The sequence below is a fragment of the Lycium barbarum genome, chromosome 7 (genome assembly GCF_019175385.1).
Source record: "Lycium barbarum isolate Lr01 chromosome 7, ASM1917538v2, whole genome shotgun sequence".
In the NCBI taxonomy this organism is placed as follows: Eukaryota; Viridiplantae; Streptophyta; class Magnoliopsida; order Solanales; family Solanaceae; genus Lycium; species Lycium barbarum.
The window spans coordinates 46,068,988-46,133,826 of NC_083343.1; the positions used below are offsets into that span (position 1 = coordinate 46,068,988).

The 64,839-nt window shown below is 37.8% G+C and overlaps 2 protein-coding genes and 1 pseudogene across 2 annotated transcripts; 2 read left to right on the forward strand and 1 right to left on the reverse strand.

The window, feature by feature from the left end:
- Positions 1–29,200: 29,200 nt before the first annotated feature.
- Positions 29,201–32,897, forward strand: LOC132602260 (uncharacterized). Its single transcript, XM_060315197.1, has 3 exons — positions 29,201–29,845; positions 31,623–31,808; positions 32,052–32,897. Exons 1-3 carry the CDS (start codon positions 29,399–29,401, stop codon positions 32,328–32,330), a joined length of 912 nt encoding a protein of 303 aa, XP_060171180.1. The 5' UTR covers positions 29,201–29,398; the 3' UTR covers positions 32,331–32,897.
- Positions 32,898–36,796: 3,899 nt separating this feature from the next.
- LOC132601477 (uncharacterized mitochondrial protein AtMg00810-like) lies at positions 36,797–42,270 on the forward strand. The gene is made up of 5 exons (XM_060314559.1): positions 36,797–36,875; positions 36,968–37,075; positions 37,235–37,290; positions 37,363–37,479; positions 42,181–42,270. Exons 1-5 carry the CDS (start codon positions 36,797–36,799, stop codon positions 42,268–42,270), a joined length of 450 nt encoding a protein of 149 aa, XP_060170542.1.
- An 80-nt stretch (positions 42,271–42,350) lies between these two features.
- On the reverse strand, positions 42,351–44,634 carry LOC132601478 (phytochrome B-like; annotated as a pseudogene).
- Positions 44,635–64,839: the final 20,205 nt, after the last annotated feature.

Below are 64,839 nucleotides of genomic sequence, written 5' to 3' on the forward strand. Positions count from 1 at the left end.
CCTGATAATCCTTTCTCCTCAATGAGGAATCGTGACGAGTCAAACGAAAGATTTCATATTTCAATTATCCACAACCCTCTCTTCCCACCAGTACTAATTTATTTCTCAATGAGTGAGGGTTCAACTGACACAAACCCTACCTAATTATCAGACTTGGAGATCCTCTGGAAGGCTCAGAGTCATTTGTTGTGCCACGACAAAAGAAAAAGGAGGAGTCTACTATTCAGGGGTAAAAATTGGAAGAAGAGACAAGAATACAAAGAACAGTGAAGGAATGAGCAAAAGTAAGAAATTATTCGAAGCAGGACCATTAGTTATGGAAAATACAGCTACTCATCTGAAGAAACAAGTGCGGGTGTATTCAGACAACTGAAGAAGGGTGGTGGATGAAACTGTACAGATGACCAAAATATGGTAAATCTAAGTCCCTTTTGAGTTGCAACCCCCCCCCCCCCCCCCCACTCTAGTCAAATATAACTTATCTTCGCTCTGTGTCCTCCTTATCAAGTCTAACTGGCTGTACGGTCTTCTATGATCAATGGTTGAATATGTATTTGAAGGTGCTAATAAATTGCTTGCGTATTCAATATGTGGATTGTGTGTGATATGAATCCTCTAACCAGATATAATATTGAGAAAGTGATCCTATCTTGAGCATATGTGATAGCCCCAGTGGCCATGAGTGTAATATTGTTATATTCAATTGATGCTTAACTGAACTGATGCAACTTTTTAATGATGTCAAAAGGGGGAAGATGTATCCTATGTAGTGCTTATGACCCTACTATTCTAACTTGGTTCACTCTTAGTGTTCATATTATTCAAATAGTTGCACAGTGGTCTGAAGAACATGAAGTTTGTCATTATCAAAAGGGGGAATTTGTTGGCATGCTTACGCTTTGATGATTGACAAAATACGCACACGTGGTAAATGAACCAGGTTCCCAAAAATGTTCTATCAAAAGGAGATAGGAGAAGAAGACATACATAAAGAAACATATGATCAATGAAACAGGTCTGTCAACATGTTCCATCATCCATACTAGAAGCAGGCTCAAGTCAGAGTCAGATGAATGAACAAGAAAGGGAAGATAGAACAGGTTTGTGAACATGTTCCATATCAGACAGTGCAGATATTCAGGGGAAAACGAACTAGGTGGATGAAATAGGTTCGTGAACATGTTCCAGCACAAGTCTACACCAACTAGGATTTGCATATTTATGGTAAAGACTTGGCGGTATGCAGATTTTATTGCCTTATTTGTTGGGATTAGTAAGACTTCTACACGGACAAGAACCGGACTCAACAAGGAAAGAATCCATATACAACACAAACCCTAACATCTCATGGGCCTACTCGAAGAGGGTTTTGTGTTTGCCGACCTGTTGTGCACTCAAAGTTATAAATATCCAAGTCTTACTAAGAAGAAGGTTTGCACACCCACAAAGAGCGAATTCATAATATCGAGCTATCAAAACATGTATCAAGAATATTCAGAATCTAGGCGTGCGTCCCTAGTATGAGAAGACGATTGAAGAAGCTGTAGAATAGAGTTTATATTTTGCAGTTCTGGAGTCTAGAAAACTTGTATTAGGTTGGGCTATCGAGTTGTATTTTTATCCGCTTTATTAGAAGCATTGTAGTTAGATAGAAACGTTGTAAATTCAACTTCAAGTTGGGGATCAACTTGGAAGTTGCTTGCTAGTCAGAGGTTGATTAGTGAGATAGGGATTAGAGGTTAGTTCCTAGGTTACAGGGATTGTAACTTGAATTTGCAGAGGCTCATTGTTGTAGTGGAGTTTGGGGAAAATCCTACAGAGGTGTAGGTCGTGGTTTTTATAGCCTTTGTGAACCAGGTATTTCCACGTAACAATGACTGCGTTCTTTACATACATGCAATTTATATTCTGCAAGACGCTGCCACAGAAACAAGTAAAGTAACGTGTTCCATCCTTAGGCGAAAATTGGATAGTGCATAGGATAGGGAGAAGGTCGTGCAACCTAACAACAATATTTTAGTAGATTATATAAGTGGAGTAATTTCTTTTGATACATATCAAGCACAATGCCTTCAGAATTCATAAAATACACTTGTAAGTAGTATATATTTATATTAAGAAGTGTTATTTCACACTAACAAAAATATAAATTTAGCGATAAGTTTGAATGTTTGCATTGCAAAATGATGCCTTTCCTGATCTATAGAAGATAAAAAGTAGGTGATTATATAAGAAAAATAATGATTTCGGTTAAGAAAATGTATTTAATGATAATGTCTTTTGCCATTTAACTAAAATTAGATAATTTCCTAATGTCATATTTTATCATAAATAAACATTCTATAAGAAAATAAAAGTTTTGTAATACCTTATTAAAAATAATAGAAAAATTATATTATAAAATAATAAAGCAAGTGTCACGACCCAACTAGGGCACGCGATGGGTACCCGGGGCTAACCACCGAGCACTGCTCGTTCTGTCGCTCATTTTACTCATTTTATACCTTTTTTATCATCTTTATACTCATAGCGTAGGAAAAATCGTATCTCGTATGGAAACATAAAATACTTTCATGTACATGTGCCCTTGGGCTAGCAAAATAGTATATATATGTATAGATATACAGCAGCGATCTCGTGAGACCATCTAACCCGCACTGCGTATCTACGAGCCTCTATTGGGGAACTGAACATAGGGGCGGGACAAGACCCCGTCGTGCCCAAAATACATATACAAGGCTATATATATACACAAAAGAATAGTCATAAGCACCTCCGGGACAATGGAGGGCTTCCAATCAGCTGACAGCTACTATGGATCTGGATCGAGCTCTCCTCCCTGTCTACCTGTGGGCATGAACACCGCGTTCAAAGAAAACGGACGTCAGTACGAATATTGTAGTGAGTATGAGAGGCATAAACAATGAAGTAAGACAATGATACAAAGAAGATACTCATATGGAACATCGGAATCTAACTACCAAGTATAAGAAAACAAATCATGTTGTCTTACTCATGCTCATCATCATATCATATCATAAATGCATCATGTATAAACTGCGCGTCCATATCGGATCGGTGTGATAATCATAACATGAGCCCGCGTCCAGGCCTCCCTCGTCCAGGGTAACATCTCATGCCGCCCACTAGTGGTGTCTGCCCATGCCATCTGGCCATGGTGTATCGCATAGCTGCCCGCCTTGGCGGTGACTGCCCGGCCAAATAGGCGCGGGGTAATAGTAGTATTATCATATGCTCATCACAATATGCTTAGCTTATTATAATACATACTTAAGACTCAAGATCAACCATACTCTATCGGGGTGACGTAAGGTCGTGATCCCCCGATTGCATTATGGAACAATCATGGACATCCTGCCTCACCTTGAAGGAATTAGACTATAAGGTGAGTGTAAGCGATAAATAACATCATTAGACTTTCTATACTTTAATTCATTACCTTGTGTAGCTAATTATAGACATAGGCTTATGGATAAGAAACAAGTTACGCTATAGGATTCATGCCATTAGAAAGAATGGACTATCCTCACATGCCTTTGATGTTTAACTAAACTATCGCTCGCTTGTTCTCCTTCGATATCGTGTTTCTACCTTCAAAAGAGAATCCGCATTTACGTTAGTTAATCGACTATAAGAACGCGCGCTACTATTTCTAGGAAAATTGGGCGGCACTTCCTTTGTTTATACTACTTTTCCCATATTTCATGTCAACTTCCAACACCCACAACAACAATTACAATATAGCAATCAACAATCATCATTCATATACAATGACCAAGATCCACCGTTTCTCTTCATTTTTCCCACATTTATGGTTTTGGGTTCACTATCGTATTTTCTCATGTATCACACTTATCTCATGGTTTACATGCCATTTATAACGTATTCATACTCACAACACACTAACATTCATGGTTCAATTCAATTACCATTCACTTATGGTACTATTCACTCATTTATGACCCATTTGCTATGCTTTTCTACAATTCGGGTATCTTAACCTTCTAATACCTTAAACAATATGAAATGGTCATGAAACTTACCTTAGATGATGGTTGAACAAGCTTTGAATGGATTTACTCCTCTAGCACCAAAACCCTACTTCACTCCTTTTTGGAACTTCTTGGTTTGGATGAACTTTACTTGAGTTTCACACACTTTGTTTCATGGATTTAATGTTGTTGATCATTGATTTCCTTTTTATTCTTATGGTTGAAGTGTTTGGAGAATTTTCTAGAGAGTTCTTGAGTGGTGTAGATGAGAAAATGAAATGAAATGAATGAAAAGAGTCCCTTATAGTAATCACAAAATCTGATTTTCTTTTATGAACAGTAGTCGGGATGCACAGTGGTCGTAAACCCCACTTTACGAGCCGTATTCTGGTTTACGGTCCATCCTTCACGACCGTATTTAAGCATATCAAAACCAGAAAGGCATGCTGGAGATCATGGCAGTTTACGACTCAGTTTACGGGCCGTATTTCAATTTACAGTCCGTATTCCAAGTCGTTTTTAACCATTTGAAGTATTTGACAGAAAGTTGAAATTTTTGAAAGGTTGGAGGACGATAGCAGTTTACGGGCCGTATTCCACTTTACGACCAACTGGATCAAAGTGCCGACCTGCAACTTTTCATTGTACGTTCGCGGGGAAATTTCCGAGGTGTAACAGCAAGCAAGAACAATATTGTAGACAAAGAGAGAAGAGATGAATTCTTTTATTTCTCTTGTTAGGGATTCTATACAATGAAAAGAACATCTCAATTTATAGGAGAAAGTTAACTTGGTACCAAAGTCACAAACCCTAAAGTTTCTCCTAAAGATAGACATCCATAATTAAATAATATTTATAACACTCCCCCTTGGATGTCTATTTGGTAGATAATGTGCCTCGTTAAAACCTTACTAGAAAAAACCCAATGGGAAAAAATCTAGTGAAGGAAAAATAGTACATATTTCTAGTAATACGCTATTTGGTTGCCTCATTAAAAACCTCACAAGGAAAAACCCACTGGGACAAAAACCTTGAAAGGGAAAAAGAGTACAACGCGTATTAACTCCCTTTGATGAGAACTTCAATCCAAAAACTTGAATCTTCACATCTTCACTTGAGAGTTGCAGTTGGTATAGACTTGGTGAATAAATCAGTCGTATTAACGCTCGAACAAATATCTTGCACGTTGATATCACCATTCTTTTGGAGCTCGTGTGTGAAGAACACTTTGATAGAGCATGACTTGTGCTTTTATGAATCCTCTCTTTAGTTGGGCTATGTATATTGTTGCTTCTTCAGTCTTTGAATAGAGTTGTATTGTTGAAATCACTCCAAGTGCATTCCTGACTTGCTTTATAAACAGATGTTATCTTTATATGACATGACTGTCACGTGGAACAGCATCGTATGACTATAATCCCCCATAGTCATAGCAAAATATATAAATGCATTAATTGTATAAAGATATGGCACTTCAGGACCAAAATTCTGCAAGTTTCTCATTTCAACTTCTTTCAGCAGATAATTTATTTCTTTTGAAAACTCTTCAAGAGTTTCAATAATTCTCAAATCATCAATTTGCACTAACCAATATGACAAATTTTGATTTTCACAAAGACGTAAGGATAAATAGAATCATTTGTGCCCTTAGTCAGTAAATATTCATTAAGGTGACAAAATCCCGTTCACCTTGCTTAATTCATATAAGAATTATGAACAAATTTCTACAACTTGTATATGCTTCAGGCATTTAAAATTCTTCAGGAATTTTCATATAATGTTGTCAAGTAATTCATATAGGTTGTGACAACATCTATTTCTATCTAAATGTGTGACATCTTCTGGTGTTCGGACAGCAGGTCCAATAAGCTTTACGCTTACCAAGATGCGTCATTTCACTTGATAATAATTTCTACATTAGCATGCTTTACTAGACGTAGAATTTAGATCCTCACAATCTTTTACAATATTGCACTATATTGTACCAAAAATATCGTCGACGGTATATCATTTATATTGGTTCGCAATGTGACATAACTTATTAAGATCTCATCACTTCCATTATTTTTAGGTACCTAACCCCTCATAAGGTTTCATGAAGTGTTATGTCGCAGGCTCTTCAAGAGCACATTGCCTCCTTAAAATGATCATTAATCATTTGCTCCTCTTTCTTTTCAATAATTATTGTGTTTGGAACCGATTAGTCTACCACGCTTCATGCATGTTGTAGACTCTGTCCTTCAGGGATATGAATTTAATAGGAGCATTTTGCAGCTGAAATTAGAAATTAATTTTGGGTCAGCAAATGCTTCTAGTATTTGAGTTGAATTATCCTTTAAATGAGGATCATACTAATGATAATTCATAACATATTCCTCAGCTGCTTATTCTGTCCCCCTTATGTTAGAAAAACTAACATATATCCCATCTTCTTTGGGGGAATCCATCTTGGTGCATCATGGTAGATTAATTAATCATATACCACACATAAAAAACTGTTAGATGGAAATATTTGGTTCCTAACCCTGAACCAATTGTGAGGAAAGAATTTATCATAATTTATTGGTCTGAAGCATACAAGTGATGTTGTATACAATACATCATATCTAAGACCAGCATATGAAGCTTTGTTCTCATAAGTAATGGTTTAGCTATTTATCGGAGGCATTCAACGCCAAACCAGCTTTGATATAAACCAACATTAACAAGATGAATTATCTTGATTACATAATCTGAAAATTGTTCTCTCAACTCAATTATTTTGAGCAAGTAACTTTGCATATGTCAAACTGCGGGTTGACAATAAACACACATGTGACCGTCTTATCGATGCATCTATTTAAGACATCACATAACAGGTGAACGGGCCCATATTCACATTTTATATTTTTTTTTTTCAGAATTTAGGAAATTCAATCCCAACATTAGCCAGTATAATCAACTTATCATAAGAACAAGCAACAAAGATAAATTCTTGAAGAATCTTCTAGTTCTTCAATATATGTCAAATACTTAATCATCTTTGAATCGGGATGGCCGAACCGCTCATGCCGACTAATAAAATTATTTATACCAGTAAACTGTCACGACCCAGCTAGGGACCGCGACGGGTATTTTGGTCTAACCACCGAGCACCGCTCGTTCTATTTCTCATCATGCTCATTTAGCTCTTTTATCACATTTAAACTCAAATTGTAGGAAAATCATATTTCATATGGAAACATAAATACTTCTATATACATATGCCTCTCGGCCATCAAAATAATATATATACATAATAACATCTCGTGAGACCATCTAACCCACACTGCGTATCTACGAGCTTCTACTGGAGTGCTAAACATAAGGACGGGACAAGACCCCGTCATGCCCAAAATACATATACACGAATATACACAAAAGAATTATCATAAGCACCTCCGAACAATGGAGTGCTCTCAATCAGCTACTAACTTCTACGAATCACGATCAAGCTTACATCTCTGTTTACCTGTGGGCATGAACACAGCGTCCAAAGAAAACGGACGTCATTGCGAAAATTGTACTGAGTATGAGAGGCATAAACAATGAACTAAGACAATGATATAAAAGAAATATCAATACGGAACATTTGTATCTGACTGTCAAGTACAAAGGAAATAATGCATGCTGGCTTACTCATAATCATCATCATGTCATGTATGCATAAATGTATAAGCTGCCCGCCCATATAGGTACGATGTGATAGTGTATAAACTACCCGTCCATATCGGATCGCTGTGATAATCATAACATTAGCCTGCGTCCAGGCCTCCCATGTCCGGGGTATCATCTCATGCCGCCCACTAGTGGTGTCTGCCCATGCCCTTTGGCCATGGTGTATAGCTGCCCGCCTTAGCTGTGACTGCCCGACCATATAGGCGCGGTGTTATATCACAATATGCTCATCATAATATACTCATCATAATATGTTTATCATAGTACATGCATAGGGCTCAAGAACAACTACACTTTATCGGGGTGACGTAGGGTCGTGATCCCCCGATTTCATTATGGAGCATTCATTGACATTTTGCCTCACTTGAAGGAATTAGCATATAAGGTGAGTGTACGCAATAAATAACATCATTAACATCATAAGATCATCATATCATACATTTTAGAATCTCCATACTTTAACTCATCATCAGCATTATAGGACTCATAGCATATCTCTTATCTTGTGTAGCTATTCATGGACATAGACTTTTAGCTTTCCGGAATGTAGGAATTCATGAAGAGGAAAGAAAGTCGTGCTATAGGATTCATGCCATTAGAAATAAAGGACTAGCCTCACATACCTTTTACGTTTAACTAAGCTATCGTTCGCTTGTTCTCCTTCAATGTCACGTTTCTACCTTCAAGAGAGAATTCGCATTAACGTTAGTTAGTCGACTATAAGAACGCGCTACTATTTCTAAAGAAAATTGGACAGCATTTCCTTTGTTTATACTACTTTCCCCACATTCTATATCAACTCTCAAACGTTCATAACAACATTCTCAATATGATAAACAACACTCATCATTCGTTTACAATATCCGTATTTCACAATTTGTCTTCAATTTCTCCATAATCATGGCAATGGTTCATCGTTGCATTTTTCTCACCTAGGATACTTATTCCATGTTCTAAATGTCATTCATAACATTTTTATAATCACAAATTATCAATGATCATGGCTCAATTCAAACCTTTACTCAACATTGCTACTATTCACACTTTCATGACCCATTTCTTACATCTTTCTATAATCCAAGTGTTTCAACTCTACTATACCCTAAATAACATGTAAATGCCATAAAAATTACCTTAGATGTTGTAGGAACAAGCCTTGAATGGTATTACTCTTCTTGCACCAAAACCCTAGTTTACTTCTCTTGAAATTTCTTAACTTGGATGAACTTTGATGAATTTCATATACTTGATTCACTTGGATTCTTGATGTTGATCTTTGATCTCCTTTGTTTTCTTGTAGATAAAGAGTGGAGAATATACTAGAGGTTTCTAAAGAGAAGTATCGTGGGAATGAAATGAATTAATGAGCTTAGGTCTTCTTTTTAATGACTTCAAATATGATCCGAAATTAACAGTAGTTGAAGTGTACAGTGGTCGTAAACCCAGTTTACGGTCCGTATTCTGTGGGCGTATTTAAGCATAACAGAACCAGAAAGGTAGGCTAAGGACATGGTGGTTTACGACTCAGTTTACGGGTCGTATTTCAATTTACGGTCCGTATTTCAAGTCGTTTTTAACCATTCAAGTGTTTGGCAGAAAGTTGAAGTTTTGTAAGTTGAAATACGACATGGTGGTTTACGGGCCGTATACCACTTTACGGTCCGTATTTCATCGACGAGACCAAAGTGCAAATCTGCAACTTTTCACATTTTCAGAACCTATAAATAGTCGTTGGGCTCATAACCAACCTCTTATTCCCATTGCCTTTGAAATCTTACTTAGGGTCGTCAACGTCATTCCCTTCTTATTAAAACATCATATACTCTTCTTCTTTATTAGTCTATTCATTGTAAGTTCACGGGGAAATTTCCGAGGTGTAACATTCTTCCCCCCTTTTGGAACATTCGTCCTCGAATGCTAAGTCATCGAGGATTCTAGCAAAATTTCGCCAGAGTTTCCCCTGTAATATGGCACTACCATCCTGTCACAACAACCCATAATATCATTGCCTCACAGGGCCACAACACAATAGCACATAAATTGTCCACATGCGACCCATAAGCATAGAAAGGAAGCATACATACCTCATGGTGTTAGTGTCTCACCTTAATCTCTTCTGGTGGTTGGAATAAATTTGGGTACTTGGATGTCATACTCTCTTCCTCTTCCCAAGTCATTTCTTCTCAGTTGTTGTTTCACCATAAAACTTTGACTGAAGCTACTTCCTTATTTCGAAGTCTTCGTACTTGCCTGTCTAGAATAGCAATAGGCACTTCTTCATAGGTTAGCTTTTCTGTCACTTGAACATCATCCATCGGGACAATTTTTGTGGGATCTCCAACACACTAGCGGAGTGTCGAAACGTGGAAGACTGGATGGACTGATTCAAGCTCCGAAGTCAAGTCCAATTCATAGGCGACATGACCCATCTTGCGGATAATTTTATAGGGTCCAATATATCTAGGACTTAACTTCCCTCTCTTGCCAAATCTCATCACCCCTTTCATCGGCGACACTTTCAAAAATACCCAATCATCAACCTGGAACTCCAAGTCTCGTTGGCGATTGTCCGCATAAGACCTTTGGTGACTTTGGGCTGTCAGCAATCGATCTCGGATCACTTTAAATTTTTCCACCGCTTGCTGAATCAATTCGGGGCCTACTAGCTGTATTTCTCCTATTTCAAACCATCCGATTGGGGATCTACACTTTCTTCCATATAGGGCTTCATATGGAGCCATTTGAATACTAGAATGATAGTTATTGTTGTATGCGAATTCGATTAGCGGCAAATGATCATCCCAACTACCACCGAAATCTAGCACACATGCTCGTAGCATATCTTCCAAGGTCTGAATAGTACGCTCGGCTTGTCCATCGGTCTGCGGATGAAATGTCGTGCTAAGCTTCACTTGAGTGCCTAGACCTTCTTGGAAGGACTTCCAGAACTTGGCTGTAAACTGTGCTCCTATATCTGTGATAATAGATAATGGTATACCGTGGAGTCGCACAATTTCTTTGAGATACAACCTCGCATAGTCTTCTGCTGAGTACGTGGTTCTAACTGGAAGAAAATGGGCTGCTTTCGTCAACCTATCCACGATCACCCATATAGAATCATACTTGCCACGGGAACGAGGTAACCCCACAATAAAATCCATGTTAATTACTTCCCATTTCCAAGTAGGGACCTCCATTGCTTGCAATAAGCCTCCTGGCTTTTGATGTTCAATCTTTACTTGTTGGCAATTTGGACACTGTGCTACAAGTTCTGCTATGTCCCTCTTCATGCCATCCCACCAATATATTAGTTTAAGATCATGATACATCTTGGTTGCACCCGGGTGAATAGAATACCGGGAACAGTGTGCTTCTTCTAGAATTCGTCGGTGCAATTCCGCCACATTCGGCACACATAACCTACCTCGGTATCTAAGGATTCCATCCATAGAAACTTCAAATGAAGACTCCTCTTTTCCATGAGATATGTCTCTGTAATGGCACAGTTTAGGATCCTCATACAGGTGCTCTTTCACTTCCATGTTCAAGGATGAAACTGTAGGATCGTTAATGCCAATCCCTGCACTACCCGAATCAATTACACGCACTCCAAAATTAGCTAGTTGACGGAGCTCATGAACCATCTCTTTCTTTTCCGGAGGAACTTCGCATAAACTGCCCATTGATCTGCGGCTAAGAGCATCGGCTACTACATTTTCTTTTCCGGGGTGGTACAAAATATTCACATCATAATCTTTCAACAATTCTAACCACCGCCTCTGCCGCAGGTTCAGCTCCTTCTGCTTGAAAATGTACTGAAGACTTTTGTGATCTGTATAGATGTCAACATGTACGCCATACAAGTAATGTCTCCATATCTTCAATGCATGAACAACTGCAGCCAATTCAAGATCGTGAGTTGGTTAGTTTTTTTCATGTTTCCGCAATTGCCTTGAAGCATCAGCAATAACTCCACCATTCTGCATCAATACGCATCCTAATCCCACACCAGAAGCGTCACAATACACAACATAGTCGTCTGACCCTTCTGGAAGTGTTAAGACCGGAGCTGAGGTTAATCTGTCTTTCAACTCTTGGAAGCTGCGCTCACAAGCATCATTCCATTGGAATTTAGCCGACTTCTGGGTTAGCTTCGTCAATGGGGCTGAAATAGATGAAAAGCCCTCTAAGAATCTTCTATAATAACCTGCCAACCCCAGAAAACTACGAACTTCTGTAGGCGTCGTAGGCCTTGCCAAGTCTTCACAGCTTTAATTTTCTGAGTGTCGACTCGAATGCCATCATCTGAAATAACATGGCCCAGAAATGTTACAGAATTTAGCCAAAACTCGCACTTTGAAAATTTTGCATATAATTCCCGAGCTCGAAGGATACCAAATACAATACGTAAATGGTCTGCATGTTCTGACTCTGTGCGAGAGTATACCAAGATATCATCGATGAATACTATGACGAACAAATCCAAAAGAGGCCTGAATACATTATTCATCAAATTCATAAACACTGTTGGAGCGTTAGTTAATCCAAACGACATCACCCAGAATTCATAGTGGCCATATCTCGTTCTAAAGGCTGTTTTGGGAATATCCGCTTCTCTAACTCTCACTTGATGATAACCTGACCTCAAGTCTATCTTAGAAAACCACTTGGCACTCTGTAGTTGATCAAACAAATCATCTATCCTTGGGAGAGGATATTTGTTCTTTATCGTCACTTTGTTCAATTGCCTATAGTCGATACACATTCGTAGAGATCCGTCATTCTTTCTCACGAACAAGACTGGGGCTCCCCACGGTGATGAACTGGGTTTAATAAACCCCTTTTCAAGCAAATCTTTCAACTGCGCCTTTAACTCTTTCAGTTCTGCTGGAGCCATTCGATACGGAGGAATAGAAATAGGCTTGGTGTCCGGCAACACATCAATGGCGAAGTCAATCTCTCTTTCTGGGGGAAGACTTGGAAGTTCATCTGGGAATACATCCAGAAATTCATTTACTACCGGAACTGATTGGAAAATGGGCGACTTTGCCTCGGTGTCATGAACTCGAACTAGATGATAAATATAGCCCTTGGCTATCATCTTCCTTGCCTTAAGGTAGGAAATAAACCTACCTCTTGGAGATGCTGCATTACCCTTCCATTCAAGCACGGGTTCTCCCAGAAATTGAAATCGAACTACTTTCATCCGGCAATCAACATTACCATAGCATGAGGCCAACCAGTCCATACTCATAATCACATCGAATTCTAACATTTCAAGCTCAACTAAATCAGCTTTAGTTTGGCGATCACATATCACTATCACACAATTTTTATGCACTTGCCTAGCTGTCACGGGATCACCAACCGGAGTAGATACCTCAAAAGGTTTGATTGGCTCAGGTTTCACCAAAATGCGACCAGCAACATACGGGGTAATATAGGAAAAGGTAGAACTCGGATCTATCAATGCATACACATCACGGGAAAATATAGACAAGGTACCTGTAACCACATCCAGGAAGGACTCAAGATCCTGCCGTCCGGCTAAAGCATATACACGGGGCGGCACCTGAAGTAGATGCTGCCCCTCTGCCTCTACTTCGGCCTGCTGACATCTGGGGAGTCTGCCCTACCGGGCGCACTGAGGAAGAACCAACTGCTGAACCTGTAGGCTGAATACCAACTCTACCACCCAACGACGGGTAATCTCTCATTATGTGCCCAACTTGGCCACAAGTATAGCAAGCATCCAAACCCTGGCGACACTGTCCGGAATGTAATCTACTGCACTGGCTGCATCGCGGTACGGGGGGTCTCCTCTGACTATAATCTTCCCTGAAGTGGGAATCTGAGGCCCTCGAACTCTGGCCCTGTCCTGAACGGAAGGAGCAATCAAATCTCCTGCCTGCAAATCGAGGAGGTGCACTATTCACCGACTGGCCTAAGTGCCTAGAATATGTCTGCCTTGATCCCCCTCTATAATCACTTTCTGCTCCCATAGATCTGGCCCTCTTGCTTTGTCTTCTATCACTATCACGATCACGATCACTCATTTGTGGTTGTTGTCGCCCCTCTAGATTCTGAGCATGAGCCTGTATCCGAAAAATATCCATCCCATCTTATAGCAAAGCTATCAAACAATCTTTGAATAAATGTGGCCCTAAGCCACTCACGAACCTATGTACCCGGTCTCCCATGTCAGCCACCATAGTCGGGGCATACCTAGCCAATGAATTAAATTGAAGACTATATTTCCAGGCACTCATGTTTCCTTGCTTCAAATTTAGGAACCTATCTGCCCTAGCTCGGTGGACCTCGGGTGGCAAATAGTGATGAATAAAAGCATCCACGAATTCTTGCTAAACAGGTGGAGGTGCATTCTCTTGTCTCGATGCTGTCCAATTATTATACCACAATACCGCCACATATCGGAGTCTATAAGAGGCCAACTCCACAGATTCAGTCTCAGCGGCATGAATAATCTTTAGGGTCCTCAACATCTCATCAATAAATCCTTACGGATCTTCATCCGGCTTCGACCCGAAGAACTCTAAAGGATTTAAAGTCATGAAATTACGGGCTCTAGTACTGGCTGACCGATCACTTGAGCCCGCATTTTGCCGTTGTGCCTGGGCGGCAACCAACTGTGTGAATAACTGAATAGCCTCGGTCACTTGTTGACCCGAAGCACTCGGTGGAGGGATTGGAGCTGGAGCTCCTCCTTGCTCTTCCACATTAGGCGGGGTGGAGGAAGTATTAGATAGGGCCTCATTATGTGACTCGCCCTCTTCTACATTCATCAGAGGCTCTCTTTCCACCCGCCTCTTTGTCGTAGTCTTGCCCTTCTGGGCGGCTGTAACCTTTCCCTTTGGCAGCATTCTGAAATCACAACACACTATTAGGGAGGATAAAATCTTATACACAGCTCTATCGCACGATCTCATAGGAAGAAAGATGGTCATTTTTCCTAAATGCCCTGTAGCCTCTTGTTTATTGATGTGGCGCGCAACACACCATAAACAAGACTCTACTAGAAACGGATCGTAGACACTTCCTAGGACTGAACTGCTCTGATACCACTTTTGTCACGACCCAGCTAGGGGCCGCGACGGGTACCCGGGGCTAACCACCGAGCACCGCTCGTTCTATTTCTCATCATGCTCATCTAGCTCTTTTATCACATTTATACTCAAATTGTAGGAAAATCATATTTCATATGGAAACATAAATACTTTTATATACATATGCCTCTCGGCCATCAAAATAATATATATACATAATAACATCTCGTGAGACCATCTAACCCATACTGCGTATCAACGAGCCTCTACTGGAGTGCTAAACATAAGGACGGGACAAGACCCCGTCATGCCCAAAATACATATACACGAATATACACAAAAGAATTATCATAAGCACCTCCGAACAATGGAGTGCTCTCAATCAGCTACTAGCTTCTACGAATCAGGATCAAGCTCACCTCCCTGTCTACCTGTGGGCATGAACACAGCGTCCAAAGAAAACGGACGTCAGTACGAACATTGTACTGAGTATGAGAGGCATAAACAATGAAATAAGACAATGATATAAAAGAAATATCAATATGGAACATCTGTATCTGACTGTCAAGTACAAAGGAAATAATGCATGCTGGCTTACTCATAATCATCATCATGTCATGTATGCATAAATGTATAAGCTACCCGCCCATATAGGTACGGTGTGATAGTGTATAAACTGCCCGTCCATATCGGATCGGTGTGATAATCATAACATTAGCCTGCGTCCAGGCCCCCGTGTCCGGGGTATCATCTCATGCTGCCCACTAGTGGTGTCTGCCCATGCCCTTTGGCCATGGTGTATATCTGCCCGCCTTAGCGGTGACTGCCCGGCCATATAGGCGCGGTGTTATATCACAATATGCTCATCATAATATACTCATCATAATATGTTTATCATAGTACATGCATAGGGCTCAAGAACAACTACACTTTATCGGGGTGACGTAGGGTCGTGATCCCCCGATTTCATTATGGAGCATTCATTGACATTTTTCCTCACTTGAAGGAATTAGCATATAAGGTGAGTGTACGCAATAAATAACATCATTAACATCATAAGATCATCATATCATACATTTTAGAATCCCCATACTTTAACTCATCATCAGCATTATAGGACTTATATCATATCTCTTATCTTGTGTAGCTATTCATGGACATAGACTTTTAGCTTTCCGGAATGTAGGAATTCATGAAGAGGAAAGAAAGTCGTGCTATAGGATTCATGCCATTAGAAATAAAGGACTAGCCTCACATACCTTTTACGTTTAACTAAGCTATCGTTCGCTTGTTCTCCTTCAATGTCACGTTTCTACCTTCAAGAGAGAATTCGCATTAACGTTAGTTAGTCGACTATAAGAACGCGCTACTATTTCTAAAGAAAATTGGACAGTATTTCCTTCGTTTATACTACTTTCCCCACATTCTATATCAACTTTCAAACGTTCATAACAACATTCTTAATATGATAAACAACACTCATCATTCGTTTACAATATCCGTATTTCACAATTTGTCTTCAATTTCTCCATAATCATGGCAATGGTTCATCGTTGCATTTTTCTCACCTAGGATACTTATTCCATGTTATAAATGTCATTCATAACATTTTTATTATCACAAATTATCAATGATCATGGCTCAATTCAAACCTTTACTCAACATTGCTACTATTCACACTTTCATGACCCATTTCTTACATCCTTCTATAATCCAAGTGTTTCAACTCTTCCATACCATAAATAACATGTAAATGCCATAAAACTTACCTTAGATGTTGTAGGAACAAGCCTTGAGTGGTATTACTCTTCTTGCACCAAAACCCTAGTTTACTTCTCTTGAAATTTCTTAACTTGGATGAACTTTGATGAATTTCATACACTTGATTTACTTGGATTCTTGATGTTGATCTTTGATCTCCTTTGTTTTCTTGTAGATAAAGAGTGGAAAATATTCTAGAGGTTTCTAGAGAGAAGTATCGTGAGAATGAAATGAATTAATGAGCTTAGGTCTCCTTTTTAATGACTTAAAATATGATCCGAAATGAACAGTAGTTGAAGTGCACAGTGGTCGTAAACCCAGTTTACGGTCCGTATTCCAGTTTACGGTCCATATTCTGTGGGCGTATTTAAGCATAATAGAACCAGAAAGGTAGGCTGAGGACATGGTTGTTTACGACTCAGTTTACGGGTCGTATTTCAGTTTACGGTCCGTATTTCAAGTCATTTTTAACCATTCAAGTCTTTGGCAGAAAGTTGAAGTTTTGTAAGTTGAAATACGACATGGTTGTTTACGGTCCGTATACCACTTTACGGTCTGTATTTCATCAACGAGACCAAAGTGCAAATCTGCAACTTTTCACATTTTCAGAACCTATAAATAGTCGTTGGGCTCATAACCTACCTCTTATTCCCCTTGCCTTTGAAATCTTACTTAGGGTCGTCAAACGTCGTTCCCTTCTTATTAAAAAATCGTATACTCGTCTTCTTCGTTAGTCTATTCATTGTACGTTCACGGGGAAATTTCTGAGGTGTAACGTAAACTTCAAGTTTACCATGCCATGTGCTATTTGTTTTAGTAAACTTCTAGTTTACTATGACATGAATGTTTTTTTGTACCAGTAAACTTCTGGTTTACCGTAACATGTGATTTCATCATGGTCATACTATAGTATACAATGGAAAGTAAGACGTGTAACCTTTCAAATAGATATTTATTACCCACCATGATTTTGTAGACATTTGATCATCCCATCATTAATAGCTATAATATGATAGTCATTTACTTTAGTAAACTTCGGGTTTACTACTTGTATTTCAATCATAACAACTTTGGAGATAGGATGAATGCCATAATAATAAATAAACTCTTCAGGAGCTTTCAATTTATTTTTCGTAATCAGATATTTTGAACACTACTAGAGTCATGATTCTTGTATATAAACAATTAGGTTCTTCTGGACCTTGATTATTACTCTTGTGCTACCAAATATTGCCTAGATACTGTTGGTATCTTAATAGAAATTTTAGTTAGACACTACTGGTGTCATGAAATAAACAGTAATTAAACAGATATTTAAAGACAATACATCATTTATAAATCATGAAAAGTAAACATTAATTTCTAAGCTTCAGTATTTCAAACATCTCCTTCATGCTAATTAACATAAATATTTTGTATCAAAGAGGCAACTATATAGCTATTGCGAAAATATGTAAATTATTACCTCTGCTAAAATATTAGTGAAACTATTATCGTAAAGTGTAAATATGCAAAATACACATTTACTTTAAATACTAAAAATAAGGACATGCATAGTATTATTGTAATCGTACATTGCATAGTATTGTTATAATCGTACATGGATGACTGATTAGTGCTCTAATTCGACATCAACAGAAATGATGTCATCTATTAAATTCTATCATAATATGTCAACTTGTTACTCTTAAGAGATAAATCCTCCAATAAAGAAAATTTAACAGAATACCAACATCAAGATGAAGAGTACATAATTAACAAAGACATATGATCCTTTTGCTCAGGCCTATTAAAATCACCTTTAGAAAGTTATTCCATTTGATAAGAAATTTCCAGACAGGCGTATGTAAAAGGGATTAGGTGTTAGCATTATTAAGCTCTCATATCAAAACTAAACCACCACTATATAAAAGTAAGATGACAAAAAAATAACATATTAAATTGATCAAATAAGTACGCAGATACATAATAATTAATTGAGCTTTTGGCACATAATTTTGAGTTAAGATAGGTGATCAGTCATGACACACAAAGACCTTATAGCCAAGACACTACAAGAAAATGCCAAAATTGTGACAGACAAATTCGTCACAAATCATCGATTGTGACGGATTTGTGACGAAATTACGGACGTCCCAGAACCCTTGGTCATAAAATCTTTGTGACGGATTTAAATTCCGTCACAAATATTTGTCACGGAATTGTCACAACCCAGTCCGTTACAATATAGAGCCTTGTATTTGGCTTAAATTCCATCACAAAATTGAGACCCAATTTTTGACGGCTTTCTCCGTCACAAAACAATGACAGAATAATCTCCGTGACAAATTTCTATATCTAGGACAACAATTGTAACTGAATATTTCGATACAAATAAATTGTGACAGAATCTTTGGTCACAAATTGTTTACCATGCTGCTTTTATTGTGACATATTTAGTGTAGATTATGAAAAACTAAATAATAATTAAACAATACTTTTGAATTTGACAATATTATTCAATATATATAGTAAATTAGCTAAAAGCATAAAATATAACTAACCACCAAAATATGACAAACATAATATTAAATTTATAATACAAAAACTTACAGTTAAAACACGCAAATACACCACTTCAATAAGCAAAAGTCTACAAAATGTTTAAACTTACAAAGCATCCAACTAACAAAGTCTGACAACGTTGGAAACAACACTTAGAATATCCAACTAACCAAAGTCTAAAATGTTAAACACTTAAGCATTTGGTGAGTCCCTGTTAGGGAGAGTAGGACTACCAGATGAGCTAGAAGATAAACCCATCACGCTCATCATGTGAGACCATCGATCCTCCATAGACTTAAACCGATCCGAGACCTCCTTCTCTATGATTGTCAAACCATGAGACCTTTCTACCATTGGGTAGTGAAAAAGCATCTGAGTCTTCCTTGCAATAAGGACAAGCTAATTTTCCTGCTATACTCCAACCCGACAACATTGAGTACGCTGGAAAATCACTTATTGTCCATATCAATGCAACTTTCATTTGAAAATTATTCTTACTTGAAACATCATATGTTTGGACTCCCTCCTCCCACAATTCTTTTAACTCATGAATGAGGGGTTGCAAGAAGACATCAACTTTTGTTTTGGGTTTTTTGGACCAGGAATGATCACAGATAAAAACATGTAATCATCCTTCATGCACATCCAGGGTGGCAAATTATATGGCGTAACTATCACAGGCCAGGAAGAATATGATCTGCCTGATTGACCAAACGGTTGAAACCCATCAGTAGACAAACCCAATCTAACATTTCTTACTTCAGATGCAAAACATAGATATGCCTGATCAAAATGCTTCCAAGCAGGAGCGTCTGAGGGATGACGCATGACACCATCCCTTTCATGCTCAGAATGCCATCTCATATGCTTTGCAGTAGCATTAGATGCATACAACCTTTGCAGACGCGGAGTCAAAGGAAAATAAGACATCTGCTTATAAGGAATATTAGTCTGCTACTTGGAACGTCGATGTTTTGATCTCTTAAACCGAGGGTGAGCACAAAACTTGCAATTGACAAGTTCACTATCTTCACGCCAATAAATCATACAGCTATTTTTGCAACAGTCAATCTTCTCTACCGGCAAACCCAATCCTCGCATTAGCTTTTTGGTACTATAGAAGCTATCTGTCAATATGTTATCAGTTGGCATCAATTCCGATAAAAACTGACATAACTCATCATACAACCTTTCAGAAAAATGATGTTCTGCCTTTAGATTCAATAAACGAGCAACGACAGATAATTGTGAATGTCTGTGTGGGTTTCCCGCCCAAATTTCCTGTTCTGACGCTTTGAGCAAATCATAAAGATGTTGTGCTGTTGGATTTGGGTCTTCTTCCAAGTTGTCATCATAAGAAGGCCCAACAACATCAAAAACCATAGACCGAAATGCATTATCAGACTGAGAATTCACAGTTTCACCCAAAGTTTCTCCTAGATGACCATTAAGCACGCTTGGATAGGTATAACTTTCTCCATGGTGATACCAACAGTAATAACCCGGTACAAAGCCGAAAGTCCCAAGATGTGACATGAGTGTAAACTCATCCAAAAAAAATTTATTGCGACACTTACGATGATTACAAGGACATCTTAACTTTCCACCATCCATGCATTGTGGATGTCTTTTAGCAAATGCAACGAAGTCCTCAACCCCATCAATAAACCTAGGATTTATAAATCCATCTTCCAATATTCTATCATACATCCACTCACGATTAGAATTATTCATATTGTGCTCTCTGACACAAATACAAATACATGTTAGAGCTTAAATGATGATAAGTTGTTTCTGACCGAAAAGGAAAATAATTTGACAAGATCCAACTATAATAAGAAAAGTCACAAGTTTTCTATTTAAATGAAAGCACTTTCAACGATTATATGTGTTAGCATGCAATAAAAGTTCCAACCAAAGCAAAAATACAATGCCAATATTGAATAAGGATTACCATTCACTATATAACTATGAAAAATACTTGAAACTGCGTACTTTCTTTTTATCTTTTCACTAGGAATATGCTTGACTTTTGCTTAAATGTTGAAGAACCTGATCCAAAAAAAGAGAATAATAAAACCAAACATAATGGAAATAAGCATAGTGCATCCATACCACAATATTCACAAAATGCCAGTCTTTTCTAGACATTAAAAAAAACGTAAAAAAAGAGTTCAGCAATAAAGCAAAATGAGAACTGAGAAGACTGCGTATATACGAAAACCAATATAATGCATTCACACCAGAAAATATGAATAAAGTACAACCCATTTTCTACTCACACCACATAAACATCAAAATAATTGCAGTAAATGAGTTGAACATATGTTGATAAACTAAATATCAACAAAACTAAGCACAAACCCAACAAGCATTAGCTAAAGAACAAAAATGGTAGAAACCCAAATGAATAAAACACTAAAGAATGAACCAAAAAGCTTAAAAATTACTTCAAATCCACTTTAGTAAAGGACCCAATTTAATAGTTTGATCAAGATCAAAGATCAATTTTAGCCTAAATCGGAGTTTTTTTAACTTAGATTAGAGGACCTAACAACAAAACCCAAAAATTATTCACTTAAGAAAACTTATTCAAGAAGAATGGAGGCAAATTGGAGCAAGAGTTAAAGGACCCAAAAGTTATTCATTATAGATGAACTAAACAGATGAAGTGAATAGCGAAAATACAAACCTGTGAAGTCTAGAAGTGTGGAAAATTCGTTATTGTCACGACCCAACTCCGTAGGCCGCGACTAGTGTCCGTGATGGACACCCAAATGTACCCAATAACCCAAATTAGCAAACGACAGAATATTTTCAAATATAAAAGTCACTTGGCGTTAGTAATGATCATAAATGAACCGACGCAGTACATGGAAGCCGGTGAGGCTGTCACAAATCATATCATACCCAAACATATACAGAACCCACACAAGTATGTCTACAGACCTCTACAGAACATGACAGACTCATGAGACGGGACAGGGCCCCGTCATACCCCTGAATAGTGTACATATATATAATAGCGGCAGACTGTACCAACATACCGGCTCTGAACAAGAGAGCGCTCCCAATATAGCAGAATAGATGTCCTAGGTAGGCGGTCAGCAAATCTGTCTTCTGTACCTGCGCGGCATGAAAACGCAGCCCCCGAAGAAAGGGGGTCAGTACGAAATATGTACTGAGTATGTAAAGCACAGAACGTAGTAAACAAAGTCATCATCAAAGCAGAAGGTACAAAAAATGGACAGAATATCCAGATTAGCAAAATACTGATCATAAAGCATAAATAGTATTTGTTGAAAACATATGTCGTACCTGGTCCCATTGCGGAACAAGATTTTAACCGAAACAGATCTTACAGAGAAGTGAATGTGACATCCGAAGTATCAAATGCATATTTTCAAAACATGAGGAGCGTGTACAGAAACATATTTCACATCATATCCGGCCCCTGCCAAGGGGCTCAGCAAACAGAACGTGGCCACCCCCCGACGCTGGTGCCACCATACATAAGGAACAGAATAGGGGATAACCCCGTCATATAACATATCATATCAGATGGCCATATCAGATCATATCATATCAGAATGTGTGTACATGGCACAACATACTCCAAAACCCATGTACATGTATACCTGCCCCCTCACATCGAGGCACGGCGAACAATGTAGTGGAATACGCTTGACAACATATCCTGGCCCGGGCTCAGTGTGGGAAACATTGAGGCATCCACGAATGGAGTAGTGAGAGACTAAATGCAATAAAAATATCACAGATTTCCAGAGACTCAATGAGGCATATCGAATGACAAATCAAATCAATGAAGTCGGACGAAATCTTAGCAAGTGTATGTCATATGTCATAATGAGTTACAGAAGAGTAATCCTCCTGAAATCGTTTTCATATTTCAAAATAGCCTACCAAACTCGAGGGAGTCACCAAATGATTTTCCTTAGTAGTTGAAAGGATAATTAAAACATTTCATTTTATATTATTCGAAAATAGGGCAATAGTACAATAAGTGAGCAAAGCGGGAATAGTGGGAGACTAAATGCAACCCAACATATCGTACCTTTACATAGACTCAATAAAGTATTTAAGATAAGTATCATTAGTAGTTGGAAAAGTAGTCAGGACGTTTCCTTGAAAATCGCTTGAAATCAAGTCACAAATTACCATAAGGGTAAAATCAAAAATAGTGGGCCCACCTCGGGATAAACAAAGAGGCGGGCTCAAATTACGTATATTAAGCTTATGGGGTCACCTACAGAGGACTTAGGGGTATTCCCTAGCTTTCTAGGCAGTTTGGAGAGGCTTGCTTAATTTTTCAATAAAGCATGCTTAAGGGGTTCAATTCTATTGAACGAAAAAAGAGTATTTTCAAATGCGGATTCAGATGGGCAGAATGTCTTCCGAGGTGCAAATCCAATCCTAGTACACCTAGGACATGCCAAAAGAAGAATCGGGGTAGCTTTACATACCTTTCAAGCTCCTTACGCCTTTCCAAGCTCACTTCCCGTTTCGTCAAAAATCTGCAAATGGTCATATTTACCAATTGTGAGTTATAGATTCTACGAATTCAACTTAACTCATATTTGTCTACCGAAATTTCGGCAGCACCTCCCCTATACATATAGCACCCCCGAGAATTTAACTCGGCCAAAACAATCAACAACAACCCAACAACAACATCAACAACAACAACAATCACACTAAACACAATATAACACAACTAGCTATCTTTCCAACACAATGTCATAACCTTCACTTCAACCTTAAATTCCAAACTAATCTCAATGGTTTCACATTCATCATCAATCTAGAGCATCACAACATAATTTAGAAGCATTTCATATCGTTTCCTCAAATTATACACACGATATACATAATATACAAACTTTCCGCCAAAGTCATAATTCATCCAAAACTCCTAATCTTTGGCATACGTATTCATAACATGTTTCCATCTTCCAAATCTATCAATGATCATCATAATTTGCAACCTAACAACTTCATTTTCATAATGTCATAAAATCGTACTAAAATGACATAAGCTTCTACATTCCATTTCAATGCAAACTTATATCATTTTATCTTCATTTACATTGCAAGCATCACAACAACACAACTAACACATTAAACAAAATTAATTCTCTCATTCCAACTCCAATATACCACACGGCCAAATGCTCTTTTTATCAATTCAACCAAATTTATTCAACTTTCATTCTCAATATGAATTCCATCATACTCACAACTAGAATACAACATAATTTCAATTCATCATTGGCATACAATGCATGCATACACACGGCCATACACTCTATTCCATACCCACTTTGAAATCTTCCATTTTTCCATACAATCAACTCATTCCCACTTACTACAACACAAACAAAACTTCATAACACAATAAATAGAGATGAACTCTTACCTTTTTCTCCAATCTCCTTCACTCAAACATGTTGTCATATTGAAGAAACAAAGGCTCTTTCTTCCCAAACAATTGCACCATGTTGTAGAGGACCCTTAATATAGTAGGAATACCACAAGAAAAATATTTTTGGAGGAAGATTTAGAGTAGCTATTTTTCCATGGCCATGGCCGAAAATGGAGTGGTCTTATTTTTGCTCAAGGTTTCTTGATTCTTCTATGACTTAAAGATGACTTAGTCATCTTTTAAGTCCACAAATTAAAACCCACACATGGGCCTTGGACCATTAAGGGGTCGGCCACCCCTCTACAATTGGGCCTCAATTTAGTTAAAAAACAAATTTCCAACCCCAATTGGTCAAAATTCTTATTTTGTAATTCCCGAAACTAATTTCCAAAATTCCCATTTTTGCCCTTGGCCTCATTCCGTATTTCCACACCAATATTTTTCATGAAAATCACACATATATAAATTCAAATCAACATATGAACTTATTTCTTACAAATTGAAACAACTTTCCAATTTTCCAATTGTGCGAAAGCACGGGATATAACAGTTATTGTTGCTTTGAAAGAGAAAAGCACCATTGTTGTTTTGAAGTGGGAAAACGAAAATATTGCGTGGAAGACGAAAAAGGGGTTTGGGGTGGGAAACGAAAATATTGTGGTGGAAGACGAAAAAGGTTTTTGGTGTGGGAAACGAAAATATTGCGGGAATGTTGAAAAGTTGACCAAATTTTTCTTAAATTGTGTTAGAAAAGATGTCAAAAACTAATTGTGACTGAAAATAGTTTGTCACAGAGTTAAGAATTTATTATTTTATTATATTTTTACATTTTGTGACGGAAAGAACAATCTGTCACAAATTTAGTGACGGACTTGTGACAACATGTTGTCACATATTTTCATTTCTACAACTTTGTGACGGAAATTTTTTTGTCACAAAAATTATATTAAATATTTGTTACAATTCCGTCACAAATCCATCACTATCAGAATTTTTATGAAAAAAAAACTATTTAAAAAATTTCGTCTAGATGAGGTTAATTTGTCACGAATCCGTCAAAATTCCGTGACAAGTTGTGACGGACTCATCCGTCTCAAAAAGTCCGTCACAATTTTGATATTTTCTTGTAGTGAGATATATACATTTCATATAGGGTAAGAGCAATACCATGAAGAGGTGGTAAATGGCAACTGAAAATTCATTCTACAAGATCCGTATTCATTTGTCTTAGAATGATAGATGTTTCTACGTACGACGGGAACATGTTGTAATAATTTTTACATCACATGAATAGTATGTATATCCTTTATTTTTCTATCTCTCCAGGAGGCAAGTTGTGGTATTTCTTCAGTTCACTTCGGGGAATCAAACATGATCATTTAGATGCACTTTATACACAACTTTTAATAGCTCATTATTTTGCCCAACCAGATGAAGACATTGCTTCTGAATAATGTCTTACTACTTTAAGAGTAAATTGCAAAAATTTACTGCTTCGAGAGTAAATTGCAGAGTCTTATTACTTCAGGAGTAAGTTGCAGAGTCTACTAGTTTGGGAGTAAGTTTCGAAATTCTACTACTTCGAGAGTAAAGGTCGATGTTATACTACTTCGGGAGTAAATTTCAGATTTGCTACTTCAAAAGTAAATTTCAAAATTTACTAAGTAAAGAACAAAATATTTAGAATATTTCTTTCCAATTTTTCTACCTCTTCTGGAGGCATGATCTTTTCACAATCAAGGGCACATCTGTATTTATAATCTTTACTGAATATCATCACATTCTCTTCAGGGAATGGATCCGTGTTTATAATATTTATCAAAAGTTCTCATTCTTCAAGAATGAAACATAATCATCTGAACGTGCCTTAATCATATAATCATCTGAACGCGCCTTAATCATATCAAATTATGATCACTTAGAATATCTTTTAAGATGTTGCTACTTCAGGAGCAAATTGAGGTACACATATAATATAGAGAATTTTCTAACATGCCTTCCTTAAAAAACTCAAAATAAATCTGAGAAAATATTATCACTTCTGGTGATTAATGAAGACATGTGAAATATATAACCACTTTTGGTGATGTCAATGTCTTATAAACTCTATTGGAATTCAAATATATATTCAAATCTAAGATATTTATAAAATTGTCATAGAACTAATTCTATGCATTGATACATAGTAACTGGGAAACTCCAAGTTGTGACATGTGCCGATATAATAACAAAAATAATTTACTTACGGCAATTGGAACTTGCTAGTATAAAATGTATAAAAAAAATTCGTTATAAGAGGCCTTCCAGTAAGATCATTATTAAGAAGGCTTCACATAATAATTGATATCAAAATACCTAAGGAAGATCATGTTCAAGTGGATGAGATGTCACTTACTAGATGTATTTTAGGCACAGAGATGGAGACATGACCTTACCAACGACCAGATCGGCTTAATGTATTGTGCTGCTTTTGATTCTCTTCACTAGAAAATTGTACACCGATTTGTGAAGAAGCAAATTTAATTCTACTCGAAAAAATAGAGACTCGTGCTGATAACATGTTATAAAATAATAAAACAAGCAAGAAGAATATTGTGGAGAAAGAGAGAAGAGGGGAGAGTTCTTATTTCTCTTGTTAGGGATTCTATACAATGAAGAGAACATCTCTATTTATACGAGAAAGTTAACTTGGTGCCAAAGTCACAAACCCTAAAGTTTCTCCTAAAGATAGACATCCATAATTAAATAATATTTATAACAAATTACTCTTTTTTATATTCTATTATTGATCTCCTCCGCTTTTCTTTTCCACTTTATCAGTAATTATGAAGTTATAACGAAGGCTCTATTTTCGATCAAAATAAATGAGTAATTAATTGTATTAAAATGACATTAAAGTATGGAAACAATGTACATGCATGTCTAAGAAATGTGTTACACCTTTTTTAGACCATCTCTATGACTATTGGACGATGATAACACTATATATAGTTAAATATCTTACTATCTTTCAATCTTGACCACCTATTTCTAGCACTTTTGGGTTTATTCCATTTCTCGAATCTATATACGTACTCAAAATTTGGAAAAAATTTGGCCTATCTAGATGACACAAAATAATACTTTAGAATTTTGAAATTTAATTTGTAGATAATATATAGATAGAAAATTTGCGATTTTATAGCTCATCTAGTGATTTTCACTTCCATCTTCCATTAATACCTTCACATTTCCTTCGTTTTCTTGTTGTTTCCATCAGATAGCTAATTTATTGCCGAGAGGCAATACATGCTTCTCACTGCAAACAAATAAACCAAAAAAAAAAAAAAAATGAGAAGAGAACAAAAATTTAAGTTTTCAGAAATAACTTGATAAAGCTAAAATATTATTTTTCATAGTCACATTTATGCTTATGTACAAACAAAAACTCAGTTTAACTTTTCTCACTATAACTTGTCATACATAGGTTCAATATTCCTTATTTTTACTAATGAAGAAAATAGCTAGGCTTTTGATACATTTGAATTATAAATAAGTACGTGTTTGGCCATGAAAATCAAATATTTTTCACTTTATTTGGAATTTTGGAGTTGGAGTTGGAGTTGAAGATTGAGTTGTGTTTGGTTATAGCTTTTGCAAAGAATATTTGGTTGTTTAAATGTATTGAAAGTGAAAAAAAAAGTGAAAATAAAATTTTAGGTGCTTTTCAAATTCCTAGTACAACTTCAAGTTGTATATGGAATTTTCATGGCTAAACGTTGATGTTCAAATAAAGTGAAAACAAATTCCGGAAAAAAGTGAAAAATCCTCGTGGCGAAACGGGTAAAATTCGTAACATTTAAATACAAAACCAAGGATCATGTAACCCACAGATAAATGTGAAGAGAAGGTAATTGGAACTTATCTTGATGAGAGCAAACCCTCTTGTTGCTAGTTCAAAAAACTTAAAAAGTTGCAGTATACAAAATAAATTATAGCAAAAATCATTTGAAAAAAAGGGTGAAAAGAAAACTTAGAACATATTAGGAACATAAGCGAGAAAGCAAATTGTTGAACTTCTTCTTGTTCTTCATTATTTTGTCTGTTTTCTATACCATTGACATTAGAGATCGAAAACATCTTCTCCACAAGGAATCACTATTTGTAAGCAAATTAGAGAAAAAGGGTCATTCATTAACACTCATAATTGTTATAATCAAATAGTATCAATAAGGAAAGAGATAAACCAAGTAGTTTTACATTTTTGTTATTTTGTTAAATGAAAAATAAGAATTAAAACCCAAAAACTGAGATATAAGATAAATACGATTCCTTGTATCTAAAAGGTGCCACATCACTCTTTTATTTCCCAACTTTAATATATATATATATATATATATATATAAAAAGAGAGAGAGAGATTTGCAGAGAGTTCCATAAGCATATATTGGAGCTGTTAATACGGCAAGGACTGGGGATTTCTGAAACTGCCATAAGGCCTTTGGACGAGTAAACCATAAGTTTATTGTACCAAGTCTAGTCTTCGGACGTTACGTGGTGTTATACCTATGTAACTGTCTAGTCTTCGGACGTTACGTGGTATTATACCTATGTAACTGTCTCTTTCTTTTTATATAGTATTGTTTTTAAATGGCACCTCAAATATTGCTTTTCCTAATTTAATGTTTTGGCTAGAAAAAGTCGTAAAATCTAGAGATATTGAAACCTGATTACCGTAATATTCATCATTATGATGAAACAGAACTTGGGCTTTTAGTATTTAGCTTTAACAAATAATTTCACAGAATATTTAAACTACACCTTCAAGAAAAAGGAGATTTATACTAGTAGTTCCAAGGCAATTTTGGTTTAGAATAAATTTGCAAATAGAGATAGTGATGATGAACATGAACATGAACATGAACGGGAGGGATGAATGTTATTATAATGTAAGCACAGAAACATCGTCGTCTCTTACTTCACCAAAAGCTGCGGTTTACTATGTACAAAGCCCATCACGTGACTCCCAGGAGGATGTTGATAAGTCATTATCCTCCATGCAAATTACTCCCAGTGATTCACCATCACATTCATCGAGCTATGGCAGGCACTCCTCCAGGGACTCCTCCTCTAGCCGTATTTCAGGGAATTGGCGATGGGGATACAATCGGAGGAAAGGCTGGCAAGAATGTCCAATCATTGAAGAGGATCTTGATTATGATCATATCAATCAAGCCTATTCAAGAACCTGCCTATTTATTATTCTCCTCATGGGTTTTGGAGTTCTCTTTTGCTTGGTTATCTGGGGGGCAAGCAAACCTTACCAACCCCACATTACGATGAAGGTATTCTTCTCAACGGTATACTAGTCGCAATAGGACAGGAATCTGTGTTATTATCCTGTTTCCGTAACCAGATTTAATAAACGGTGAAGTTTTTATATCTTCAAACCAAATACAAAATAGACATATTTATTCAGTGAAGTTTTTATATCTCCAAACCGAGTAACAAATTAGATTAGAAAATCACAAGGATTTTAGTCTCCAAAACGTAAGTGGAAAATGACAGAACTTCAGCGAACTCAACGAACGGAGCAAATCACACGACCCTATTAGATATTTTTGTTCTGAAAACAAATGTAGAGAACAGTTTGGAGGGGAGAAAAAATTCAAATTTCTGTGTCTAAAATCAGAGGCAAGACCTCTAAATTTATAGATAGACAATGAAAGAGCGAGATGGAGAGTGTGAGTGCACTCCAAAAGGTACATTTTCTCATTTCCCATTCACACCTTAAAATCCCGCAATCTGTTCTTGTTAAGTTTTATTAAGACTGGGAAACTAAATTATCCAAGTTAAAACGTGAGACTAAGGAGATTAGAACCAGGGAAGTATGCATAGTAGTACGAATTCCACTTATGACTTTGTATAGATTAAATCAAATAAGTACATCTTAAAGTTATGCATTCAACATTTTGTGAATGCTTTTGCCAGGTTGGTGCGAAAGAACTTGAAATTAACTGAAATAGATTATCTAACCGTGGCATTGTTTCTGAATGGTAAAACAACTGCAAGGGAGGTTTGAAGTCGAATAGCCTGTTTGGTCAAGCTTCTAAAATCAGCTTATTTTGAAGTTTATGTTTTTCAAAAATATTTTTCAAAAAAAATACTTTTGATGAGAAGCAGTTTGTGTTTGACTAATCAATTTCAAAAGCACTTTTGGGCAACAGATAACGTTTGACCAAATTTTTAAAAAGTGCTTCCTATGTGTATTTTTCTCAAAAATGCTTTTAAAAAACGGCTGCTTAGTTGAGCCGCACCACGGAATCAAGAGCTCCAAGTGGGCCATTAATGGTAAGCAGAACTGGCAATGCGGGATAAACCGGAAGTCGGTTATCAGCCTAAAGGTTTCCTAGCCGAGGGAAAAGAAGATCATGTATGCCAACTGAAGAAATCTTTGTATGGTTTGAAGCAATCCCCTAGACAGTGGTACAAGAGGTTTGATGCTACTCCTTAAAAACATTTATTTTCTCTCAAAAGTTTGGTTAAACACCTCTCTTTTTTAAAATAAGTACTTTTGGGCTCCAAAAGCTTGGCCAAACAGGTTATAAGTTTATGCTTTTACTCGAGCAAAAAATTGCCCTATTTGGGAATTATAATCCTGCTAGGTCTCAGTAGTTCCCCGAGTTGATGGTCATCAAAGTTGCTCCGAGCTGAAGAGCAGTGTTCATTCTTTGAACTGGTTAATGTAATGTCTTAGTTTAGCATGCTTAATCGTCTAAGGACCAGAGTTATGGTTAGTTTTCCTTGATATCTTAAGGACTACGTTGATCTCTCAGAAACTCCGGTACATTTAGTTTTGAGGTTGCATGCTGTTGACACTATATGGTTCAAGATCTGGTGATGGCTCGAGCACTTACAGTCCGTTGCATTTAGTCTATGTTGCTAGGACACTTCTAAATATCACCAGGTTTGTCTCGGATCCGATACGGGTGCGGCAATACTTTTGGAAGGTCCGAGAAACGTAAATTTTAATATAACCATACCTTGAACTTCAAAACTAATATTAGTCACTTTTTGGTCTTTGGTTAACTCTTATTCATGTTATGTTGAATTTTGTGCTAGGCCTTGAGGGTACATAACTTCTATTATGGACAAGGGGCAGACCGCACAGGTGTTCCAACCAAGTTGCTTACAATTAATTGTTCTGTGACCATGGCCATACGTAACCCTGCTACATTTTACGGAATTCATGTCAGCTGTAGCCCTGTGAATCTTTTCTTTTCAGAAATCACAGTTGCAACTGGCCAGGTGATTTTACCAATGATGAATCAATTATATTCTCAAGATTTTGATACCTACAGTCTACAGATAAACCTGCATTGTCCATGAAGAGATATTATTTTATTAGAGGACCAAACCATGACATAAGGAAAATAAATCAATCAAATGTTAGACATTTTTTGTTTCGTATCATGTTCTTTAAACAACATTTGGTCAGAGTTTTCCTTAACCTGATGCTCTCAATCTCTTTACTTACACTTATGGATGCAGTTAAACAAATATTATCAACCACAAAAGAGCCAGCGGGATATGTGTGTGAACCTGGATGGGCGTAGAGTCCCACTATATGGAGCTGGGGTAGCCTTCGTGCAATTAGATGGCAGTGACAGGATTCCACTGAAGTTGGACTTTGAGATTCTTTCACAGGGATATTTAGTTGGCAAGCTGGTGAAGACAAAGCGTCGGAAACACGTCTCTTGTTCCTTGATACTCAGTTCAAGAAGCATGAATGAAATAAAATTCAAGCATGATTCCTGTTCATTTGATTGACTGCTGGTCCAATAAAATAGTACGTTATCATTTTGCATTTTTGAGGTTGCAACATCCACTCCGTTCTCCAAAATATGACTACAAAGGCTATCATAATGGTCTAAAGTGGCTAGATACTAAGACAATGTTGGTTCTTTACTTCTGATATCAAAAGTTCTCTCTCCTTGTTAGTTGCTTCAAGAATAATTTTCTTCAATTTGCTGAGTCTTATCTAGAATAATAAAGTTTCGAAAGCTTGAAGCAACAGGATATGGGTATATTGATACAGACACCTTCCTAAGGTGCAACAACGCTGAAAAGTTTGGACAAGAGAGTGTTACTTAGGAAGGAAAAACAATGTGCTGAAGAGTTCACCCTCATGTCATTTTTTGTCGATTTTGTAGTACTTAGTTAGGAGCTTTCTCCATTTCTTCTTGTTTTAGTTTTTCTTTTCCCTTTAAGGTAAATCATGCATTCCTTTATTTTCAACGAGCAATATTTATTGGAACAACTTCTTCACCCAGTTCTGAGATGTTATACCACCCTAATGCTGATGAATAACCACAACCTGTTCCCTATGTTGGGACCAGAAAACAGTGTAGAATGGCTGGCTAGCTCATGGAAGCTTCTGTCAGATATACCATTAAACATATTATTGAAGTATGTGATGGAAGTTTGTTTGGTTACTCAGAAGATTACTAGGCATTTTTGCTCTATCTTATCGCTCTCTCACCTGCTAGAACAAATTACAACATTGAAACAATTCAATACGGCGTGCTAGCTGTAGCATGACCAGTCACTACTTTTGCTATGTCTTTTCATCGGTGCAATGTGTGATCATTGTTTATGTCCAATAAAGCAACATGAATCTTGGATGACTTTCAACAGAAGACTAGCCAGTTGTAGACTCGTTCTTGTAGAAATGGAGGACGAAAAAACATTGAATGTGGTCATTAACAATACATAATCATAAGTCAAGTAGTCTGCGACTGGCTAGCTGATGCTTCCATGAGTAAAAACATGCATAGCTAGTGATAAATATTGTAAATATGTAGTAAAAGAATATTTTGTAAATCTTCTATTTTAGGTTAGTATATTTTGTATCCTAATAGGACACTGTAACTATGGTATATTTACCAACTCCATCAATGAGAATAATCACGGAATTAATCTCTTTCATGGTATCAGATACTAGGGTTTCTTTTCCTCTTCCGCTGCCCTAAGTTTTCGACGTCCTCTTCTTCTTTTTCCGACGTCCTCTTCTTTGTTTTTTCCGTCCATCTTCTTGCCTTCCATCAATGGCAGACACCAAGTTCCATCCTGCTTTGGCTGTCTCCAACATCAAGAATCACATTCCTATCATTCTTGAGATGGAAACGGATCATTATTCGGCTTGGGCTGAATTATTCAAGCTTCATGCCTGGTCTCACCGTGTCCTTTCCCACATTCTGCCGACCGGAAAGGAGAAGGCTCCTACCACTGACGACGAAAAGGAGTTGTGGTCCACTTTGGATGCCACGGTACTTCAATGGGTGTATGCAACCATCTCCACTGACTTATTGCATACGATCATCGAAGAAGATCTATCGGCAAAGGATGCCTGGGATCGCCTCCGTAATATTTTTCAAGACAACAAAAACTCCCGTGTCGTTGCATTGGAACATGATTTCTCTTATGTCAAGATGCGGGATTTTCCAAACGCTTCGGCGTATTGTCAACGTCTCAAGACCTTGGCCAATCAACTCAAGAGCGTGGGGGCTCCGGTGACCGACAACCGCCTCGTTCTCCAACTGGTGGCTGGACTCACCGAGGCGTACAAGAATGTGGGCACCTACATCCGCCAAAGTAAGCCTCTTCCACCATTCTCCGAAGCTCGGTCAAGTTTGTGCCTTGAGGAAAAGGCGTTGGCTGAAATGCATGATGACTCACCCATGGCTATGGTGGTTAATTCCAAACGTGAGTTTGATGACTCTACTCCTCTGGAAAATTCAGGTCGTTCTCACCATCATCGGGGCAAAAATAACAACAAAAATCGTGGCTCTAGCGGCGGGAAAAATAACGGCAGTGGCCGTGGTTCTGGCGGCGGCAGTGGCAGCCGACGCCATGGAGGTCGTATCTCAGGCGACCAGCAGCAGTGGCAGCAGTCCTCCTCCCTGTGGCAGTGGAGATGGATGCCTCAATGGGCTCCCCCTTGCCCGTATCCCACCACGCAGTGGGCTCGGCCACAGCAGCAGTGGCAGCCGCAGGCCTCTTCTTCTGGCCCCAGGTCGCTGGCCCAACCTGGTATTTTGGGCTCGCGGCCACAGCAGCAGGCGTATGCAGCCGCGGGCCCAACGCCGCAATGGACTCCGACTGATATTGAATCGGCCATGCACACGATGACGTTGAGCCAACCCGATCCAAATTGGTATATGGATACCGGCGCACATCCCATATGACATCCACAAAAGGTACTCTCTCGTCTTATTTTAATTTGAGCAATCGTAATACTGGCATTGTTGTTGGTGATGGTAATTCAATTCCAATTCGCGGTTATGGTCATGCTAAATTGCCTCCCCCGAACCCTCCTTTATTTTTAAACAATGTCCTTCATGCACCAAAACTCATAAAGAATTTAATATCGGTTCGTAAATTTACTACTGATAACTCTGTAAGTGTTGAATTTGATCCTTATGGGTTTTCTGTGAAGGATTTCCGGACGGGGATGGCTCTCATGAGATGTCATAGTAGGGGTGCTCTTTATCCATTGTCCACCTTCAAATATCCCACCAATTCACCTTCAACCTTTGCTGCCTTGTCTTTTACACGATGGCATGATCGCTTGGGCCACCCGGGAGCTTCTATTTTGGATTTTCTTAGGCATAATAAAAGCATTGAATGTAATAGTTATAGTTCATCTAGTATTTGTCATTCTTGCGTTCTTGGTAAACATGTTAAGTTGCCCTTTGCTAGTTCTATTTCCGAAACTTTATTTCCGTTTGACATTATTCATAGTGATTTGTGGACTTCTCTCATTTTGAGTTCTATGGGACATCGTTATTATGTTTTGTTCTTGGATGATTTTACCAACTATTTGTGGACTTTCCCTCTGGCTAGAAAATCTAATGTTTACTCGAAATTTATAGATTTTAAGGCCCACATTCTTACTCAATTTGAACGTCATATTAAAAATGTCCAACGCGATAATGGAAGGGAATATGATAATGGTCAATTCGGAAAATTTTGTGCCTCCAATGGGATGTCTTTCCGTCTTTCATGTCCTCATACATCCTCTCAAAATGGGAAAGCCGAAAGAAAAAATCGCTCAATAAATAATGTCATCCGGATTCTTCTTGCTCATGCCTCCATTCCTCCATTTTTTTGGCATTATGCATTGCAAATGGCGACTTATCTCCTCAATATTTTACCAAGCAAGTTATTGGGTCACAAATCCCCTTTAGAAGTCCTTTACCAACGGAAACCATCTTATTCTCATCTCCGGGTCTTTGGGTGTTTATGTTATCCCCTTTTTCCGTCTACTACTATTCACAAGTTGCAACCTCGGTCAACTCCATGTGTCTTTTTGGGATATCCACCAAGCCATCGTGGCTACAAATGTTTTGATTTATCCAAAAATAAAATCATTATTTGTCGTCACGTGTTATTTGATGAGACTCAATTTCCGTTTTCTAAAATCCACACTCCAACTCCCACCACGTATGACTTCCTTGATGATGGCCTTTCCCCGTACTTGATCCATCATCTCGCCACCAGCCCACCTCCACCACTGCCGTGTCCTTCCCCGCCACTGCCCAGTGGTTTTCCGCCTGGTCTAGGCCAGCTGCCCACGCCTCCTTCTGCTGGGCAGCAGCGTCTGCCCTCGTCTTCACTGGACCAGCCATCGCCTCTGCCCCACCAGCTTGCCGCCAACCCACCAAACTCCACCATTTCTCCTCCTGTCTAGCAGCCCCCTACCCAAACACGCATGGTCACTCGTAGTCAGCGCGGGATTTTTAAGCCCAAGCACCCATTTAATCTACATACGACGGTTACCAGGTCCCCCATACCTCGTAATCCGTTGGATGCTCTACGTGACCCGAATTGGAAATTGGCCATGGATGATGAATATGATGCTCTTATTAAAAATAAGACGTGGGATTTGGTACCCCGCCCACCTAATGTGAATGTTATTCGGTCTATGTGGATTTTTACTCATAACGAAAAGTCTAATGGTGATTTTGAGAGGCATAAAGCCCATCTTGTAGGTGATGGAAAAACACAGCAGGTTGGCATTGATTTTGGTGAGACTTTCAGTTCAGTCGTAAAGCCAGCAACGATTCGCATTGTCTTAAGTCTAGCTCTATCTAAGCATTGGCCCATTCATCAGTTGGATGTCAAAAATGCTTTTCTTCATGGCAAGCTCAAGGAGACAGTATATATGCATCAGCCAATGGGTTTTCGTGACCCATCTCATCCCGATTACGTGTGTTTGTTGCGCAAGTCCTTATATGGGCTTAAACAAGCACCAAGGGCTTGGTATAAATGATTTGCTGACTTTGTTTCTTCCATTGGTTTTGCTAATAGCAAGTCTGACAACTCCTTGTTCATCTTCCGCAAAGGGCACGACTTGGCTTACATTTTACTCTATGTGGATGATATTATTCTTACTGCTTCTTCAGATACTCTCCGCTGTTCGATTATGGATCTTATTGGCTCAGAATTTGATATGAAGGACCTAGGTCCTTTGAATTATTTTCTTGGCATTGCGGTGACTCGTCATAAGGGTGGTATGTTTCTCTCACAACGAAGTTATGCTTCGGAGATTATTGAACGTGCAGGCATGTCATCGTGTAAGCCTTCTTCTACTCCGGTTGACACTAAACCGAAGGTCAGTGCCTCTTCGGGCGATCTTTGTGAAGATCCCACTCATTTCCGGAGTCTTGCAGGTGCTCTTCAGTATCTTACGTTCACTAGACTGGATATCTCTTATGCCGTACAACAGGTTTGTCTTCATATGCATGCTCCACGAGATACGCATCTGCTTGCTCTTAAGCGGATCATTCGGTATATTCAGGGTACTCTTGATCATGGTCTGCATCTCTACCCATCTTCGGTCACTGATTTGGTTTCCTATACTGATGCTGATTGGGGAGGATGTCCAGACACACGACGTTCAACGTCGGGTTACTGCGTGTTTTTGGGAGATAATTTGATATCTTGGTCATCCAAGCGCCAACCTACTCTATCCCGCTCCAGTGCAGAAGCAGAATATAGGGGGGTTGCTAATGTTGTCTCTGAATCATGCTGGATACGTAACCTCCTCTTGGAACTACATTGTCCGGTCCCTAAGGCTACTTTGGTTTATTGTGATAATGTCAGTGCCATTTACCTGTCAGGAAATCCAGTTCAACATCAGCGCACCAAGCACATTGAGATGGATATCCATTTTGTTCGTGAGAAGGTGGCGCGCGGACACGTACGTGTCCTCCATGTTCCGTCCCGATATCAGCTCGCCGATATTTTCACTAAAGGACTGCCACAGGTCTTATTTGAGGATTTTCGGGACAGTCTTAGCGTTCGTAAACCTCCCGTTTCGACTACGGGGGTGTGATAAATATTGTAAATATGTAGTAAAAGAATATTTTGTAAATCTTCTATTTTAGGTTATTATATTTTGTATCCTAATAGGACACTGTAACTATGGTATATTTACCAACTCCATCAATGAGAATAATCACGGAATTAATCTCTTTCAGCTAGCTCCCTCTTGCAGAATTGCTAGCGATTCTCAGTATTTGTAGTAAAGCATCGGCTAAGATGTCTCTTAGGGACTTTGTACCTTAATTACATTGCTTAGACAATATGCTCTTAACATCTGAATCAAGTTGTTTACAAATGCCCTTAACAATGTTATGAAGATAATTCACTTAAAATTCAGAATTTGTCAGTTGAGACTTGAGAGAGAACTATTGGACAATGCTGCTCTTGGGACATACTCAGGTCGAATGCACCTTCATTATATTCAGTTTGAATAGCTCAAAGTACATCACAAACACAATTAAAAATTACCAACAAAGGAGTGAAATCTGATATTATATTGAAAGGTACATGTCAACAATAACACTACAAGTCATCAGCAGAACTTGGCAGTCAACTCGTGCGAAAGTGAGCCTCTTATTGCGAAGTGAAAAATTGGTGAAGATAACTCCAATGAGCCATCAATTTGCAATACTTCTCCATCTCATACTGAATTCAGTTTTTAAATGCCTCTTTTACCCTCTATATTATTACTAACGTTTATCTATTTTTCTCTTCTTTATATCTATGTTATGGGACCTTACCTATATATTAAATATATCTCATTTTCAAAATGAAAAATAAGAAATAGTAAACAAACATATAAGTTAATGAAGTTGATTAATAATAAAAATGAGAGGAATAAAACAATATTGAATAAATAATTTGCTCGTATCAGTAATTTTATATATAAGTCGTTGAATGTCCTTGACACGAGGGAAGTAGTTAGTATAGAGGTAAAGCGGGTTCAAGAATTATTTTAGGGAAAATTTACTTGTCATAGCTATCTCTAAGACTTATTTATGAATAATAACTACCTTATTTTTTATTTAATTTTTGTAGCTTTATTTTTCCAAAATTATATTTCATAACTGGTCCAATAACTTTTGAAATACATGTACCTCTCTATTCTCCCTCACTACATATTTAAGATTTATCATCTTCTCCAAACCCTAAAAAAAATTCTCTCTCTCCTCTTTCCCCTTCCCCTCAATGTCGCCTCTCTCCCTCCCTTTCTCTATCTCCGACCTCTCTTCTCCTTCAGCCAAACTTCGTGAGGCAACTGAGCGTTAAAGCTCATAGAAGCTGTAGCAACGTCGTTGTTGCACAAGTTGTTGCTGCTTCCTAGTCGAATAACAACCATGACTTTACTCCGGCGGCTGCTAAAGCCGTCGATGCCGCTGCCATTGCTCATGTTGTTGATGATGATGAGGTGGCAGCGACGGTGGTGGAACGACCCCAAATCTGAGAATACACTCAGATCTGAAAAAGAGGGAGAAATGGGTTTCACCGGAGCCACCACTACCACCGCCACTATTACTACCATCTCCATCTCCAAACTCGTAAAAAAACCTTAAGGTTCTTGTTCTTCAGATCTGAACTCCATATGCTTCATGTATTAATGGTTTTTGGTGGTGGTTCGGTATGGTTTTTGGAGTGGAGGAGGACAGTGGTGGATCGAAGAAAGGCGGTGGAGGAAGGAGGAGGTTTTTTCCAGTTTGTTGTGGTGGTTCGGTAGGGTTTTTGGAGTGAAGCAGGATGATGGATCGGAAGAAAGGCGGCGGAGGAAGGAGGAGGGTTTTTCCAGTTGTTGTGGTGGTTCGGTATGGTTTGTGATTGTGGTGTTTCAGTATATTTCTGTGTATTTCGCTATATTTCAATGTACTATTTGAGTATATTTCTGTATATTTCAGTGTACTATTTCACTATATTTCGCTATATTTCAATGTATTTCTAATTTACGAAACAGCTTCTAATACATTTCATTGTATTCCATTGTATATACGCATACTACAATTTTATATTTCTTAAACAATCAACCATATTTCATTGTATTCCAGTGTATATTTTTCTGTATTTGAAAGTATTTCTAAAAGTTTGGAATGGAGTAATTTGAAGAGAGAAACATGGGTTGTTATGGAACTTCAGTCGTTATGTGTGATACATGGTTGATTTAATTTGACTTACCATTTAAAATGAAAGAAGAGAATATGTTCCATTCCATAAACGCGAAATGCAACCGAATACAAAAAAAAAAAAAAACCAGCAAAAAACTTTTGAATGGAGTGATTTTGATAGAGAGACATTAGCTGTAATGGAACTTTATGAGGTTTGCGTGAATCATGGAACCATTAATACAAATTACCATATAATTTGAAAAAGATTTTTATTGCCGTAAATGTAGCCTTTTTTTTATTCAACAGCCACGCTGTATTTCGCTGTATTTCACTGTATTTAAAAAACGTGAGATACAACTGAAATACAGCCAAAAGCAGCTACGAATTGTAAATCTTCAACTTATAGCTATAACTTGTTAGAAGCTGTTAAAAGGTAGTTATTTGTGTAAGTTTTACTTATTTTAGGTCACAAGTTCAAAATCCTAACTATGATATTTTAGTATTTTCTTTTAATCCTCTTTTATGGAGTTCTGGATCAGCAACTGAGAACATGTACTTAAATATGTACTTAAAGCACATTATATAAAAGTAACGATCATAACAATAATGGCAAATTTTTTAAAAATCATAGAAGGACTACTATTTAATTTTAAGGAACTTAAGTTACAATTTATAATAACCCATAGCTGTTATAAAATAAAGCTAAAAGTAACAATATGAAACAAGAAAGTAAAAAAGAAATACAGAGAGCAAGAGATAGCTTTTCTTATTTCTTCTATATGTTTTCCAGGTATCTGAAGTATGAGCTCTTATGCCTCTATTTATAGTGTTACATAGAGGCATCACTACTAAAAAAGCAAGTTTTACCGACCTCAAAAAATGGCTATTTCCGACCTCATGAGGTCGGTTTTGGCCAAAAACTGACCTCAAAATCAGGTCGGAAAATAGTGGGTCAGAATTATTACCGACCTCATGAGGTCGCAAAAAACCGACCTCATGAGGTCGGTAAAGTTTTTTTAGCCGGGTATTAATTAAATAAAATACCGACCTCATTAGGTCGGTAAATTATATTAATAATATAATGATATGAGTTTACCGACCTCCTGAGGTCAGTAATTTATATGAATATATGATATATTTTGCATAAAACCGACCTCATGAGGTTGGTAATTTACAATTTCTGGGAATATTATGCATAAAACCGACCTCATGAGGTAGGTAATTTGCAATTTCTAGATAATTTTGCAGAAAACCGACCTCATGAGGTCGGTAATTTACAATTTCTGGGATTATTTTGCAGAAAATCGACCTAATGAGGTCGGTAATTTGCAATTTCTGGGAATATTTTGCAGAAAACCGACCTCATGAGGTCGGTATTCTGCAAAAAAATTGGTAGGATCCAGCTGCTCTTCCACCTGCCCCCTTGTCAAGATGAAAACAATTATATATTCAACTAAAACCAGCTCAAATAGCTGCCAACAATTCACCAAACTACTAAAAAACATAAAACATTAAGCTACTTCAACAACCACATATATTACAACCAACAATACGTCAAATTCAATTCGAAACTACTTCAAAGTTGAATCAAAATGCCATTCAAACATTCCGAAAAGACATTAAGCTACTTCAACATTCGCAAACATCTACACAACATTAAACTACTTCACAACCTTTGCAAACATCCACAAAACATTAAACTAGTAGATCTACACTAAATTAGTCTACAACATTAGACTACTTCACCGCTCGCAAACATCCACAAAACACTTACACAATCCACAAATCCACCACAACATTAACATTCAAATATACTAAGCGCTGAGCTTTCTTCTTGAAGTTTTGAGCTAGTTGCGTCTCATGTTCCGGGCGCCAGACACATTTTTCCTGCAATAAAAAGTAAATGAGTTTATTAATAAGGAATAGATCAATATAAGTGGATTATTTAAATAAACTAGATGAGTGATAATCGTGCCTGCAAGAGTGCAACATGAATCTTCACCTTTTAGTTTGCTAAAAATCCATTTCCTTCTTTTCAACATTATTTGGGAGGCTCCGCAACCAAAAAATGCTAGTCAAGTTAAAGCCGCTTCATTGAAGTAAAAGAGGTGATAAAAAAGCGATGGAAATATAGTATAATTCCCTTTATAAATGGAAAGAATATCATCTAACCTTGATGGTTTTGGTCTGTAATTTAGCTTTTGGAAGAAGAAGAGGTGGAAGTCCTAGTTGTGAAAGAGACAGCTAAGGAACCTGCCAAAATTAGTCATGGTAAAGTAAATGATTAAAAAACCACCAATATTTCAGCAAACATATATCACAAATCAGTGTGGAATAGCTCATTTAACAGCACAAGGATGATTCGATACCCATTAGCCGTATAGAAGGACTTGACATTGCTCCAAGTTCCATGCTAAGTATCCGAGGCATACCCATAATTGTATGTTTTGCACTTTGAGAGACAATGGGATTGAATTTAACATCTGGTAACCTATCCAACATTCATTGAATCTCTTTGGGACAATGGTAGTTCAAGGATAATCAGGAAAAAACATCTTTCTGATTATCTGATATACTGGACTTCACCATTCATAAGGTTTAAGATTTTTCGGCACATGCTCAGCCCTAGACTTGCTTGAGTTACCCACTGACTGTTGTGGAACATCTCTTGGATCAATTCAGGAGGAAGACCTTCACCAGGGCAAATAATCCTTTTCCCGGGAAAATAGAGAAAAAAATCAAACAGGTAACTGAGACGGTATATGACACCAAACAAACAGCATTAAAATGCTGAAAACTTAAAACCTAAAAGTTAATATCGGATTATATTGACGCCTTCATCAAGAGACCAAGTTGACAACTAGAAAAGTAACTCAAATATACTAGCAAAATACCTCATATGTAGCATATGGTACACATCTAAACCGAATACTTGGCAGTTATTATAAACAAAGTAGTGCATCCAATCACCGTAAAAAGGGGGAAGTTACACATTTGACCTCTCGGCCAAAAATATCTACATCCGCTAACCAATATACATGTATATATACATCTGCCTGCTATTTTTAGGGGGCGGCTATTTATGTCAATTTCCCAAAATTAATCAGATTAAACTTCAAATCAAAATCCTAAGCTCCGGCTCTTCCTATTTCAAGCTTGAAATAGTAGTGTCCACAAACTCCACAAAGCCATTTCGGTGAGCAGTTGAAGTTTGTACACTTTAATAGAAGCTTATAGTTATGCAATTTCATTTTTAAAGGGGGTGGGAACATTTTGAGGTAGGAAATCATACGTTTTCTTCATCAAACACAAACTTAAAAGCTGAATGACAAAGATGAGACCTGGTAGTTGCGAAGTTAAAAGATCTAACAAATCAATGGAAGTGGTGTAAAGTTTTTTTATCAATCTCAAGTTAACTTGTTTTTGTTTATATTTTATCTTATCCCATAATCTTGAATTAACATGTGTAGATTTCACCTCATCCATAGCTGGAACTTATTGTAGTTTGCTTCTCAAGTCAAGTCGGTTAGCTTAAAACTAAGGATGAATACTCTGGTGTTTGTCCTTTGATATCAAAAAGGTGTAGGACCTAGAATTTTGATAAAAAAAAGTGACGAGCTTTTATGTAATTTTGAGAAGGATTAAAAGTATGCTATGTGCATGCGATTTGTAGATAGAAGTAGTCATGGTTAGCGATTTTGAAGTTAAGGAAAATGTTAGTAGTCCAATATGCTGATCAAATGATAAAAGTCAGAGAGCAGGCAGGTGGGCTAAATGCGACAACCCGAGAAAAGTGGTGCCAGTAAACCAATGAGTAATTGCTAACGAAGTCCATATTAAAAAATTATGGTCAATCTGTAATCATGTATAACATATGAACCAGTAATTTCAGACAAACTTATTGAGATGTTATGAAATTATTCAGTTCTACATGAATAAATGTGAAGAGAAAAATTTTGAACAGCCAAGCAATGACAGTTATAGCTGATGAAGTGCAAATGATGGAGTGGATAAGATCTTCCGTTCAAAGATCTTTTAAGGAAACAAGGCTTCACAAGCTGATATAGCTCATTCACTGCAAAAGTAAAGAAGAGAAAGTTGAAGAATATACCTGAACTCAATGTGTACAATAGTTACTCCATCAGAATTCATACTTGGTCGAAGATGGACTTCTACCCACCCTTCTGGGGATGGTGTATAGCTTGCCATAGTATGCAAAAAAATCAGCAAAGACCTGTTGAATTATGACTTGCTTGACATAGACTCTCAGTGTCTTGATTTCCTCTGGAATATCCCGGATAAGCAGTAACTCCTTCCCTTAACAATAACATCACTTGGCTAACAACAGCATCTATCACACTCGCAAGTAAAAATTCTCCTTTCTCAAGCTCAAGTGAACTGTTAGAAATTTAAAGGTTAATCACCTTCTGAAGAGGAGCAAGGAACATTACAAATTGAAGTCATCTACCTATTTACTGTTAGAAACAGATGAAGCTTCAACTGCTCCTTCAACTACATCAGAAACTGATATAAATATGCAGGATGGTGCAACTGCTTCAGGGGCTGACAATGGTGTTCCGGAGTCTGGAGACAAACCTGTCCAAATTGAGACAGATGCTAAGGTAACACATCACTCTTTCTCCATCAGTCATACTTGAGTGTTATACATCAAACTATGCAGCTATTCAAATTGTCAGGATTTTATTTATGCATGTACTGTATGGAACACATGAATGGCCTAGTGTTTACCTGTATTTTAATCCTTAAAGGGCATCAGTGTAGTGCTTTTGTGCTTAATTAATGTTAGGGTAATAACTAATTTGGGGCAAAGAAGGTTTTTATCGCGAAGATTTGCAGACACAATATTATGTTCTATTCCCCTACTCGGAAAGAGGGATTTGAATACATTACCAGGAAAATAGGCATATTACAAACAGAACTAATTAACAACAGATTTCCGTCTCGAATGAGATTAAACTAAATGGTTAATGGAATCAAATAGCCACAAAAACTCAACATCATAGAATGTGTAGAGCCATTGTGGTGATGGAGAAATCTTAACTTCTTTTCTACCAGATTTTCAGAAAGTTTCTTCAATAGTGGGGAAGGCAAAATGGATTGACAAATAGCTCATCTATACAAGCATGAGAGCAAGCATACACTACATTATGGTAGATAAGCATACAAACTTAATAATTTTAATTTCTATAGAACTGGAAGGTGATGCAGAGGGCCAATCTTAAAAGACATGGAACAAAGGAATAAGGCTTTTCAGCAATTGTATCTCTCAAGTGCAAATTTAGTAAATTGCACAGAATACCTTAAAGCAGCTATTAGTACAAATCATCCCACATTAACAATTATCAAGGATTTAAAACAAAACATCAATCTTCAAGTAAGAAACATCTCCAGAGACCAGAAAACACCAGAAATCCCATTTGGCAACCTACAGAGGGCTTCATCCAACCAAAGGGAAAAATTCAACAAAAGGGAAAATAACTTGTAGCTACTCAACACAAGACTAACCTAAAACATGCTTATACTTCTACAAATCCAGTGGAAAAAGAGAAAATATTCTTTTGCTTAGTTTAAAAACTAGATGTTTTCATTACCTAAATGCCATAGAGTTACGACTAAATGCTCGTTTGAACAAGATACAAGAGCTGGAAATAAATTACAGCCAAAATTATAACAGTAATCACTGGTCACTAATATTAATTTCGTTTAACTATAACCCAAAAAATAATCAACAAGACCCACAAAAAAAGGGAGCAAACAACCAATGCACATTAACGTTTCTACCTATAATCAACCACATACACTAACCCATAAAACCAAATCAGTGAGAAACTTACCAAAGAAGCAAAAAACTAAATGTGTCTTGAAGAACCCTAAACTAGAACCCAATCAATTAAAAAACATACCTGGAATAGATGGCGGTGGCGACGAAGCCGGATCTGGCTGGCTGGCCGCGGAGCTGTCTATCGGCGAAGGTATGGCGATGTGGGTAAGGATACGGTGGTGTTGAAAGGATGAGAGAGAGAGGAGTGGGCGGGGGAGGGGGTGGGGGTTTTAATTTTGGGTGAAAAGTAAAAATGGGGGTAAAGGAACAAACGGTTAATAAATTAAGTGATCAAATTTTTATTTTTTAATTATATTTATCGACCTCACGAGGTTGGTAACTTAAATAATTATTTTTTGACAAAATAAGGTTGGTATATTTAATAATTTTATTTTTTATTTAAAATAATACCGACCTCGTAAGGTCGGTATTCTTTTAAATTAAAAATAAAGTTATAATATTTATCATCAAATAAATTTCCGACCTAGTGAGGCCGGTACATTATTTTTTCAAATTTTGGTACAATATTACCGACCTCATGAGGTCGGTTTTTTTCTGACCTCAACTAAGGTCGGTAAAACCTGTTTTTTTAGTAGTGCATACAAAAGGTAGCCAGCCATAAACATGACATTAACTATGAAGGTTATTGGGGAAGATCATGGGGGAAGTAGGAGACATGGCCTTAGGCCTTTGAGATTATGGAGGATGTGGAGATTTATATCTAGAGTGGTGGACATCACACTAATTATTTCATAACAGTCTCCCTTGGATGTCCATGCCTTGATAGATAATGTGTCTCGTTAAAACATTACTAGGAAAAAATCCTAGTGGATGAAAAATAGTACAAATATCTTGTAATATGCATTGGCAGCTGCCTCATTAAAAACCTTACCAGGAAAATTCAATGGGACAAAACCTCGGCTAAAAAAAAATAGTACAGCGTGTGTTATACTCCCCTAATTAAAACATCACTTAACTATTATAGATGATGCCTTTCAATCTTACATACCAGGTTTCCAAATGTTAATATTGGAATTATCTTTTTGAACAAATCACATTCGTGAAGATGTTGCATCTTTGAGCTCATCTCGATATATCATTTGCTTGCTTCACGATTATTGTTATTTTTGTATGATTTGCATAATTAGAAAATAATTAACTTAGTAGAAAAACATAAATATAGCAACGGCCCATAAGAAAACAAATATTTTGCAATCGAACGCTATGGAGATCAAATAATCTTCGTGCACATTTATAACAAAAAAAACCTTGACTATATTTGTTAGAATAAACAAGTTGATATCAATAATTTCTTTTGCAGTGTATGATCGATTATGTTCCGATATGTCCATCATTTTCATGAAGTCTAAATGGTCTGTACTCATATCTAGCAGCATCACAACCATTGGAGTACTTAATGGAATCGCTTTAATCATATAAGAATTTGCTAAATCTTTATTTAAGAAATTTTGGTGAACCATTATATGCTTCAAAATAATTTCAATCCTTCAAGGATTTTCATTATATGCATTTCATGTATTTCCAGACTAAAACCCGAAATCAAATGTATCCATTACAGGAAAACACATCTGCACACAATTACCCCAGGACTTCAACAAAAAACCTTTATGCCACAAGACATAAGTCGTACTTGATATCTTATAGTTCTATTTTTCATTTTACTGTTCGCACAAGAACTCATTTGTAATCCCACTACATTATACCTTTAGGTGTTTGGACTATAGGTCCAATTTTCTTTCCAAGTGAAACCAAATATACTTGCATTGCGCATTTTCATCGGCCAATATTTTGCTATCCACACTATTTGACAGATTTGAGTTCAAGATCTTCATTACCATTTATAATGTTGAGCGCTACATTATATCAAAGATATCATCGACGGACATCTAATATCGGTTTCAGTGCGACATAATTTATTGACATCTCTTCATTTTTCATCACTTTCAGGTACCGGAACCTTTTTCAAGGTTTTATGAAGTGTTATGCGTGGTGCTATTTTATAGCAGTTGTCTCCTTATTGTGACCATCTTGATCATTTGCTCCTCTCCCTTTTCAAGGAGTTTTATCTTTGGAACTGCATCTATCACACTTCAGGCGTGCCGAAGACTATGTCCTCCAAGAACTTTTTTCTAATTGGATCATGTAAAGATGGAATATGATATTTACTTTTGGGTTAGCAAATCCGTCTGACAATCGACTTAAATTATCTTTTGAACAAGGATCATACCAGTGATAATTCATCACATATAACTTATTTTCCAACTGCTTATCATCTCCCCCTATAATGTTAGAAAACCTAATACTTATCCCCAACCTATATGTGGGTACCTATCTTTGTGCGTTGTGGTGGAGAAATTTAATCATATACCGCACATTAAAAATTCTACATGAAGGAGAAATTTGGAGCAACGGTAAAGTTGTTTCTGTGTGACCTATATGTCACAGGTTCGAATCATGGAAGCAGTCCCTAATGCTTGCATTAGGGTAGGATGTTTACATCACACCCCTTGGGGTGCGGCCCTTTCCAGGCCCTGCTAATGCAAGATGCTTGTTCCACCTCGAAAAATTTTCCGTTCATGCACAGGGAATAGACTGACGAAGAGTACGACTTATGCGATGTTTTGATAAGTAGGAAATAGCGTTTGACAATCCTAATCGAAATTTTAAAGACATTGGAGGTGACGGAAGAAAGTTGTCAAGGAAGGCAAGGCATACGTTGTGTATCGGAAATAATTTTGAGTAACGAGTCAATGATGCTTTGGAGAAGAGTAATAACGTCCCTTAGATTGGTATTGAAGTGTTACACAAGTGTTAAGAAGGTTCCATAAGGATTGGAGATCAAACGAGTCGACGAGAACGAAATCGGAACAGCTGGGCATTATACAGCCCAACATACTAGTCGTATAAATTATACTGGCCGTATGTTAGGCTGTATATTTATCCAAGAGGGGCAAAGTTCACTGGACCAAACATACGGCCCGTATAAAAGATACGGACCGTATGTTGGTCCGTATATCCTTGACGGGTCAGATTTTTGTGTATTAATAAGGGACCCAAGTTCATTTCATTTCATTTCCCATTTCACTCCCCTTCTCTCTAGAACACTCTAGAATTCTCTCCACTCTTCAACTACAAGAATTCAAGAGAAAACAATGATCAACTACATCAAACCCACAAAATGAAGTGTATGAAACCTATCAAAGTTCATCTACAACAAGAAATCTCAAGGGAAGTGAGCTAGGGTTTTGGTGCAAGAAGAAAAGTTCCACTTAAGGCTTATTCTCCCATCATCTAAGGTGAGTTTTATGATCATTACATGTTGTTTAAGGTATTGGAAGGCTAAGACACTTGAATTGTAGAAAGATATAGAAAATGGGTCATGAATGTGTGAATAGTGTCATTGTGGAGTAGTAGTTTGGGGTGAATTACGGATATTGGTATGTTGTGAACGACATTTAGAACATGTAATAAGTATTATATGTGAGGGAATGCAATAATGAATTATGACCATGATTATGGAGGAATTGGACTGAAATTACGAAATGTGGGTAATATAGACGAATGATGATTGTTGTTTACGATATTGTGAATGTTGTTATGAATGTTTGGGAGTTGATATAGAATATGGAAAAAGTTGTAAAAACAAAGGAAATGATGCCCAATTTTCTTTATCTTTAGTAGGCACGTTTGAGTAATCGATTAGCTAATGTTCATGCGACTTCTCTTGAAGGTAGAAACGCGGGCATCGAAGGAGAACAAGCAAGCGATAGATTAGTTAAACGCAAAAGGTATGCGAGGCTAGTCCTTTACTTCTATGGCATGAATCCGATGGCATGATTTTTCCTTCTTCTCCATGAATTCTCTATATCTCAGAAAACTGAGAGTCTATGTTCATGAATAACTATATGAGATAAGAGATATGTTACGAGACCAATAATGATGATGATGAACTTGAGTCTAAAGATTCTAGAGTTCATGATATGATGTTCCTATAAAGTTAATGATGTCGTTTATTGTATACACTCACCTTATCTACTACTTCCTTCAAGGTGAGGCAGAATACTTATAAATGTCCATAATGGAATCGAGGGTTCACGACCTTATGTCACCTCGATAAAGTATAGCTATCTTTGAGTTGCTATACATGCATTATGATGAGTACATGTTGATGATATTACATCGTACCTATATGGCATGGGAAGACACACCACTGTAGTGGGCAGCTTACACCCCGGACGCGGGAAGCCTGGATGCAGGCTATTGATTATCACACCATACCTATATGGACGGGCAGCCTATTGATTATCACACCGTACCTATATGGATGGGCAGCTTATTGATTATCACACCGTACCTATATGGACGGGCAACGTATACATTTATGCACACATGATATGATGATGATTATGAAGTAAGCCAGCACACATTATTTCTTTTATAATTGACAGTCAGATACAGTTGCTCCTCATTTGATGCTTCCTTTATCTCATTGACGTATTATTGTTACTTATGCCTCTCATACTAAGTACAATGCTCGTACTGACGTCCGTTTTCTTTGGACGTCGTGTTCATGCCCACAGGTAGACAGGGAGGTGATCTTGATCCAGACTCGTAGGAGCTAGTAGCCGATTTGAGAGGACTCCATTGTTTTGGAGGTTCCTTTGATCATTATTTTGTGTATATATGTGTATTTTTGGCATGACGGGGTCCTGTCCCATCCCCATGTCTAGTACTCTAGTAGAGGCTCGTAGATGCGCAAATGTGGGTAGTGTGGTCTCACAATGTTACTATTGTATATGTTTGTATTATTTTGATAGCCGAAGGGCTTATGTTTATATATAAATGTAATTATATTTCTAAATGAAAAATTATTTTCTTACGATTTAAGTATGAATTTGATAAAAGAACGCTTAATGAGTCTGATGAGTAGCAGAACGAGTGGTGCTCGGTGGTTAGCCCAGGGTCCCCGTCACGGCCCGTAGTCGGGTCGTGACAAAAGTGGTATCAGAGCAGTTTAGTCCTAGGAAGTGTCTACAAGCCGTGTCTAGTAGAGTCTTGTTTATGGTGTGTTGCGCGCCACACTAATAAATAGGAGGCTACAGGGCTTTTAGAAAAAATGACCATCTTTCATCTTAGGAGATCGTGCGATAGAGCTGTATTATAAGATTATCCCCTCCCTAATTGTGCGTTATAATTTCAGCAAAGCTGATGAAAGGAAAAGCTACGGCAGCCCAGAAGGGCAAGATGGTGGTTGAAGAAGGGCTTGAACGGGAGCCGTCTATAGATATGGAGGAGGGCGAACCCCAGAATAAGGCCCCACCTCAGTTTTCCCTTACTTCGCCCAGCTTCGAGGATTAGAGGGGTGCCTCAACTTTAGCTCCAGCACCCCTCGTTCCTCCACCAGATGCCTCGAGCCAAGAGATGAGACAGGCTATTCTTTTACTGACTTAATTGGTAGCCGCTCAAGCTCAGCGGCAGGATGTGGGCCACGATAACAGGGGTTGGAGAAAGGGAGTTAATTCTTCAGGGTTTGATCATGAGTTGAGGGGTGCTCCGAGGCAACAATTCTCTAGGCACTCAGTTCGTTCAATAAGTGGTGCTCCTCCGTAGTTTCCTAGACCCAGATTTGATAGACCTACTTATTCTAGGTCACCCCAAAGTCTCAGATTTTCCAGTTCTCGGATTCGGAGTGGTTCTAGTCAGACGAGATCCTCGGTACCACGATGTACTCAGTGTCGCAGGTTACATTGGGGACCATGCCGCTTGGGCTCGGATGTTTGTTATACCTGTGCTCGGCTAGGCCATCTTATACGCGATTGCCCATGGAGGCGTGGTAAAGGTAAGGTTCGGGCTACGGGAGTGATAGCTGGCTCTTCGTCGTCGGTACGCCCCCCAAGGCCAAGGCCACAGATGTTAGTAGGTGGTGATAGAGACCAAAGAGGAACGCCCAGTCCAAGTGGATCCCAGCATCATATCCATGCGTTAGTTGAGCGACAGGATCCTGAGTCTTCCCCTGATATTGTTCTAGGTATATTGTTAGTATCCTCTTATGATATGTGTGCATCGATTGATTCGGATCCTATGCTGTCATGTATCACCCCATTGTGATGATTGTGTTGAGGTGAAAAATCTGAGCCAATCCGACAATTTGAGATGACTATATTTTTTAATAACCTAGTGATAGCCATAATCGTGATTTATGAGTAAGTTGATTGATAGTGAGTGAATATAAATAATATGTGTATGTATATAGATATTGGAATTCTAGACCGAGTGTGCAGGCATAAATTATGAGACAAACCCTATTATTTATATCCTTTAATGGTAAGTGATCTTGTGTTGTTCAATTACGTATTATGTGTGTTCCGATATATGTCCTATTGAGACATCGGACGTGTTTTCTGGGCTTGGGATTGTTATGCTTACAAGAGAAACTCTGCCGAAATTTTTCTAGAATCTAAAGGAGATAAGATATAAGCTTGTGACATGTTCTAACGAGAAGAGATGTTGTGCAACAAGGTAATGGCAGGACGAGATTAAGTTAGGAGTATCATTAACAACTACACGAGATAAGTTAAATATTATTGAATTGATGGTAACAGTAGTTATAAGAGCGACATTGATACGGTAAAGAGAAATGCTTGGTAGTATTAAAACAAGACATGGAAGAGAAAGGGTAACTCCAATAGAGTGTGATACTAGAGTATTGATAGTAAGATACGATAAGTTTACTAGCAAATAAAGTAACAGTACCTGGAGACAAAGGTACGAATACGAAGGGTTATAATGAATGAGAATACGTTGGTAAAACAATTTATATGGTAAGCGTAATAGAACTGATTAGAAAGAGTAACAGGTTGAGTATGCTTACTTCGCAAGATTTATTCTATTTTACGAGCAGGCTTGCGAACGAGGTAAAGAAGTGGCACTCTATAGCGTTGATTATGACCAAGGTATGATGAGAGCATAACAAGAACTGTAATACAAAGTATAGCAAGGAAACGACTAAGGATGTGACATGTTCTATATGAATAAAGAGTGAATGCAAGAGTAAAACCAACAAGCGAGCCATGGGGCAGTAGATGAGAAAGCTTAAAAGACCTTGTTAGGGGAAAGTCCAGCATAGGGATTCCTCAATGATAGAAATGATAGCTAGAAAAAAGGGGGAAGTTAACTTGAAAAAGAAATCAGAGAAAAGTGATATGGCAAAGCAGCAGTAGTTTGTGATTGGTATAATCAAGAGTATGAGTGATATCTTTAGCTGGATGTAAAAGACCAAGACTACAGAAAGATGAATAACGAAATAGGATGATTATTAGGAAGAGGATCAACACAATAAGGGTGAGAGGGGATGATCAGAATGAACAAAATAAGTTTTGGAAGCAAAGAATGGATTGTACAGAGGTAGTATATTCTAAAGGACAAAGCGGTACACAGTTAGGGATAGGGTTCCTCATACGAAGAAAAAAAAGGATTGATTATAAAACGGGAGAAGACAAGATAAATTGAGGAGGAAGGAATGTAAAGGAATAAGAATGAGAATAGAGAGAAAAGGAAATATACGAAGAACGCGTGCTTAAGAAGTAGTCGTGTTATGATTAAAGGAAGGTGCATCTCCTACGAATATCCTATACCAAGTTAGAACGAGTAAAGTATATGAAGTAAAGAGTTGAAAAGAAAAAGATGATCATAAGTTATGAGTTTACCGTACGACGATAAAGCGATAGAGTAAAGCTATCATCAACGACAAATATAATACGATTATGATTGGTCTTGAAATCAGTGTTGAGTGCAAAACAAGAGTAAAAGAATATGAGGCATGAGGGGTATTAGTGGCGTATGAGACTCAGGCCCTGGAAAACAAAGATGACGTTGCAAGTGACATTATATGGATGGTATGGATAACTAGACCTACTACTATTGCGAGCATCCCTATGGGACAGAAGTTGTTAATTGGAGCGGATTTAGACATTGACTCATAACTACTAGATGAGCTAAGTAAAGATACATCCTTGTTCGGATTGCTATACTGCAAGGTGAGTATGCTAAGACTTCACACATGAATTATGGTAGCTATAGATTATGGGAAACGGTATGAATAAGATGTAGTATAGTGAGGGGTATATGAATTCAAGATTTGAAGCTGAGGCAACGGATTTGAGAATGGTACAAGTAAAACCCTTAAAGGGGGGAAGCGAATAAAGAGGATACAAGTGTGGAGATTGAAATGATGGACCCTAAGATGTGACAGATATAGACTCTAAAATAAAGAGTGAGAGTTATGCAGAAATGAGTCTAATGACTAGTAAATAAATGAACACGAATTGAACAGGCATCTAAAACTGTAATGGAGACCATTCCCAAAGACCTTGAACAAACATGACTTTGAGAGCAGATAACTCAAGGGATATTGTAAAAGATAGAGATGTTATACTAGAATGGAGACAAAGACACTAATGGTAGAGTCGTTGTTAATGATATTGCTATTTATGAGTGACAATTAAGAAAGGAACCTAAGGTTTTCTATAGTAGAACATAAGATATGATAATCAAGGAAAAAATAAAGGAAAGAAGAGAGCACGACGAGAAAAGTTGCTACAGATAGACAAAAGACTTTTGGTATGAATGATCACTGAGCCTAGTTGTCACACCCTAATCTCCCTAGGGTGTGATGGGCACTCGACCCCACGTCCGGAGCCGAGCGAACCCACATACTCTTAATACATACATAGTCTGTTCAGACTCTGAAATCAAATAAAAGTAAAATACATAGTAAGCTTTCAAATCTTTCTTTTATCTTTCTCGAATCAGGCCAGATTTGTAATCTTATGGAATCCATAACATAATACATAAAGACACATCGGCTGATGGAGCCGCTTACAAAACTGACATCCTACACCCACGACTCTGTCTGCAAAGTCTCTAGTCTCGAACAAACATCATAGCACATCTACTCTGACTCGGCAACACTCCAGGAATAAATGGAGTTGCCAATCCAGCTGAAGCATCCTCTAACAGTGTCCTGTACTCATCTGGGTGTACCTGCGTGGCATGAAACGAAGCCCCCGAAGAAAGGGGGTCAGTACGGAAAATGTACTGAGCATGTAAGGTATGAAATATAGGAAACAGAATCATGACTCAAACAGAGAATTACCAAAATCAAGTATGGCCTTTTAGAACATCAAGGTACTTGCCTTTTTAAATAAAAAAAATCATGCACATCCATGTCATATATCATATGTACAAATAACGTGTCCCGACCCTCTATTGAGGGACTCAGTGGATAAAATCATACATGTCCATATCATATGTCATATATGCGTAACATGTCCCGGCCCTCAAGTGAGGGACTCGGTGGGTAGAATCATGCATGTCAACATCATATACCATGTATACATATAACATGTCCCGGCCCTCTATTGAGGGACTCGGTAGATACATATAACGTGTCCCGGCCCTCTTTTGTGGGTCTCGCTGGATAAAATCATCATATACCATCCTGGCCACCATCCCCATATCATCATAACATCATATACATATAACGTGTCCCGACCCGCAAGTGAGAGAGACTCGGTGAATGATGCAGTGGAATACGCACGAGAACATGTCCTGGCCCGGGCTTAGTGAAATCCAGACTGAGGCTTGCACGAACAGAATAATGCGAAACCATATGCACATAAATCAAGACTCGATAGACAAGTATACTTACCGACTCCTGAAGGCTCGGAAACAAGTTTCGGGTCAATCCGACTTAGTATGAGAAAGTTATGAGCGTTTGAAGTACAGAACCTTCTACGAACATTTCAGAAGCCATTTTTGGAAGATCGGAGCAATAATCATATCAAGTAGATCTTCGGACAACATAGATGCGCATCAAAATCATATGTAACAGCCTATGGAAATCAAGGACATTAGCCATCCTAGTGGCTCTAAGAATAGGAATTTCTTTGAAATCATACATATACGTTCTTTGCTCGTTACACAAAGATCATGCCAAAAGAAAGAAAGGTAAGCCTTACATACCTGTGCCACGCCTTATTAGTTACGCTTATTTATCCAAACTTGCTAGTCTACATTCAAGAAAGTTGACATAGTCATTAGATTCATCGACATATACTCGTCTTATTCTTTCAAATGAATTCATTTATATTCTGCCAAAATTTCGGCAGCATTTCCCTTGTAAATACACCATCCCCGAGAATCTAGCTCGGCCGAACCAACAATCAACAATTAGAGAATTTAACTCGGCCAAATTATTAACAACATTACCGACAATCATACTTACAACTTCAACAATCAATCCCAAAACATATTCTAACATTAACAACTCTTGTCACACATTTCAACGGCATTACATTTATATCCAATTCCATCACATATAGTCAAGCCAACATCAATGCTTACACATTCAAATACTTGCCCAAGACCTTACAAACACAATTCAAGAATACTTCAAACAAGTCATACAATATTTAAAACAATCTAGCCAATATGCCATTTCACCCGCAACCTTCCAAATGCAACAAAAACCATAACAACACACTTCCTTCTTTCAAATTCAATTACAACGACCCGACTTACATTCTTCCAAACATATGTCTCATTTCCAAATTCATGAAGTATATCAATAACCCATACATTAACAAATTTATTCTTACGAATATAAGAAATCATACTAATGTCGCACTAACTTCTTCAATAATGCACAAACAAATTTCAAATTCATTTCAAGCCACCAAACCTTCATTTCACATCATGGAATCCACAACACAACAATCAAACTACTAAATAAAATTAATTCATCACTCCTATACCACACCACTTCCATTCGGCCAACACCTATACACACATATTTTATGAATTTCATCCTTTTCTACACACTTCAATATACATAAATCATCCATAATACAAGTAAAAGAGAATTGAACACACACATTTTCTCCACTTATCTCTTCTTGTTCGGCTAGGTTCACAACTTGCACAACCATTGCTTTTCTTACTTCAACAATCACTCCATGTTAAAGAGGGCCTTCCAATTGGTGAGATTGCTAGAAGGAAATATTTTTTATGATCAAGATTTTCCAAGGTTCCTCTTGGTCTAGTTATGGCCGAATGGCCCCTTTAGTTGTCTCTCCATGTTTCTTGAATATTCTAAGTAATGAAATGAATATATGACTACTTGGTCTTCTTTTATACACATGGACAACTCATTTATTTGGGCCAAAGCCCACCCCATAGGGCACGGCCACATGGGCCCTTTTTATTCAAGACTAATTTTTTTTTTGTCTTGCAATTCATGAAAAGTTATTTTTTCAAAATTTCAAATTTGCCCTTAGCCTTCCACAATATTTCCATGAACTCTTTTGTGAATTTCCCTTTTTACCCTTAGCCTTTCGCAATATTTCCATACTAAAAATGTTCATAAATAATATTTATAAACAACTTGCACATTAAAATAATTTTTGGAAAATGGTCTTGCCCTTAACTTCTCGCAATTATCTTGGATTGTCCGAACGTACAAAATACGGGCTATAACATCCCCCCCCCCCCTTTAGAGCATTCGTCCTCGAATGTTCAACTGACCTCATGGGGTGTCGTAATACTTCGGGAGGGTCCCTCTCATAGTTATTCTTTTCTTCATGCCCATTCCTTATCTTTCACCTTATTTTCTTTATAGTTGAACTCCTCGGTCTTTACATGAGTCCTCATTTCGTTTCATGGGTTTTCCAATCCATTGCGCCAATTCATTATCCTTGTCCTTCCCAACCATCTCTTCTCTGTCACTGTTTATTTACAATACCTTAATAGAAGCCATGTCTTCGGCGCACAATCTTCACTTAACGATCCAATATGGCCACAGGCTGTTCCCTGCTCTCATTTAATCTACAGTATTGCAGTCTTATCATGCTATAAATATTCATCGGCCTTTGGTGTTCTCGTTTCTTCGCTCCCTGCTTCTTTATGTCTTTGTCACTATCCCTTTTAGTCTTTCATTCTGAATATTTACCCAAAACATATGTACGTAACGTTTCTTTGCCAATTATTATCCTTCGCAGTCCGGTCGTGCTTTTGGTGACTTATGATCCGAATTCATCTAACTTCTTAGTTCGCCATATCTTTGAATTCTTATTACAACTTTTTCCTTATTTCCTTCTGTCACATTTCTCGACACAAGTATACTTGTTTTTTATCTCTTTATATTGGCGCTCATTTCATTCATCGTCCATTGTCTCCTTGTATGGATTCCTTACAAATATGATCGAGCATCGCTTCACATTGATGATTCATATAAGTTCATAGCGTATATTCTCATGTTCCGTATAATTAATGGTCCATGAACTATTTTCTTGTATCCGCTGAACTCTTTTATTTCATTCCTAGACACTGCGTTCTTTCTCTCTTTCAAAAATTTCCAGACTACCAATCGTTGATACCTTCGTTTATCAGTCGTCGTCATCCGGAATATCCTCTGAGTCTTATCATCCTCTCCATTATCCTTTGTGAGCTTAACTTATAGCCCCCTTCCTGTTCTTTTTATTACTCTTTAAAACATGTCGCTGCCTACTTAGGTACGGCGCCAATTTTCCCGATGTGAGGGATGCAAATTGTAGCATACACATAGCATAATTCTTGTTGGCATGAAGCATTTTCTTAAGACGTCTTCTATACTTTCCCTTTATGTCGGCTTCATGGTACACTCACCGTCAATTCGTTTCTACTTCTTTCATGTATTCTCTTGGTATGCCGATATATTTAAGCTCCGGCCTCGAGCTAATAGATTTCCTTTCTTGGCGCTTGAAAATGTTGTGATTCCTTTTTAGGCCTAATAGAATATGGTCTCCCCCCCCCCCCCCCCCTCCCTTTAAGGGGGCTCCTTGTATGCCAACAGTCCTTTTGTGAAGTTTTCGTTTATATCTTACTCCTCGTCTTTCTTTCCGACTCTGCGCACCTCATATCGAAACTTTTTATCCTAAGTTTCTCTTTTATTTTCTACTTATATCATCATTTTGTCCATATTTCCATACTCTTTCATCCACTGTTAATCCTTCCGCCCATTTAATTTACATACTCGTAAATCTTCTTAACTATGTGTTAGTATTACAGTTGTGCATCCATGTTATCTCGAGCGTCCAGCTACTTTTGCTCTTCGCACAGAAGCCTTACAGTTTACACTCTATCTCTGCTCATCGAACCTTTAACTGTATTTATGTTGCTATGACCGAGCGGTCTCCCATGTACGTTCCTTACATTTCATTCCATTTCCTTTAAGATCAAACCTCTCAGACCTCACATGAATTCTCATTCCATACCATTAATTTTCCAATCAACAGCGTCGACCCATTATCCTTATTCTTTCCTTGGTGCGTACTCGGGTTCCTACCGCTACCTCGTTAAAGTATTCTTCTTACTCCTATGGTTAGAGATTTCCAATTGTCCTGCGCCTAAACGCTCTCCTCTTCCTGCGACCAATCCACTTGTATATTCTTCCTACTTTCATCCTTAACCTTCTTTAGGTTCCTTCTTCCTCGGACACCTTTCTTTTCCTTTTTTCCATTTATGGCATCGGCTTTGAAGTTCGTGAAATTTTACTTTAAGCTCGCAAATCCGTTTCATTTCTAAGTCATCCTTTCAGGAGAACACTTCTATGTCCGAGGTAATCACATTAACGCGACTGCATATTTGTCCCTTTATATACCAAATCTCCTAACATCGTCACAAGGCTTTGTCATTCTTTCTCTTACTTCACATTCCTTGTCGTGGTCACTATTCCTTCAGTCCCACTTATTGAAATTGGTTCTCGATCCTCACACATTCCCTTTTCGTTCCATATTACCACGCTTTATCCATTTCACGTGCCTATCCTTGAATTTCTATCCAAACAGTCTCGTGTTTTGTCGGTAGTTTCTCCTGGGCTTTTCCCACTAAGGTTTCTTACCTTTCATCTTTTTCCGACATTTTGATCTCCCTGTCTTCCATTAACTCACTCTCTTTATTTTCCAAATATCGTTGTATTAAAATTTCAAATCTTAACCTGTAGTGAAAATAATAGCATCTTATCTTATAGCACTTGCATCATTTTTTTTTACTGTCACTCGGGCTTCGATATCCTTTACTCGATTGAGACCTTCTTTACCGTAGCGCCGATTACTGGGACTCGCATGTCCACTGATACAATCACAGATGAGATATCATACGCATTCATATATATACATATAATTACCATCAACTAGCCCACAAAATACTTTCAAACGCTATTCAAGCCTATCCCAATTCCAGAGCTGCGACGTACTTTCTGTCTCTTCCCTAGTCTAGCCTGTCGCGTGCTATGTGGCCTTTTATGGTCTTCAATCATCCCGTATATTGTAATTTCACTCAGGCTATTCTAGCTTTTCATTTGTCTCTTATGTCTGGATATATAGAATTTCTTGCATACTTCCCAGGGGGTCACCCATCCTAAAATTGCTCCCACCTTAGCACGCTTAACCCTGAAACTTTGATGAAATCCGGTACCCTAATGCTGATATAATCGCGTCCGCTTCCTCGCATGACCTTTATTACATGATTTGAGGCTAGTCGAGGTCTTACAGATTCCGAGACATTCTCGTAGCACGTCCCTTCCTTTACAATTTCTATTTTGCCCTCTTTACTCCTCAATATTTACTTTCCGCTTCAGTGTATAACTACCTTTCGTCCTAGATTCCCAAATTCCTGATGGTGGAGAATATGCCTTCATCGCCGTTACTTTTGAGCCAAACACTTGGCTATCAGTCTGTTCGGATTTCCACTCACCATTCTTATATCATAATCTACAGCAAAACTGCTTGTCAACTTTCCCTGAATCCTTCAACAGACCTGGTTCCTCTTATACCATTCTTTCCTTGTAAAATCTGTACACAGCGAATATCAACAATGCCTCACAGAGCATACGGCTATATATACCACATTCTAGCCATCCGGAACTGCCAATTTCAGGTAATAGATCAAATATATCAATACTTACCGCAGTGACTTTCCATATCATCACTTACCTCCTTCCGTCGTATGTAAGGCTTTCTTAAGGAATCTCATTTCCTATGACTTGGCTCTACCGCACGATCTATGACAGAAAAAGGTCAACAATCCCTAGATGCCCCGTAGCCTCCTGTTTATAAATGTGGCACGCTTCAAACCATAAACAGGACTCTACTGGACACGACTTTGCAGACAACCCCTAGGACAAACCTGCTCTGATACCACTTTGTCACACCCTAATCTCCCTAGGGTGTGATGGGCACCCGACCCCACGTCCGGAGCCGAGCGAACCCACATACTCTTAATACATACATAGTCTGTTCGGACTCTGAAATCAAATAAAAGTAAAATACATAGTATGCTTTCAAATCTTTCTTTTATCTTTCTCGAATCAGGCCAGATTTGTAATCTTATGGAATCCATAACATAATACATAAAGACACATCGGCTGATGGAGCCGCTTACAAAACTGACATCCTACACCCACGACTCTGTCTGCAAAGTCTCTAGTCTCGAACAAACATCATAGCACATCTACTCTGACTCGGCAACACTCCAGGAATAAATGGAGTTGCCAATCCAGCTGAAGCATCCTCTAACAGTGTCCTGTACTCATCTGGGTGTACCTGCGTGGCATGAAACGAAGCCCCCGAAGAATGGGGGTCAGTACGGAAAATGTACTGAGCATGTAAGGTATGAAATATAGGAAACAGAATCATGACTCAAACAGAGAATTACCAAAATCAAGTATGGCCTTTTAGAACATCAAGGTACTTGCCTTTTTAAATAAAAAAAATCATGCACATCCATGTCATATATCATATGTACAAATAACGTGTCCCGACCCTCTATTGAGGGACTCAGTGGATAAAATCATACATGTCCATATCATATGTCATATATGCGTTGTCCCGGCCCTCAAGTGAGGGACTCGGTGGGTAGAATCATGCATGTCAACATCATATACCATGTATACATATAACATGTCCCGGCCCTCTATTGAGGGACTCGGTAGATACATATAACGTGTCCCGGCCCTCTTTTGTGGGTCTCGCTGGATAAAATCATCATATACCATCCTGGCCACCATCCCCATATCATCATAACATCATATACATATAACGTGTCCCGACCCGCAAGTGAGAGAGACTCGGTGAATGATGCAGTGGAATACGCACGAGAACATGTCCTGGCCCGGGCTTAGTGAAATCCAGACTGAGGCTTGCACGAACAGAATAATGCGAAACCATATGCACATAAATCAAGACTCGATAGACAAGTATACTTACCGACTCCTGAAGGCTCGGAAACAAGTTTCGGGTCAATCCGACTTAGTATGAGAAAGTTATGAGCGTTTGAAGTACAGAACCTTCTACGAACATTTCAGAAGCCATTTTTGGAAGATCGGAGCAATAATCATATCAAGTAGATCTTCGGACAACATAGATGCGCATCAAAATCATATGTAACAGCCTATGGAAATCAAGGACATTAGCCATCCTAGTGGCTCTAAGAATAGGAATTTCTTTGAAATCATACATATACGTTCTTTGCTCGTTACACAAAGATCATGCCAAAAGAAAGAAAGGTAAGCCTTACATACCTGTGCCACGCCTTATTAGTTACGCTTATTTATCCAAACTTGCTAGTCTACATTCAAGAAAGTTGACATAGTCATTAGATTCATCGACATATACTCGTCTTATTCTTTCAAATGAATTCATTTATATTCTGCCAAAATTTCGGCAGCATTTCCCTTGTAAATACACCATCCCCGAGAATCTAGCTCGGCCGAACCAACAATCAACAATTAGAGAATTTAACTCGGCCAAATTATTAACAACATTACCGACAATCATACTTACAACTTCAACAATCAATCCCAAAACATATTCTAACATTAACAACTCTTGTCACACATTTCAACGGCATTACATTTATATCCAATTCCATCACATATAGTCAAGCCAACATCAATGCTTACACATTCAAATACTTGCCCAAGACCTTACAAACACAATTCAAGAATACTTCAAACAAGTCATACAATATTTAAAACAATCTAGCCAATATGCCATTTCACCCGCAACCTTCCAAATGCAACAAAAACCATAACAACACACTTCCTTCTTTCAAATTCAATTACAACGACCCGACTTACATTCTTCCAAACATATGTCTCATTTCCAAATTCATGAAGTATATCAATAACCCATACATTAACAAATTTATTCTTACGAATATAAGAAATCATACTAATGTCGCACTAACTTCTTCAATAATGCACAAACAAATTTCAAATTCATTTCAAGCCACCAAACCTTCATTTCACATCATGGAATCCACAACACAACAATCAAACTACTAAATAAAATTAATTCATCACTCCTATACCACACCACTTCCATTCGGCCAACACCTATACACACATATTTTATGAATTTCATCCTTTTCTACACACTTCAATATACATAAATCATCCATAATACAAGTAAAAGAGAATTGAACACACACATTTTCTCCACTTATCTCTTCTTGTTCGGCTAGGTTCACAACTTGCACAACCATTGCTTTTCTTACTTCAACAATCACTCCATGTTAAAGAGGGCCTTCCAATTGGTGAGATTGCTAGAAGGAAATATTTTTTATGATCAAGATTTTCCAAGGTTCCTCTTGGTCTAGTTATGGCCGAATGGCCCCTTTAGTTGTCTCTCCATGTTTCTTGAATATTCTAAGTAATGAAATGAATATATGACTACTTGGTCTTCTTTTATACACATGGACAACTCATTTATTTGGGCCAAAGCCCACCCCATAGGGCACGGCCACATGGGCCCTTTTTATTCAAGACTAATTTTTTTTTTGTCTTGCAATTCATGAAAAGTTATTTTTTCAAAATTTCAAATTTGCCCTTAGCCTTCCACAATATTTCCATGAACTCTTTTGTGAATTTCCCTTTTTACCCTTAGCCTTTCGCAATATTTCCATACTAAAAATGTTCATAAATAATATTTATAAACAACTTGCACATTAAAATAATTTTTGGAAAATGGTCTTGCCCTTAACTTCTCGCAATTATCTTGGATTGTCCGAACGTACAAAATACGGGCTATAACATCCCCCCCCCCCCTTTAGAGCATTCGTCCTCGAATGTTCAACTGACCTCATGGGGTGTCGTAATACTTCGGGAGGGTCCCTCTCATAGTTATTCTTTTCTTCATGCCCATTCCTTATCTTTCACCTTATTTTCTTTATAGTTGAACTCCTCGGTCTTTACATGAGTCCTCATTTCGTTTCATGGGTTTTCCAATCCATTGCGCCAATTCATTATCCTTGTCCTTCCCAACCATCTCTTCTCTGTCACTGTTTATTTACAATACCTTAATAGAAGCCATGTCTTCGGCGCACAATCTTCACTTAACGATCCAATATGGCCACAGGCTGTTCCCTGCTCTCATTTAATCTACAGTATTGCAGTCTTATCATGCTATAAATATTCATCGGCCTTTGGTGTTCTCGTTTCTTCGCTCCCTGCTTCTTTATGTCTTTGTCACTATCCCTTTTAGTCTTTCATTCTGAATATTTACCCAAAACATATGTACGTAACGTTTCTTTGCCAATTATTATCCTTCGCAGTCCGGTCGTGCTTTTGGTGACTTATGATCCGAATTCATCTAACTTCTTAGTTCGCCATATCTTTGAATTCTTATTACAACTTTTTCCTTATTTCCTTCTGTCACATTTCTCGACACAAGTATACTTGTTTTTTATCTCTTTATATTGGCGCTCATTTCATTCATCGTCCATTGTCTCCTTGTATGGATTCCTTACAAATATGATCGAGCATCGCTTCACATTGATGATTCATATAAGTTCATAGCGTATATTCTCATGTTCCGTATAATTAATGGTCCATGAACTATTTTCTTGTATCCGCTGAACTCTTTTATTTCATTCCTAGACACTGCGTTCTTTCTCTCTT

Excerpts from the sequence above, each read along its gene's own strand:
- LOC132601477 (XM_060314559.1), top strand. The coding sequence starts at position 36,797 with ATGGGCTTAAACAAGCACCAAGGGCTTGGTATAAATGATTTGCTGACT. Across the intron at positions 37,291-37,362 it reads TCTCTTATGCCGTACAACAG|GGTACTCTTGATCATGGTCT; the intron begins GTTTGTCTTCAT and ends CGGTATATTCAG. Across the intron at positions 37,480-42,180 it reads GTTCAACGTCGGGTTACTGC|CTTTTGGAAGAAGAAGAGGT; the intron begins GTGTTTTTGGGA and ends TCTGTAATTTAG.
- LOC132602260 (XM_060315197.1), top strand. The coding sequence starts at position 29,399 with ATGATGAACATGAACATGAACATGAACGGGAGGGATGAATGTTATTAT. Across the intron at positions 29,846-31,622 it reads AACCCCACATTACGATGAAG|GCCTTGAGGGTACATAACTT; the intron begins GTATTCTTCTCA and ends ATTTTGTGCTAG. Across the intron at positions 31,809-32,051 it reads TCACAGTTGCAACTGGCCAG|TTAAACAAATATTATCAACC; the intron begins GTGATTTTACCA and ends TTATGGATGCAG.